The sequence below is a fragment of the Alligator mississippiensis genome, chromosome 5 (genome assembly GCF_030867095.1).
Source record: "Alligator mississippiensis isolate rAllMis1 chromosome 5, rAllMis1, whole genome shotgun sequence".
NCBI lineage: Eukaryota > Metazoa > Chordata > Crocodylia > Alligatoridae > Alligator > Alligator mississippiensis.
The window spans coordinates 44,192,789-44,264,877 of NC_081828.1; the positions used below are offsets into that span (position 1 = coordinate 44,192,789).

The 72,089-nt window shown below is 44.6% G+C and overlaps 1 long non-coding RNA gene across 3 annotated transcripts; it reads left to right on the forward strand.

Moving 5' to 3' along the window:
• Positions 1-2,859: 2,859 nt before the first annotated feature.
• On the forward strand, positions 2,860-39,680 carry LOC132250801 (uncharacterized). Of its 3 annotated transcripts, XR_009462418.1 has the most exons (4): positions 2,860-2,989; positions 29,811-30,395; positions 38,287-38,492; positions 38,671-39,680. It is a non-coding gene; the product is annotated as an uncharacterized LOC132250801 (long non-coding RNA). The 3 variants fall into 3 exon arrangements; XR_009462416.1 differs by having other exon boundaries at positions 38,287-39,680; XR_009462417.1 differs by lacking the exon at positions 2,860-2,989 and adding an exon at positions 29,254-29,575 and having other exon boundaries at positions 38,287-39,680.
• The last annotated feature ends 32,409 nt before the right edge of the window (positions 39,681-72,089 follow it).

Below are 72,089 nucleotides of genomic sequence, written 5' to 3' on the forward strand. Positions count from 1 at the left end.
CATGCAGTCCCCAGCTGCTTAGAAGTTGGGCATGGGCAACTCTGTTCTATACCACTCCACCACTACACTTCTATAGCTTGTCCTCCTTGCTTCCTCATCCTTTATTGCTCTGATCCGATCCAATGCCACAACTTGCCACTCCTGTTCTTCTCCACTCTCCTACTTCAGCTCTATCTCTCTGCCTATTCAGCATACCACACCCTCCCTCCTAGTCTCTCCCTATACACAGACATTAAGCTCCTATTTCTCTCTCCCTTTAACTATTCAGTCCCATTTGTCCTGTTCCCCGCCCCCATCTCTACCCATGATTCCCCACTTCTCTGCATGGTTCCTCCTTCTGTCTCATGCTGTTCAGCCGCAAGTGCTTGAACACCATGGGTAATGTCTACATTGCTAGTTAAGGCTGACCTTCTGGCTTTCCTCAAGAACATATGTGCTGACAATTATAATGACAACCTGGGCAGCTGTCCAGTCTGACACCATGGCTTGAGAATATAAGCATGCCCCTTCAGTGGTCTTCCCAGTGTATTTCTGGTTCTGGCACACACAAGTGGGAGTAGGCCTGTCTGGAAGCTTTCTTCCTTAGATTACCTGGAGACATGTTGTCAGCATGCCTTTACGGCAGCGGTTCTCAACCCGCTTTTTAGAGCCTGTGTTGGACTCGAGGCCCCTCCCCCTTGGAAAACGCCAGCTCTTAGCTTTCATTTGTTTTTTTTACTACAGAGAAATAACAGATCAATTCTTTTGTTGCAAAGAATTCAGAGAGATCACAACAAGTCTGGATGTTTCTGACACTATGAATTCCTATTTGAAATCTGTGGGTTTATCTTGTGAATCATGTGTAAGAGTATGCATATCTAACAGTGTGAATATTGAGCATCAGCTCTTGGCACCATTAAAAGTATCCTGCAACACCCTGATTGAGAATCACTGGTCTGAAAACCCAAGAAATCTCTCTTGATTCTTAGTTTGATTCCTTGCATCACAGTTACTCTTGGCAATAAGTGCAACAAGGGTATGGAAAGCCCTGTACAGTTGTTCCATCTTTAAGCTGAAGCATACTTAGTTCAGATGAAGTCTTAGAAATTTGCTGCAAATACCAGACACTCTAATGACCATATACAAATAGATTTTTTCACAGGTTCATAATGCAGCCAAATTTAACTGAGTGTCATAGGGATTGTATGAGACAGTTCCGTGCTAAATTCAACACTTACTCCAAAGCACTGAGGAACTAAAGCTTCTCCACAAAGTATTTGTAAGAGTTGTTTTTCTTCTTAAACAGTGGGCAAAACAAACTTTCTTTCCCCAAGTTTTAACTGCAAATTAGCCTGAACTAGAGGCCTGACATGGAAAATTTCAGTAGAAACATAAATGTGGTAAATTTAAGAGCAATTTAAAACAAGGTCTTAATGAACAATAAACTACTATGCAGTTGTTAGTTGTGGTCATCACGTGCAGAAGAATACAACTTCTTTTAATAAGGAGATCTCTGTTATGTCTTAGACAAAAGAATAAACAAACAAACAAACCTTTCAACCACCTGTAAATGGGAAACTTCAAAGTGCTATTTGAATATGGTGTAGATCCACTGTAATCTACACTAGAAGATTAGTATACAATTTCTGTGTATATTGTTCACAAAGATTTTCAAAAATAGTAAGACAGTAGGAACCCAAGCTCCTTCGAAAATTATTTTAAAATACATTACTCTTATACAAATACCAAGAACACAGAAAATTGAAAAAGGCTCTTTTTCTGAGTAGTATATTTCAGTTTTTCCTTACAACAAAGCATTTAGTAAATATTCCTATTCCACTGTTAGAGACATTTCTTTGATGCATCATTAACTATGGCTTCATTATTGATCTACTGTAACAATTTGGAATTTATCCATCCATTAGAAGCATTTGTTTCACGTAAAACATCCTAACCAGGGTTGTTCTCGTTATGCAGACAAATGACTATTCCTGCAGACTGTTACTTCAGTTCAAAAATGCATTTAGAGAATTTTAAAGATTTTCTCTGACGTAAAAATTAACTATTGCAGTTCAAAGGCACAACTGTCTGAGCCCCCAAGGCCTAGAACAGACTCCCCCCAGAGGTGGTGCAAGCACCTACTCTGGACATTTTTCAGAAATGTTGGATGCTTATCTTGCTGGGATCCTTTGACCCTAGCTAACTTCCTGCCCCGTGGGCAAGGGGCTGGACCCGATGATCTTGCAAGGTCCCTTCCAGCCCTAATGTCTATGAAATCTATGAAATTATCATAGCTGAAAAAGGATCAATTCATCTACAGGGGCTCAGCTGTCTGTAATGCAGAGCTAGCATTAGGGCTGAAGAAGAGGGGAAAAAAAGTGAAGAATAAGACGAGTGTTAGCAGACTATAAGGCTTCATAAGAACTCTACTGCCTAGGAAATATGCATTTATGAATGAGTTTGTCTATATATTGCCACTCTGCTCTGCCTTCTAACTTCAAACTAACACGGCTACCTACCTCTCTCTACCCATGCTCATCAGAATGAAGTGGACTACAATCAATCTACAGGTATGCTGAGATATCTTCTCTCTGACTGTATGTAAGCTTTGTGGAGAAATCACCCCCCCCCTCCCCACCCCCGTTTGTCTCTGCTGTAATACAACTACCCAAACCCTTCCCCTCTGGTTACAAACTCTGGCTGCTGGAGTCACCTGGTCTCCTAGGTAACAGGGTTGTAAATTCCATGGGAGGGCAGAGCTCTCTCTTTCTTTGTTTAAGAGTTACCACCGCTGCAGGTCATGTGACTAGTCCTCTCACCTGGAAAGGAGATGTCATTTGGAAGCACCAGTCAGCAGCCAATGGGTTTGCTTCTGGTGGGAACTTAGTGATGAGGTCACAACAGTGGTATAAAACAGCCCCTCCATGAGGAAGTAGGGGGAGACATATAGGGACATTTATAGAGAAACTTGGACCTCTACAGCGCTCTCGCTCTCTCTCAGGATGTGGAAGTGAGTAAATTACTAGAAACTTAACTAAAAATGTAGTTTACAGTAATCTAGAAGTGGATCAAATGGCAATCAGGTCTGTTCTGTTTGTGGATTATTCTGTTGCTACTTCTCTGACTTGTACCCCTCCCCATGCCTACCCTCTCTACCCAATAAAGCTATCCACTATAGCAAGCTTTGTGGTACATGCTTGAGAGGGATTGGGCATGCCTTTATGCTCCCTTTGCTTAGCTGCCTAAGGAAGGCTACTTTCTGTGCTTCAGGTTAAAGGAAGCACCCCAAGATTTCACAGTGGGTCAAGCAGCCTCAAGGTCTACAAGGCCTGTGTACCCCAGGGGGCACAGAGCCTGGACAAAGACCAGACCCTGGGTGGTGATAGCAGTTATTCCAGGCTTGCAGGTGTGCTCCAGGAAAGGGTGTGGCCAGAAGTTGGTGCCCCTGGGGAGACATTCAAAGCTTGTTTTTTCATGGGGTGCAGTGAGGCAGGTGGCTCAACGCAGAAGCACCCCCTACTGGCCTGCCAGAAGCTTCAATCCACCTTCGCCTCTCTCAGCAGTGTCCCCTCCTCCAGTCCCGTCCTTCCCTTTCCCTATCCTTTGTATTTAAATTACTTTATTCTTTTTTTACTTATTAGCCTTGCTCTCTGCAAGTTCATTCATAGCATCTGACAAAGAAGGCTGTGGTCTGTGAAAACTTATGCATTTTTTAATGAGTTTGCCACCCTGCCCTGGCCTTGTGTAAAATAACTCAGCTTGCCAAATTTAGAGACATCCTGATAGTAATGTCAGTGAAGGTGGAAGGTTATGTATGCTTCAGTATCTGGCTGACCTAAAAGCCTCTTCTTTGATCCTATGGGTTGGATCACACACTGACAAGGAGCTTGCTCTAGGACGGCTTTTTTATAGTGGACTCCTATCTCTTTAATTAGAAAGATATATAGAACAGAACTTCAGAACAGAAAACTACATCCATTACCAATTCTGGACTTGAAATGCAGCAGCTGTATACTTTTCCGAACCTAAGCGTATTCATAGCTATCATGAGCCAAACCAAACCCCAGATCTCAATACCACAGAAAGCTTTGGGGATATAGTTCAAAATCTGGACTGTAGCTTCACAAGTTGGGCTTATTTCCTGCTCTGTGACATTTGTGATTTGTTTATGCAGAAATTCTGAGATCTACCTGAAATCACAGTAAGTAATTAGGCTATGGCACCAAAATGAAATGATACCAGCAAAAGGCAATACATTCAACAGCAACGGAGATAATGGTCAAAGCAGGACCCTCATTTGGGAAAGCACCAAAACTCAAAGTCAAATGCTAAGTAAAATACTTTTCTTGAATTGGAGCATATGTCATTAAGAAGTGCCAGTACCTACTGGAATGGGCCTATTTGTTTCTATCAAATAAGATGGCAAACCTAACTAGCTGGCATGTGGCTGCATTTCTGGAATTAAAAGTGAATGTCTGTTCACTTGCTTATTGGTTCAGTCTACACAGCTTAGATTAACTTGTGAAGACTGAACAGATTCAGCCTCAGGTTTTTTGACTGTCTGTACTTAGCCTTAATAAAAGATGCTAGCTTATCTTTATTACTATTATTTATTTCTATTATATTATTCTATTTTGCTTCAAGGCCTCAAGTAGAGATAAATATTGCCATTTTTCTAAGTACTAGATTAACTATATTGTCTTCAAGCTTCCCTGCTTCTGGGTTCCAACTAGGAACCTAGAGTAAAAGCACCAAAATAATCCAAGACAATACGTTTCCACAGTGGTCCTAGTCCAGTCTTTAGTACACAACACCAGGAACATTGTAAGACAATATTTGTCATGTCACACATGCAACATTAGGTTTTCCAAGCACTTAAAGGCATTCATAAAGGAATTCATACTCACTTCACCTGGGCCAAGTATTATCCCCATGTCATAGGTAAGGAAATGGGCCACAGGAAGGTTTAAAGAGAGCATCCCAAGGATACACTGGATGTCTGCAGCAGATTCACAAAGGGAACACACTTCCCTAACTTAGATTCCTATGCTCCAGTCTCTGGAGAACATACATGTCCTAATACCTGTCATGTTTCTGATGGACCAAGATTCCACAGTAGAGAAAGGGAAACATGAAACTTGTCCAGGTAACACAGTGTAGGGAGTTTCATAGTTTCATAGATGTTGGGGGCTGGAAGGGACCTTGCAGATCATCAGGTCCAGCCCCCATGCTCAGAAGAATTTCTGGAGGTATGGGCTGGAGCTGTAAGACATTAGGAGGTGTTTAGGGGAAAAGAACTAGCTCGTGGTTTTCTCTCTCTGCTCCCTTACTCATGGAAATGATTGTAGATGTTTGAAATCCTTACTAGATCTTTTGATCATAGGAGTTTTACCATATCCATAGTTAACCACAAACAAAATTAGCATATCCGTGGTTAAAAATTCTGGTTTGCTTCCCCTGCCAAGTCAACTTATGATTAAGCATTATTTATAATCAGGTGAACTGTTCTCACTTTAGACTGTGTTGCCTGGAACTGAAGAAAAAGGAAGGACTTAGAAAGATCAGCTATGTATACAATCTCACTCATATTGTCACCCTACAAGAACAGTGATGGCTGTCAAAAATTTCCCACTTGCAGAGTTCTCCCATACAGTGATTGATTTATTCACATTTACCCTCTACAATGAGAACATTTTGGCAATAGATAGATTAAGAAGGGGAAATGAAAAAGACCTGTTATGGCCTAAAATGGTTGCATACTCTATTTGGATTGTGCCTGGCATTTCCTCTAAGCTGCGAACGTGTGCGACTGTGCACAATAAAAAATCATGCCATGCAATAACTTTTTAATGCCACGCACACAGTGGCATACTGATGGGGAGGTGGGGGGGAGGTAGGGGGCCATGGCTCCTAGGCACCGGCCTGAGGGGGGCACCCAGTGCCATACCAAGGGGGAGCTAATGCTCCCCCCAACTGCTGGCTTCATGTTCAGCCATTCGTCACCTGCTCCAACCCAGCCACAGGCTGCTGCAGGAGGGGAGAGGGGCAGGCACACTGAGATACCCGCACACTCCCAGCCAGGATTGCTCACAGATTGCTAAACCTTAGACGGAACATTGATTGTGCCCTGGCATTACTAGTTCCATGCAAATCAAATAATAAATAATTTACAACCAAATGATAATTTCATGCCTGCAAAATAATTAGCAACTTTCCAATTAGACAACTTCCTATGCCTGTCCAGACCAGAATAAAAATAATTTGTATTTTAGGCCTGAACTTGCATAAAAGTCTCAAATTTCTTTAAAGAACTGAGAATATATAGCAACATTTCCCAGGTAACTCCACCTCCACAGGTTCTGCCACTAAAATGTGGAAGAAATAATTCTATAATTAAATAGAAAAAGTTAAAATAATGTATTTCTATCACTGTTGCATTGTTTGTCAACAGCCACAAAGAGACCACCAGTAAAATCTTGGTCCTATTGAAGCTAATGGGAGTTTTGACAATGACTTTAGTAGGACCCAGATCTTGAAAAGTAAGAGATGTGCTTGGAGAGAAATCAGTTTCAAGGCATGTAAGGAATTTTTTTCATTGGTTGCAACTAATTTAAAATCCAATGCTTTTGCTCAGGAGATGCTTTCTGCTTGTTGTAAGAGCTAGTCAGAATTTTACAGATCAGGTTCGCCCAAAACTGTATATTTCATTTTGTTGAACTGACCCAGGATGCTTTATTTCAACTCAGAACCTCAAAATATTAAATTGCATTTCTCTAGCAATGTATCACCTTCTAGGAGCTGTAGCCTGGGGGCTCCATTCTAGCATATATGTCAGACTCCTCAGGGACCATAGTTCCCATAATGCAAAGTACATTTTTCTCTGATTAAGATGTGTGGTATGTTATAGCAATCACATGACTGGGTGCCTCTTGGGACATGTTGTGCAGTCAGGAGACCTGGCTCATAAAAGAAAATGATCTTATCAGTCTGCTGAACTACAGCTCTCATTATGTCTATTATGGAAAAATGCAATGTAATATTGAATTGATGTTCAATAACCAGACCACATCAGTTTGAGGGGATGCCAAGATGTTCTGACATTTTCAAACTGATTTTTTTTTCAACTTCTGTTCTGTAAAATAAATTTCAAAGGACTCTTCCTATGTAGGAAGAAAACTGTTTTATAGGACAGAAATTCTGTTTTTCACTCAGTACATTTTATAATTTTGCAAGACTGTTCCAGGAAATCAAAATGTCATGGGCAGAAGCACATGACTCTCTGAGACATTCTGAACTTGTCTAATTCTTCTGTCTGAGACAAAGGAAGAGAAGTCTATCATGGGAGAATGACTATTCATTATGATAATGAAGTCAAGTTTATTAACAGAAAAAATATATATTTGAACACAGAGAAGATTCCAGGATGCACTTGTAAAAAAATTCAAACAAACAACTTCATTAGATTATCTCGTAGGACAGGGGTTGTCAACTGAGGGTAGGTGTACCCCCGGGGGTACTTGGACTGGTCCTAGGGGGTATGCATGGGTGAGCAGGGATGGAGCGCTGCTGCCTCCCAGGAGCAGGGCCGAGGCAGGGCAAGGTCAGCGGTGCCCTTCTGCAGGGTGGGGAAGCTTGCATGCATTAGCCGCCACCGCCACACACTAACCCAGTGAGCTTCCCCACCCCACAGAGGGGCGCTGCTGCCCTCACCCCAGACCAGTGAGCTTCCCTGTCCCACCCCTGCCCCTGGGAGGCAGTGGCGCTCCATCCCTGCCCACCCATCCGTGTGCCATCGTCCATACTGGACGAGAGAAGAGAGGAGATTCCAACAAACTGAATCACTGCTCAGAAAATGTCTTTGTTCATTTGTTCCTATCCCTTTGCAGTTACAAGAATTAGTTGCAATAGCCCACCAGAGACCTCTGAAGGTCAAGAAAACTAAAATCAGCTCAGGAAATTTCAGACCTCTATTCAACCTCAGCCTGACTGAGATTAACTCACAGTTGTAATGGGAAGAGGCTAAAAGGAAATGGATATCCTATTCATATGTGAACTAAAATAGGTCACCAAACCAACAGTTAAGCGTCCTAACTGAGGCTGGAACAGTTGCTGCATATATCCTTACACAAGCTGCACTTGTATTTATCCTGGAATGAAAATATCCTGGGTTTGACATGTATACACATAACCCTTCTAAATCAGGGTTTAGTGAGTGGCTGAATGCACTGCTGCTTTTCTGCCATCGATTCAATGATACAGTCAAAATGGCTGAACATTAGGACTGTGCAAAGCGGCTAGTATTTGCTTTGGATTCGGATTGGGCCAATTCGTGGGACAGTGATTTGATTTGGTGATTCGAATCACTGTGCTGATTCGATTTGGCCGAATCTGATTCTGAGATTCGGCTACTGCTGTATCAGCCGAATCACTGAATCACACAGGCCCTGCCCACCCCAGCTCCTGGCTCTTCGAAACAAAAAAAAAGGCCCCATTCACCAGCTGCTCCCAGTCGGAGCGGAGGAGGGGGTGATCCCTGCTGCCCCCCACTGCCCCACGCTCCGGAGGCTGGGGCTGTGCTATGAGCCCCGAGGCCACTGCTGTTTTTTTTTTTTAAAGGGCCGGGATCTGGGGTGGGCAGGGCAGCCATGGAGGGGGGTGGGGCTGGGAGAGCAGGCCCTGCTGAACATTTCCCACAGGCACAGAGCTTGACTAGCCAATATGCAGAAGCTTGAGTTGCTTCCAACCAGGGGTCAGTAAGACTAAAGTTAACATGCAACTGTGGGGATACTCCAAAGATGCAACCACCACATGTGAACGTGAAGGAAACTTTCAGAACACAGAATACCTATTGGCCTGCCCATGTATACAGGAACCATGCACCAACAAGGACCTCACTAAGGCTACACGCAGACCAATAGTATGTGCCCATTTCTGGACCCAAATCTGAACATGGTCAGAGGATGCGAGGAGAAGAAGAATGATGTAATCCCAAGATAACCATTCAGATGCACTTTGCAATGTCCCAGGATAAAAAGTTAATAGTTCATATCCCATGAACCTTTCCAGGATTTATCCCAGGACAATGAACACGGACACCTAGATGACTGCATTTTGTCCTGAGATGAAATGATTTATCCAGGGCCAAATGAAACTCTTATAAACCAAGAGTTTATGGCTACTCCAAGTTTATTAAAATATATATGAAACTTGAGGACAAACCCTCTCTCTGTGTCATCCCCTATGCCATTTTCCATGACAATTAGATTCAAGAAGGAACTGAGCTAGGGAAACTGATCTCTTGACCAGGTATGGTAAGATGGGCCCGCACATTGCTATGCTGCAAGGTTTCAGAAGACCCTAGCCTACAAGTTCCAAGGGTACCAGGGAGCAGGGGCGACATGTAGGGGGTGCATGCAGGTGCACGTGCACCTCCTGAGCATGGCGGTGCACCCCCTACAAAAAGGCGCAGCTGACACTGTCGGCAGAGCCTGTGGGTGGTCACCGCTCACCACCCTGCTGCTGGTCTGCAATTCTTGCTGGCCACTGCCGATGCTGCTGGAGGTGGCTGTAGGTGGCTGCTGACCTGTGGTCGGTGCTTGCCACCCCCTCCCCACCCCTGACAGCGCTGGCTGCGGGAGCTCCCATGCTTACCGCAGCCACACTCTCGCTGCCACCATGCCCCGCCAGCTGCCAGGGGCACGAGTTGTTCATGCCAGGGAGCACCCAGGACAGCAACTGTTGCCCACTCTGATTTGACACAGGAGTTGAGGAAGGGGAAGAGAAAAATCAAGGCCATCTCTTCAGCCCATGGAAGGCATCCCTCCAAGGTATTAGAAGGCCAACAACAAAATCCACAGCAGAAAGGCCTGTGGCATGGAAGTAGGAAGGCACACTGCTTGATTGAGGGAATTCCTAATGAGGACAGAGGAAAAGGATACTACCTGGAACAGGGATATTAAATTCATTCAGCCCTGGAGGCTCGATGAGTGGTTCAGGGCTGGTCCGTGGTCCCAATCTGACCCACATATCAGCTCCAAGCACGACAGCTAGCACACAGGGCTGGTCCAGCATGGGCACCTCATCCAGAGGACACCCTGGACCAGGCTGAGGGCAGGGTGTACCAGGCCCAGTCCAGGTCTCACTGCATGGAGTGCCCAGATCAGAGACCCTATGCACTGACTGGGGTGCATAGGGCTTATCTCTGGTGGGATCAGTTCATATCTGGCCATCACACAGGGCTGCATGCAGCACACACCCCATGCTGGCCCCCTGTGCCGTGCCTGCAGTGCCAGACCCTGTGGTCAAAGCCATGTGCCATGCACACCAGGCCAGCATGCAACAGCAAGGTTACATGCAGGGCTGCATGCTGCAGGCAACATGCAGGGTTGGGGTCACTGTGTGCCTCAGGCACTGTATGTGAGGTAAGTCTGAGACCCATGGGCTGGATCATGGAGCTCCATGGGCTGGATCTGGGCTGCAGGCTGTATCTTTATCACCCCTGGCCTACAGTAAGTCACGGGATACAAGACAGAAAATAAAAAAGATAGAAAAGAAGGAAAAATGGGCAGAGGTATGAGGTTACCTTGAGAAGCATCTGGGATGATAAGACATGTCCCCTTAGAGCCATTAAACCCGAGCAATATCATTCTTTGATTCTCTACACAGACCAGTGTTAGAATGATACAGGTTTCTTTCCTAGTTTCACAACACGTGTTCTGAAAAACCTCAGTGAGTCATAATGACCCTTTGCAAGGACAGATACTTGTCATGGCAATATGGGGTAGCTCAGTATTTGCTGTTTATGGGGTAATGCTTCCACTTCAAGCTTTTTGAACAAGCTAGCATATATGAAAAATACCTAGATATGCCTAAATATAATTTAAAAAAACTGGAGAAGCTGAAGCTGATTTAATAAGAAAATAGGTATAAAAACACTAAATCTAATGCATTTATTTTTAGCTATAATGAAGTTCAAAGAGAGTATGGTTTAAGGAAAAAAACTAGATAAATGATTACAGCATCACTGTATTCATTGCAAAACCAGTCAAGTTCCTCCAGATTCAGACATGTACCATTGAATGTACTTGGAGCAGAATCTTTTAACTTTTTTTTTTTTTAAATCACTATGCACTGCAACTATAGCTCAACAAATTAAGAAAAAACAAAAATGAACTAACCCAAGGGTGGGCAAAATGTGGCTCGGGGGTCGGATGCGGCCCACCAGGCCATTCTATCCAGCCCGTGGGGCCCCTAAAAAATTTAGAAAATTAATATTTATCTGCCCTGGGTTACCTATCATGCAGCCCTTGATGGCTTGCCAAAACTCAGTAAGCGGCCCTCTGCCCAAAATAATTGCCTGCCCCTGAAATAACCAATCAGCTAACAAAATTAACACAGACAAAGGAGGATTGATGGTCATGAATAATAAAGAGCATGTCAGAGGGCTTTTTATACATTTGAAATAAATTAAGTCTGCAGGGCCCAATAAAATTCATCCCAGGGTGCTGAAGTAACTCACTGAAGAAATCTTGGAGCTGTTAGCTGTGACATTTACAAACTTATTGAAAACAGGCAAAGTCCCAGAAGTAGAAGGAGAAGAGCTAACATAGCACCCATCTTTAAAGAGGGAGAAAAGGAGGACCCCAAGGTCATTCAGTCCAGCTCCTGGAGCAAATTATAAAACAATCAAACACAGAATGTTAGAGAACTGGCTATGCCTTAGTGTTGCTAAGAAGGATCTGGGGGTTTTGGAGGATCACAGGCTCAGTATGAGTCAGCAACTTGATGAACTCATAAAGAAAGGAAATAGAATTTTGCAGAGTATTAAAAGGAATACTGTATGCAAGATACAGCAAATGATAGTACTTTGTACTGGTTAGGCTTCAGCTGGAGCACTGTGTGCACCTATGCTCCACATTTTAGGAAGGATATAGAGAAACTTGAGAGGATGCAAAGGCAAGCAACAAAGACGTAGTTAGAATGGCAGTTGGATGAAAAAAGGTTGAAAGAACTGGGGCAATTCAGTTTGGCAAAAAGGGAGACTAAAGGGGGACATGTATTGCATTATAGTAATACACCATTTGTCATGGATTTGCTCCAAGACAAAATTACTTTTGGGGGTTCACCATGTGGCATGCATAGATATTTTCTCAAATTAAGTTTGCTGTTTCAGTGTCTAGTCTCTAACTGTAGTTAGTGCAAAAGTGTGTTCAGGTTTATTGTTCTTATATTTGTATATGTTATAGCTTTTAATATAAACATGATTTTGATTTATCTTTATTTCAGCTAAGATTCTGTTAGTAAGGTAGTGATTAACTTGAAGAGCCCACACCTGTTCACACTTAGAAGAGTCAGTGGCTGAGAATTAGCATTTGACTTGGCTTGTGCATTGGTCCTCCATGCAGACCTGCATAGGAAAACTGGGTTTGAGTCTAGAATAAAACCGAAGAAGGTCCCAGAAAGGAAAAAAGAGACACCTAAGAGTCTAGCTCCTTGCTCCCAGGAAAGAAAGGTAAACAGGCAAGAGTGGGCAGGAGATGGGTGAAGTTTGCTTTACATTCTCTGCTTTCCTTTAGGTTTTGCCTTCACATTTCCTGGTATAAGGCACTGTAAATGCTTGCAACCTAGAATTTTCTGAAAGATGAGAAAAGAACCAAGATCTCGTGCTGTACTAGCTCCCAGTGAAGCATGTTATGGCTTTGGGCTCTCAGCAATGGAAAGCCTACACAGACTGGTAATGGTTCAGCAAAAGCCCCATCCTCACTCCACGTGGGACCAGCCAGCCACCTATGTCCCAGTGATTTAGATCATCTCCTCCACTAGCAAGGTTACTGCAAAGATCTGGTAACCTAAAAGACTCAGGGACTATGGCAGCTATACTCTTCTCAAGAAATTCCATTAAGAAAACAGATATTCCACTTGCTCAGGGGGTGGGCTCTCAAATAAAGCAAATAGATAAAATATGATAAAATAAAGAGCAAACCCACACAAGGTGAATTGGACCTTTTCATTTCAACACTGATGTATCTTGCTCATGATCATAGTAGCAGAAACACTGACAACTTCTGTTTTCAGAAGGTTGCCCAAAGAGTAATCAGCCATTGAGGTGTTTTTGACTGGGTGGATAAGGGAGGCCCAAATCCCTAGGGTTTTGAGATTATTCATCCTTTCTCCCCTGGAAAATGGCTAATTTCTTTGCATATTGTAGCTCCCAAATAATTTCCCAGCATCATCTTTTTTAAGGCTTTCTTTGCTGACATACTTCTAGCCTTTAGTCTTTCTGGTCTATTTGGACTAAGGCCTAGACTGAGACCTCTTTAGGCAGGCTACATAGCCCAGGCACAGCACTACTAACACTGAAATGCTGCTTATGAATTAGAGAGAGTCAGAGCTAGCCTGGATGCCTCTTCAGCATGTTTGACAAGAAGACCATATGAAAGGCAGTTGGCCATAGGCTGGCAGGTAAGTTTAAAGGGTAGGGGAGTGTGGGACTGTATAGAAGGACTCTTAAAAAGATGAGTTGCAAGATCACAAAGCTTGAGAACAATTGTGCTAGGCCATTTTCAGAACATATGAATTAAATCACTGTCACTATCTGGTAATATGACAGAACACAAGTGCTCTGCAAATTGGACAGGATGTTTATAGCGTCTGGGAACTGTTCCAATGTGGTATTTTGTGTTTGAACTATCCTTATTGCCTACCTTTTGAAATAAAGCGTGGGCAGGAATGAACAGGAAGAGTGGTAGTTCTCAGCCTATGGGAGATCTCACCCACAATCTTGTTCTGTCTAAATAAGGTGAATACTTCATTCAAGTTTAGACTTTTTTTAGATTAGACTGATTTTCAACATCGAAGAGCAGCAAGTGGGATGCTTCAAAGACAACATCAGAAATTAGAACAAAGTTGGCTATATATAGCTGTGAAAATGATCCAAAGAGGAAGTGGTAGAGAAAAAGTAAAAGAAAGGACACTGCAGCCAAAGATCTACTTGGCCTTGATTATAAAAAGTCTTGCACTGAACTTCCAGTCTAACATGGATGAACAGTGGCAGGTGGAATGTCATGTTCAGCATCACAATAGCCAAGTACACCATAGTCCTGACTGTACATTGATAACCTATCATAATCAGAAAATCAGAACAAATAGGGGCAGATAGGACCTCAAGAAATCACTTAATCCATCCCCCTCCCCATTCAAGGCAGGACCATCTGTCTAAACAGAGCATGTTGACAAACCCTTCATCAATCTCATTCTCCCTGCAACCTAGATCAGTGATTCTCAACCATAGTGCTGGCAAGAAAACCAGATGAGATAACCAATTAAGATAGGCTCAGGTTTGTCCCTGCCTGGACAATCCCCCACCCCTACTGCCTAGCCACTGTGTAAGGAGATAAGCGGCTGCAATAATATAAATGCATTTTTTAAATTGGGTGCCACTCAATTCACAAAAGTTATGGAGGGCTGCTTTGAGTCCAGTGGAAGGTGCCTCGAGTCCAGTTAGGGGTGAGTCCAAAAAAGTTGAGAACCACTGTTCTAGATAATCAAGTGGCTTATGAACCAAGACTTTGCATCATGTTTGGATGAAGTAAGACGGGCAATCTCAAAGAGCCAGTGTCACAGCTGGAATGCCTGACCTAAGAATGCAGGCAAGGCTCTTTGGGTAGATGTAATATCTTTTATTAGACCAACTGAGTAGTTGGAACAAAGTTCTTTGCAAACTTTCGGGCACAAGCAACCTTCTTCAGGCCTAGGGAAACTCCATAGTTGTTCTGAGATCTCCAAGAAATGAGAAAAGCTGCATAACATAATCACATGACATGCATGAGATGCATAACATTTCTGGAGGTGCAGGTATAAGATCCAGGAATGGTGATGGTTCTGTTGTGGGGTGTGGTTATTGCAGGAGTGGTGAAGATTAGGACTGTGTGAAATTTCACTGGCTCTTTCCTTTCTACGCTGTTTCAAGCTTGAAACAGCGAAATCAAAATGAAACAAAGGGCTTCGAAACAGCCTCAAAACAAAACGAGGGCAGTTGAAATGTTTCAAAATGTTTTAAGTTTCCAAGCTGAAGCTGGGCTTGCCTGCAGGGAAACAGAAAGTAAGGAGAGGAAGGGGGAAGAGGGGGGAAGGACTGCTGTCATATTGACTATGACAGTTTGGCTGCCTGAGATGCTGCTGGTGCTACTGTGCTGCTTATTAAGTTATAACCTGTTGTTGTTTAAGGTGGTGGACTGGGTTGAGGCTGTAAGGGAGGAGGACACCTCATTGGGGCACACTACCATGTTATGTAGAGGGCCCAGCACCAGTGAGGGCGCACCTTAACACACACACACACACACACGGCCACACATATCACGAGTTTTACTTGTCAGCAGCTTGAGGTGCAGTTTCCCAGAAACCCCTGCACCTATCTCCTTGAAACCTGGCAGGCTTCATGGCCTCACCAGGGGCTACCATGCCCGCTGTTTTCACCCTTCTGTGCCTTCACACACGACATGAGTTTTGCTTTCAAGATTTGAGGTGCAGTTTCCCAAAAGCCCCTGCATCTATCTCCTTGAAACTTGGCAGGCTTCACGCCCTCAGAAGGGGCTACCATCTCTGCTATTTTCATCCAAATATGCCAAAAAATGACACAGCTATAGGCAGTTTTGTGCTTCCCCATTATAGCCTACGGGTGAAACATCGAAACAGTGTCGAAACAGCAAAACAGTTTTGACGAAATGAAATGGAACAGTGCTTTCAAAACTAAACAAAACTCGAAAGAAAACACTATCCCATCAAAACTGTGAAACTGAAGTCAAAACAAAATGGTACTGTTTTGCATAGACCTAGTGGAGACGTGTTGGCAGGTTTTGCATTGCTTGTCCTGGCATGTTCTGGATCCATTTGGTATGGTTTGGGTCATAAGGAGTTTGCTTCTGGTGATGAGGTTAGTGAGGTTTGGTGCTTGTTTAAAGGCTAGGATGGGTGGTTCTGAGAAGATCTCTTTAAGAATTAAGTCTTCTAGTGTGGATTGCAATTGTTTGAGGATTTGTATTTTGGTGCCCTTTGGGACAATGCACCCCTTACATACTTTTCTTAGGTACTTGTGACATTTTGTTTTCTTCCAAGTTTCATGGCCGGTGAAAATTAAAATAAATGTTCTGGCATACCCTTGCACACACCTGCACTCGCCTCTCTTTTGCACATCCTGGCACACACTTGCAAGGGTCATGACCAGAGAAAATTAAACGAGTGTCCCGGCTCTGGCCCTGCTCTTGCTGCCATGGACCCCAGGCAGCCTCCCCACTCCCCTGGGTGGTGCAGCTCTGGTATGTATTACTATTCAGGCACCTAAGGGAGTTAATGGCCCATTAACCTGTTGTTCTTTACTTCAAGGGTGTTAACAATCATTTCCTTTAGCTGCCTGAATAGTAATACCAGAGCTGTACCAGCTGCCCCACCCCCCCTTCTGCCTTCAGAACTGCACCACAGCATCAGTGCCCCCCTAACCAGGGTGCCCTGGGCAATTGCTCACACTGCTAACCCCTGAGGCCGGCTCTGTGCACAGGCACTGAGATAATCAATAGACACTCATAAGCATGAGTGGGTCCCAGTTCTCTCTGAAGCTCAAGTTGTTGAAGTGCTGCAAGGGAAACAAGTTGGTCCCTTCAAAGACCTTAGGTGCCACTCTATCTGGCCTCTGGATACCCATGAGGTTTAGGCAGGAGCTAGACACCTAGCTGACTAAACATGACTAGTTATAGGCACACACAAAAGCCTGGCACCTAGAGAAGCCTTAGATAAGGAAAGGAAGTATCTAGTGAATTTTGGAAGCTGTTGAGTAATGAACTTTTGATTCCTGTTTTGGACCTATGCACCTACCATACACTTAAGTCTTTTAGTAGGCACCTAAGTCCTTTTTAGGATCTTCCCCCTCATCTGTTAAACACGAATACTCCATTTTTCTGTTTTATCAGTTTAGATTATAATGCTTTGAAAGCAGACTTTATGCCTTTCATTGTTTATTTGAACAGTACCTATCACTTCTGGTTGATTCCTTTGATGAGATGTATATACCACAGCCTGTGAAGGGCTGTGATTTAAGGGATAAAGCAACTAACACTCCAGTTGTGGCTATTTGGCTGACCAGCAACAATGGAGATAAGACACTCACACGAAAAGAGGCAAAGTCGAAGACCAGGACCATATAAGTAGTGGACTGACAGACAGCCACTGAAAGGACAAGACCACATGCCTCCCAAAACCTAAAGAGAGGGAGTGAGGTTTCTGGGAAGGAGGCTTGAAGAAGGAGGCACTGGAAGTTGTCATTTGGGAGAGGAGGGAGTGGGATGTCTACCTTGAGCCTCTTCCAGGAGGCTGTTCTTGAGGGTGCCAGTCTCAGCAGGGACAGGACTCAGGACCTTATAGCCAGGGTTGTAAGACAGCTTTGAAAGCTGGGAGGTAGTTTGGTGATTCTCTGAGTTAGATGAGAAGGTAATAACTGATGATTTGTGGCTAGCATAGACCAGGAAAAGTCGCTATCAGCAGCACATCAGCTGAATAGTTCAGGATTGGTCCCAACATGACTAGAGTTACCATATTTCCAGGATCAAAAAGGAGGACATCTGTAGGGGGGGGGGAGGGCAGTGATATGCCTGTGCCCTGCCTCTGCCCCTCACTCCTAAGCCCCCTGCCCCCAAGCCCTGCCGGTGACCCTCACTGCCAGCCTGCAGCCCCCTGCCCCCCCCAGCCCTGCCAGTACCCCTCACTCTCAACCCACAGCCCTCCTCCCCCAGTGCTGCCAGTGACCCTTACTCCCAACCTGCAACCCCCTGTCCTCCAGCCCTGCTAGTGCCTGTCACACCCAACCTGCAGCCCCCTGCCCCCCAGCCCTGCTAGTGCCCCTCACTCCCAACCTGCAGCACCCTGCCACACAGCCCTGCTGCCCACGCAGCTCCAGCACTCATATGCGCACACGCACACACACACACACACACACACACACACACTTTTACTTGCCAGGGCCCTCACAGAGCAGAGCACATGACCCCTGACAGCCAATCACCTTGCCAGCTGCTCCTAACCACAAGCATCCAAGCTGGTCATGTCCAGGAAAAGCAGAGGCAAAGCAAAAACCCAGACATTTGCTCACATTTTAAAAACCCTCCCAGACACGAGGACCATGGGCCAAAAAAGAGGACATGTCTGGGAAAATCTGGAAATACAGTAACCCTAAACATGACCATTATTTATAATGTAATTAAGCCTCTGGCAGCCATTCTGTCTATGCCCTAGATTATCAAAAGCTTCACAAAACAAGGCTTTGACTCGCATAGATCTGTAAAGTGTGGACATCTATAAATTCATTACAACTCTCTTAAAAAAGATAAACTTCCAACATTATTGATGCTATAGTAAGATAGGATTCTTCCTTAGCAATGCTTCACTCTTTCCAATACAAAACTTCATCTTTGTTTTAGCTTTTTGGAAGGTTATTTCCACCCCAAAAAGATTCCTTTTGAGCCAGACTCTGATTTCACTTAGGCTAATGCAAATCTGGTTTGCCCCTTTGACTTCCACAGAATTTTGGCCCCGGCTGGGCAATGTTTACCTTAGCCCCAGTCCCTCTCTCACAGCAGGGGCCTTGATCTGCCCCCCACCTTCCCACCCCTTCCCTTCCACCACAACAGCCTTGCCAGCTGGATGCAGCTGTATTGACTGTCATAAAGTCGAAACCCATGTCGAAACAGGGTGTCAATTTATAAACATCATAAGTGAAGTTCATTGCAACTCAGTCGTAAGTCAAGAACTGTCTGTGAAGCAAACTCAGATTTTCAAAGAGAAATCTTGTAGAAGAAAGCTTCTGCTTTCTGATGTGAGTTCTGTTACTCAGATTAGGCACAGCAGCATCTGCTGACATCATACAAGCAAGTACAGATGGAAGTGCAGCTGCATCAGTTACGTATCCTATCGGTCTGATGTAAGGAGCTTAAAATGTACTTAGTCTGGTAAAATTCTGTGGAAGTCAAAGGGGCAAACCAGATTTGCATTAGCCTAAGTGAAATCAGAGTCTGGCTCAAAAGGAATCTTTTTGGGGTGGAAATAACCTTCCAAAAAGCTAAAACAAAGATGAAGTTTTGTATTGGAAAGAGTGAAGCATTGCTAAGGAAGAATCCTATCTTACTATAGCATCAATAATGTTGGAAGTTTATCTTTTTTAAGAGAGTTGTAATGAATATATAGATGTCCACACTTTACAGACCTATGCGAGTCAAAGCCTTGTTTTATGAAGACCTTAATAATCTAGGGCATAGACAGAATGGCTGCCTAGAGGCTTATCTACATTATAAATAGTGGTGATGTTTAGGATTACTGTATTTTCCAGGTTTTCCCAGACATGTCCTCTTTTTTGGCCCACAGCCTTCGTGTCTGAGAGGGTTTTTAAAACGTAAGCAAATGTCTGGGTTTTTGCTTTGCCTCTGCTTTTCCTGGACATGACCAGCTTGGATGCTTGTGGCTAGGAGCAGCTGGCTAGGTGATTGGCTGTCAGGGGTCATGTGCTCTGCTCTGTGAGGGCCCTGGCAAGTAAGTGTGTGAGTGCCAGCTGGACGCACCTGTATTGAGCATTATAAAGGAACCAATCCCCCATTTATAACACTGTTCCTATAGGAAAATTGGTTCCAATTTACGGTGTTTCAATTTAAGATGCGGTTTTCAGTAACTAATTGCGCCATAAGAATGAAGACTGCCTGTATCTCTCTTGTTACTTCAGCTGAAACCCAGTGAAAGTTATGGACAAATGAAAAATTATCTCACTTAAGAAGGGGAGGCAGGAATTACCACTTGCAAAAGCATCCCAGGTAACCGAATGAAACAGAAAAGAAAATATTGAGATTTAGCTTCTACTTACCATGAGGTAAGGTAGTAAACAAAAGTTTTTTCACCCATCTAAAGTATAAATGTCATCTGTCCAGATCCTAAAATAGCTCTGGAATGCTTGCTCCATATTTTTCAGGTGCAAGGTAACACATTTCCATTTAAGGTTTCCTTCTTCATACTTACGGCTGGGAATTATTCAAACAGTTTGTTTATTTGCTTGTTTGTTTAAATGTCAAACAAATGGCTTCTGTCCTCCCTATGCCTGAAAGGATCCCCAGCTCCTGGAAATTCTTGGCTTGTGTTTGATTTTCTGAGTCTGAATCAGGTTTGAAATGAGCCCATCTAAAGAGAACTATAAGATAAAGCTGCCCTCTAGTGGAAACGTGAGAACACTAAGCTACCTGCATTCAAGCCAAGAACAGATTGAGAGCTATCCTCAGGTGGCATGCAGGCAGCAGAGCTGATGGGATGGTTTATAGGGGCATTTACATCCTCTCTATCTAAGCCAGGGCCAGCTGTTGGGTGGTTTGGGCCATGACTCAAGTTAAAGCAGTTCTTAGAGGACGAACAGATAAGAGCTCCCAAAAGACCTTTATACCAACCAGTGACCGCTAGAAACACTGTCTACACCTGTCCCTAGTCAGGCCCTCAGGAATCCCCTGTTTCCCAGGGGGTTCAGAGGAAATCCCCAGCTAGCTAAGTCCATCAACTTTGTGCAGTTAATACAGCCAGCCAGGCTGTGGCAGGGGCTTGGCCTAAATGAGTGGGCAGCTCCATTGATTTTGGTGGAGTCACAGCTGGCAGCAGAGGCAGGTAGAGAACAGAATCATGCCCTAAGGCAGGAAGTTAATTTTTCAGTGGTACAAAGAAGCACTATAGTGCTAGCATGGTACTGTCCAATGGGCCTGTTCCCTCTGTCATGTCTATGATTCTGTGAATGGAGCACAGCAAAGATTCAGTGAAACAAATGTAAGGGGGAAATGAGCCTTAGTGTCACAAATATTAGCCTGTGGTGTTTCCAGGGAAGTGCTGAGAAACACACTATTTAGAACTAGACTGTAAAGAGGGCTTGGAAAGACATATTCTAGAGAGCAATCCTGTGCTGAAGCAGGGAACTAATATGATGACCAAATGCATCTCCTCTGTCTAATCTCTGTGGCAGGGCTTGCCTTGTTTAGCTAGGGGCTCTATCTCTGCCTCATTTCCATCCTGGCTCCTTATTAAAGAAACTTCCAGATCCAGGTGTTCTCATCTAATCTCCCTATTTGGGAGTTTGCTTTGTCGTATGACTCAAAAGCTGCCTTTGCTGATACATAGCTTCCTTTCTAATTTGCAGGTTCTTTAGTGTTTCTCTCAGCCAATTTCAAAGAGCAAATGATCTGTCCATCTCTCATGAAGCATGCCCTGCATTTCCTGGATCTGCCAATGAAGCCCCCTCTTTCTCCAGCAACTTTAGCATGAGCTCAAATGCTTGCTTTTCACCAGTTAGATCAGGAGTGGCCAACCTGTGACACCGGTGCCACAAGTGGCATAGGCAGCCTCTGTGTGTGGCATGTGGCAGATTAGGGAAGGAGCACAGTGGCAGATAGCGCAGGGAGTGAAAAGCAAAGTAGCAGATCAGGCAGGAAGCACAAGGATGGGAGCAGAAAGCGGAGCAGCAGACTAGGCAGGGGAAGGAGATCAGAGTGGCACTCAGGAAAGGTGAATGACTCATTTGTGGCACACCTGCCAAAAAGGATGGCTCCCACTGAGCTAGATCATCCCTTTTTTTTCCAGAGCTTACTGGATGGCTACTTTCAAAACAGTACATTTGTTCTATTACTTATTGTCTAATGAAACCAGGCCTTCTACTCTTGTCCACCTCAATAGAACTTTATTAGAATAAGGAGAACGCTACCATATTATGCTAAAGCTACTAGATATCATGGCAACACCTGCAATCTAAACATTGGCACCTGATTGACTATGTCACTGTTTGGGCCCAGGATCACAAAGAAGCCCACATCATGTGAACTATGCTAGGAGCTGATGATTGGTGGACTGATCACCACCAACTCATCTGCTCAGTTCTGTCACTCAAACTGACTCTCAAACGACAGATGCAACAGAAGCAATGCTGATATAAGATCAACATTGAAGGACTCAGGGACCCAACCAAGTGAGACCTCTTCTACAAGTGCCTCAATGAAATACTAGCAAATTCCAATCAACAACAATGAGAGAATATCAGCAGAGCTTGTGGTGTCTTCAATCCACCATTATAAGCACCTGCGAAAAGACACTTGGATTCTCTACCAGGAAACATCAAGACTGGTTTGATGAGAATGACCGTGAGGTCCAAGAGTTGATTGGCTGCAAGTGCAAGGCCTACTGTGCTTGGCAGAACAACATCAACTCCAAGCAAAAGAAACTGAATCTCCAACAAGCCAAGGCAGAGATTGAAAAGAGGATCTGCAATATGAAGGATAGATGGTGGGAAGACAAAGCAAAGGAGATTCAACATCTCACTGATATTCATGATATGCTCAGTTTTTTCAATGCTACAATGCCATCTACGGTCTGAGCACTCAGGGACAAACTCTAAGGATGGAGGAAACTTGATCAAGGAAAGGAGAGCCATCAATGCCTGTTGGAAGGAACATTTTGAAGACTTTCTCAGATTGAGACTCTGTTGTTGATGAGGGTGCTTTTAACTCTATCCTGCAACACCCAGACACACTAACATTAGCATCCTCTCTCAAGCAAACACCACAAGCATTGAGGTAATAATCGTCCAAAGTCAACTTCATTGGGTCAGCCAAATCATCTGGATGTCCATCTCCAGACTCCTGAAACAAGTTTCAATTTTCCCAACTCAGTCAAGGCACATGCTCAATTGGAGGGCAGAGAAAGTGCTTCAAGGGTGTCCTCAAGGCCAACTTGAAAAAAATGCAACATCAGCATCAATTCATGGGAGACTATCACCCAGGACCATCCCAAATGGAGGAAGAATCTGCTGCAAGAATCTCAGTACTTTGAAACCTTACAATGACAACGGGAGACAGAAAAGCAGGACCGGCAGAAACAGCACATCATGGACCAAATCAAGGATCCAGAGCCACCCACTCCACACGGAAACATGTGCCCGAGTTGCAGCTAGAGATGTAAAAGGTTAAACATTTAAACAATAAGTATATTTATACCAGTAATGCATTACTAGTTAACATTTAGTATGGTGCGCAGTCTGGCAGGGAAGGGAAGTAGCATGGTGTCTCAGGAACAGGAAGGTGGTAGGGCAGGCAGGTGGGAGGAGTGAGGAGGAGAGAGGAAGTGGGGGGGAACTAGTGCCCAAGGCTAGTCTGCTCCCTCCCTCCAAGAGTGTCAGTGGCTGCAGCAGGCTCAGAAAGCCCTTCCCCTGCTGCTGCTGGCCACGGCTTCAAGTGAGCTGTGTTGTCTGGCAGGGCTTGTCACTGCCTCCTCCCTGTCATAGGGCCCAGGGAACAGCTCCCAGCAGCAGCTGTGTCTGAGCGGGTATGTGCAGGGCCCCCAGTTTCCTGCCCTGTTCCAGGCATGCGGCTGCTGCTCCTCCCCTGCTGTGGGGCAGGGCAGGTGCTGGCTTGGGCCTGGACTAGGTATGTGTTATTGGTTAACCATTTAACTGACATAATTAAAGGAAGTTAAATGGATAATTTTTAAAAATATTTACAGTCCTAGTTGCAGCACAGTCTGTCAATCCCAGATCGGTCTCATCAGTCCACAGATCTGACAATCATGGAAGACAATTTTTCTAGACCGTGAGGGACTGCAGAAGAAGATGCTAAAGCCTCTCTCTTCTGCTGCTGCACTATGGAACTCGAGCCTCCTGGGTTGCTTTGTGCCACAGATTTAAGTATGTATTACATGCTCTCATGGAAGCCCTCCAGTGCTTCATAAAAGAAAGGCATGAACACTCTGGTGCCCATCGACAACAAAGTAATGCACTATACTGTCCTGTATTTGCTCAATTTCACATTCCTATTCCATTACTGACTAGCAAGTAATATTCTAGGATGTCGTTAGATAAATTGCATATATTCAAATTATGTAGCTGTTCTCCAGATGGAAGAGTGAATAGTGAAGTGGTCAAATTTGCAGATGTCACAAAATCATTCAAAGGGGTAAAGACAAAGGTGGTTTGTGAGGAACTACAGAAGGATCTGGCATGACTGAACCAATGGGCAACTACATGGCAGATGAAATTCAGTGTAGATAAGTGTAAAGCAGCGATCACCAACCAGTGGATCTCAATCCGCTGGTAGATCTCGGAGCCTCTTGCAGCAGATCTCAGAGCCTCTTGGAGTTGATCTGAGGCTGGAGTGGGGGGCTGAGTGCCCATGTGCATGCACATGTGTGCCCCACCCCTGAAGTCAGTCTGTGCGGGAGGGAAGGGGCAGGGGCTAGATCGAGGCCACTGCAGTGAGGGATAGTGCCGCAGAGGCAGGACCAGAGGTAAGTTGAGTGGGGCCCCGGCCAGGCGGGACTTGCCTGCTGGGGAAGGTGCGCCCCCAAATCATTTTTTCTCCCTCTGCCTCAATCTGCCTCCCCCTTCCCGCCCCACAGACTTTACTGCTTGGGGAGGGGGTGGGCGGAGGGGCAGGAGGCAGTGGTGCATGGTAGATCTGGGGTTGCTTTTAAATGCCAAAGGTGAGCTCCTGCTTAAAAAGGTTGGAGACCACTGCTGTAAAGCAATATAGGTAAGTATAAATAGATGCACATGGTCAAAAGTAAACCAAGCTATACCTACAGTATGATGGGCTCTTCATTAGCTGTTACCACACAGGAAAGAAATCTTGGAGTTACTGTGGACAAGTTCACTAAAAACATCAGCTCAGTACTCAGCAGCTATCAGAAAGGCAAACAAAATGTTAGGGATTAAGAAGGGAACTGTAAACAAAATGAAAAGTATCATTATGCCCCTTCATAAATCCATGATGCATCCACATCTCAAATATTGTGCCCAGTTCTGGTCTCCACACCTCAGAAAGGATATAGAAGAACTAGAGAAGGTACCGTAAGAGGCAACAAAGATGATTCGTGATATGAAGGGGCTTACATATGAGGAGAGACTAAGGAGGCTAGGCCTATTCAGTTTAGAAAATAGATGCTTGAAGGGGTAACATGATAAAGGTTTACAAAATATGAAATGGTGAAGAGAAGTAAATAGGGATTATTATGTACTCTCTTTCACAATACAAGAACCAGGGGTCAGAAAATAAAAATAGTAGGTAATAAGTTTGAAATTAACTAAAGGAAGTTCTTTTTCATGCAATGTGTAATTAAAGCATTGCACTCACTGCCACAGGATATTATGAAGCTAACAGTTTAGTCGCATTCAACAAGAGACTGGACAAATCCTTGGAGGAAAGGTCCATATGACAGGGGGCAAGCTCGGGGCTGAGTCTCAAGTTGGCCCGCCCACCTGTCTACATAGGACAGTCTGCCCAGCCTTGCCTGCCACAACTTTGCTATTACAATAAACTGGTGGTAAATGCGGGAGGCTGCCCGTTCTATGCCCCCCTCACAGTGGCCTCTCACACTCCACCCCCTCTCACAGGGTCTCTTGCTCACTGCTCCACAATGTGCCCCCTCCACTCTGCCCTGCTCCATCTTGAAGCGACCCTTGTGGCCATCAGGCTTATCTGAATCATGCCATGCCTCTCCCATGACCCTCACCTGGGTAGTGCCAGCCAATTCACCGAATGGAGGACCAACTTCATCTTAGCCCCTCACCGGGCTTCTTATACACAACACCATGATCTTGTGGGGGTTGGCCCGTGCGCTGCCCTTCTGGCCGTCCTTCAGCCCTACTCAGCCCTGAATTATGCTCAGTCCTTCAGGTCGTGAAGATGCACCCTACTCTAGGTGAGTCCACCAACACCCCTGCTCTCTCAGGGTCTCTCAACTGCCCCCTTCTCTAGGGATCTGCAATTGCCCCCTCTTAGAGCCACACAACTGCCCCCTTCCTGGGTTCTCTGGGGTCTTGCACCCCTGCAGGCTCAGTTGGCCACAGCTGTGCCTGGCCCCACTCCTCCCTCTTAGTAATGCACCCTAAGTCGGGGGCTGGGGTTTAGGCACCCCAACCCACCTTACACTAGGGAGGTTCATGGCCCTGGTATTTAAGTGGGGCTGGCACGCCACTAGCAGTCCCATCAGGCCTCCCTATCCTGTCAGGGTACAGTTTCAGGTCCTGTTCAAGACCACTGAGGCCTCCTCCATCCCCATAACCTCACCCTTACCTCCAAGGTGTTCCAGGAGCAGTTCAGCCCAATGTTGCCTTCTTGGCTACTCAACACAGACTGCTGCTTTTTTAGCCTATGTTTGAAAATGGCCACCCTCATCAGGCACCAGGTGGCTGCCTGCTTCTGCCATTAAAGTAGCAGGCACCAAAGGTGCACTGGCACAGTGCATCAGTAGCTACTGAGCATGGGAGTAACAGGCACAGTCTCTGAATCAGAAATACGTAGACCTTAAATGCTAAAGACTACAAGTGAGAAAGGAACAGTGGAAAACTGTAGTCATACCCACTTCACTCTCCCTTTCAGCATCCACTCTCTGACACTGTCTGACACAGGAGTGTGGGCAAGATGGATTCATAGATTCATAGATTCCTAGATGTTAGGATCAGAAGGGACCTCAATAGATCATCGAGTCTGACCCCCTGCATAGGCAGGAAAGAGTGCTGGGTCTAGATGACCCCAGCTAGATGCCTATCTAACCTCCTCTTGAAGACCCCGAGGGTAAGGGAGAGCACCACCTCCCTTGGGAGCCCATTCCAGACCTTGGCTACTCTAACTGTGAAGAAGCTCTTCCTAATGTCCAGTCTAAGGATCTATGGTCTGATCCAGCAAATGGCAGTTCTTATGTTCTTACTAGCAAATTGCCTGTCAAAAAGGATGGGGGGAGGGGTGACAGGGACAGAGCCCAGTGTTTGGCTCTGCGCCCCCGTTGATTTCCCCCCCATGCTAGTCCGGCCCCAGCCCCTCCAGGCCCGAACCTGTCCTCCCAGCAGTTTGGGTTCAGGTTCAGGGCCGGAGCCAGAGCTACTCCCCCACCTTCCCACCCTCTGCCACGGGCCCAACCCCGTTGCCTCCCCCCGCCGTGGCAGCCCTGCCCCCACTTTGGGTCCGGGTCCACTCCCCCCACCCTTGCCCCCGCCACTTTGGCCGTTCCCCATGCTCCAGGGCCAGGCCCGCATCTGCCTCCCCTTCCCGCCACTTCGGGCCCGGGCCTGTTCCACCCCCCGCAGCTTTGGATCTGGTCCCGCTCCCTTCCACGGCCACTGCTGAACCCATGCCACTGCCGCCCTGCGCCTGTGGGCCTGGCTGTGTCCACGGGCCCGGGCCCAGCGGTGGCTGTGGGTCCAACAGCAGTGGTGGGTGCAGGCCTGGTGGCAGTGGCACAGGGAAGACACGGGGTGGTGGCCGCAGCTAATGGTAACCACCCCCTCCCCTCCCTGCTGGCTCTTGTTGTGGGAAGCGAGGTGGGTGGTGCTCTGACCCCTAGCTCCAAGGAGCAAATCAATGGGGAAAGGCCAGCACTGCTGGCCTCGCCCCCCAGCTCCGTCCCCTCTGTTATGGTGGAGCTCCAGTCCCCGCCATCCCCCTCTGATTCCAAGAAGCTGGGGGGGCCTGCCCCTCCCTCCAGCCTCTCAATCCCCACTGTCATGGTGGCGCTCTGCCATCTGTCCTGTCTGTCTAGAGCACTCTGATTGGCTACTGAGACAGCCAGTCAGAGCACAAATAAAGCATTATGGACAGACAGACTAAGGCTTTTATAATATTAGAATTCATTCAGATGATGGGGCCCCACATTCTTATATGGCTTTTTAAACTCTGACTTCAGATTTCAATTTAACCACAAACATGAGGTCACTGTACTCCTTTTGCACCTCCTCCCTTCTCAGTCCTTCCTAGATGAACAGAGAAATGAGAGTCAAATAGCAGAGTTCAGGCCCAGGGCACCATACTTCCCACTTCTAAAAGGTCAAAAACATGTTTGGTGGTCAGTTAATTTGCCAAATAGTCCTACAACTGACCTAGGCCACACCAAGCGGACTGTGCCTTTCAGTCCTGCTTGGGCCCAGGGTTTGGAACTCCCTCCCTTCCCCCAGTGTTACAATCAACACTTGTAACCTATTTATTCCAGCACCACCTGGATCCCTTATTGTATTAAGATAGAGTCTAAGCAGAGAACACACTGAGGGTGAAAGCAGATAGAAGTATCATGCTCTCTGTTTTACATGGGAGGCACTAAGGAACAGAGATTAATTAACCTTTCCATTAATGGGAAGGCTGTGGAAGGGTTAGGAACAGAATCCAGTTCTCTTGCTTCCCAGTCAGTGCTTTAAGCCAATCTTTCTCTGTTCTTTTCAGAGGCTCCCAGAATCCTATACATTGTGTCCTATGGTGTAAGCCGGAGGATGCTGTTCCTGTGGTTTCCTAGGTGACAACATGGGAATCAATGTAATGGCATATAGGACCCTTATAGTAACTAAGAAAACAAATTGCTGTGTTTGAGATAGAGGTCTCTTCATCAGAGCAGATGGAAAATGTCTTGCATTCAAAAGCTTGTCTAAGTTTATCCCAACTACACAGCTTTTCCAATAAAAGATATCACCCTAATATATCACCCTTGTATCTCCCAGTCCTTGACTGGGAATTTTCAAAACAGGTTAAGAGCCTGGAACATATTTCTCATTCAGTTCAGAGAATTCACGTCTAAATCGTCATGACTTTTAAAAATGTCTACCTCAGACTTTTGGCTGCTTTTCAGATATGTGTATGGAAAAAAAAATCAACAGTTGTAAGAATCTCATGAAAATCAACATGCATCCTGTCTGCTTATATCAGTATTAAAATTGGATCAACGTTTATTCTGAGTGACTCCTCCTTCTGTGATTTTTTTTTCCCACTGGATATCATACTCATACTGAAGCATGAATGCAGGCTTACTCATGGTTGAATGGAATGATTTCTGGGATTTGGTCCGAAATGAAATGGACAGAGGAGCCAGGGGGTTTCTGTTGGGACATAACAGAGTAAATTGGCTTTATAATCACAAAGAAATTAACAACATGTTAAAATACTCAAGGGTTATTTTCTTTAAAGACTCTATCAACTTCAAGGTTCTCCCTGCCCATCACCTTCCGGATCTGATCCTACGCAACTAAATCCAGTAAGAGTTTACTTTAAAGTCAACAGCAGTAAGATGCAATCTTACAGAAAGAGAGAAATTATCATACTTGGTATGTTTTAGTCTATATCGTGCCTCAGAAATGGCCAAAGCTGAATGCTCCAAAGGAAAACAACACCAGAAATGTAGTTACACAGAATTTCCCCCTTGCATGCAACTAGCAGTTAGGAATTCCAATTTGGTTCTACTAAATCTATGCATGGATCATTATCATTTTGATACTGTATTTCACTGTACATTGTAATTGTCCTGTTAAAACATTCTTGTTGTGTTAGGAGGCTGGATAGCTGTCCTTCAAGGAAAGGAGAATCAAGAGACTTCCTGCCAGGCCCCAAGGATTTGCTAGTAATTATTTTGGCCTCAACAGCCCTTTTGAACTAAGAGACATTGCCTGATCAAATGAACTGCAGCTTGGCTGGATAATTGGTCACACACTAAGGCTCAAAACCAAGTTTGGGCATATAAGCATGAAAGCTGCTTTGTGCAGGGAAATTCTTGCCAGGACTTAAAGAGCAGCAAAAAGGTACAGAAGGGTCTTTCGGTCTTAAACTTAAAATGCAGTCAAGCTGAATGAAAGCTTAAGTATTGGAGAGAAGTGTTTGCATTAAGATATGTATTGATTTATTTGTTTCCGTAATCTTGTGCTTATTGTTGCATTATTGCATTTATTTTCTGACCATAAAAAGTTAATCACAAAGGTGTTGAAAGACTTCAAAAAGCAAAGGCCCATTTTAAAGAATTTTTTTTTTGGCTTTCAGATTGCATTGGAGGATGGTGATGGCTCTGGAAAGATCTAAACATCTTAAGAGTTGTATACCTATCATATTCTCTTGCTTGTTTCTCCAACTCAACTGAAGTGTTTAGCAGTCTTTCTGGTTTGGGCCTACTGGGACATTTTCAGCCTCATCACCGCAATTAATAAGTAAAAGATGGCTACTTTCAAAACCATTTCTGCTACTCCTTCCCATACTCCTGTAGTTAGGCTCATGTTTCTTCACAGGTTAATCAAACCTCTCAACTTTGTTCTCTTGCAATTTTTTCACATATATTATATAATACACACACACAGAGCTCAAGAGGATGCCCATTAGAAAAGCTTAAAAAGGAAACAGACTAAAACAGTTTAGTTGGTGAGAATGTGAAACTCAAATAACAACAAAATGAATGATCAAATTTGTGGCAGAGCACAGGGTGTCTCTGCCACTTTAAGGGCCTGGAGCTGGCAGCCTCCAGGTGCCTGATTAGGGCAGCCATTTTGAGGCCTATATAAACAAGGCAGTTTGGCTGCAGAAGGGCAGGCAGCAACATCACCTGGCTGAAAGGCTGCTGTGAATGATCTGGAGGTAAGGGGGAGCTGCAAGGGGTTGGTAGGAGGCTCCTGGTCCTGGATATGACCTGAAACTGCACCCTGCTGGGAGTGGGTGGTCTGGTGGGGCTCTTAGTGGCATGGGAGCCCCCCAGGAAATGCCAGGCCAGTTACCACCCTGGTGAAAGGCAGGTTGGGGTGCCTTAACCCCTAGCTCCCACTACCACTGGGTGGGTTACCCATGCGTTTGTTAGAGGGCCTAGATGGGCCAGTATTGTGAGGGGCCCAGAGAGGGCGGACCCCAAGAGTGGGAGTGATGTGGGTGTGGTGCTGCGGTTGCCCCCAGGAGGATGGGGAGTAGTGGCATGGTGAGGCCTGGTGACAGAGTGAGCGGCTAGAGAGACCCAGCCCGAAGGGGAGAGTACCCTCGACTGGCCCAAGCTGGGGCCAGGACTATGGTAGTCAAAAGGGCCGGGGGCCCACCGTGAGGGACGCCCAAGAGCCGGGGGCCTGGGGTCCCGACTGGCCTGGAGGTGGGCCAGGGTCAGGTAGCCAAAGGTTCCGGGGGAACCACACCTGAGAGGGGAAAGTAGCTTCGGGGGGGCTAAGTAGCCCGGATGATGGCAGAGTGGCTGCCTGATCAGAAGGATCATAGAGGGGTCCTGTTAGGATGATTCTGGGGCCCAGTGTGGGGCCGGTGATAGTGTTAACACTGTGATGCCATCTGCGTGGCTTGGGCTGCAGTATTAGGGGAGGTTGGAGCCGCAGAGTGCCCCTGGGCATCGGGGCACTACAATGGGCAGCCTCCCGCTTAATTGACATCGATATCTGAATCAACTATCATCAAAGGCGTGGCGGGCGAGATAAGCGGGCTGTTGCCCAGAGACAGGTGGGCGGGCCACGAAGAGCTTGGCCCTGAGTAAGCCTGCTGTCACGGTGACAGGCGGGCGGGCTGCAGAGCTTGGCCCCAGGAGGCCTCCTGTCACAAAGTTATTCAAATAAATCCTGTCATACTAGAACTTCTCACTCAAGTTAAACAAAATAGCCCATTTCTAGACTTTATTGATCAAGCTCCACCAGTTCATTCTGGGAGAAACAGGTCTCATTATAAAGCTAATGGTGCTCTTCACCAGGATAAACTTTCAAGAGAGGCTCTACAGAAGAAGGTGGAATGATGAAACCTGTTCTAGACTTTATAAAACAACAACAATAATAATAATATTTTCCTCATGGAACATTGCTGACTTCAACAGCAAATCTCAGGATATGGATGTAAGACTTACTTATCCCAACCAGATTCAGGTTTTTTTCCTAGAAGAATCCTTTAACTCACTTATAGAAAAGTACCCATTAGCTCCCTGTTTTCTTGGGGGGGAAATTTCAAGGCTCTCCTTTGAGTTGACAGAAGGCCTTTCCTTCAATTTTCCTTCAGGAAATCTACAGATAAAGGTAAGAAACAGTCTGCATTACAAGCTTTCTATAACTTTTTATTGTTCTAGTCTGGAGACATTGAATAGAAGAGAACAATAGGGTATTTCAGAATTCACCATAGACTGAAATTGTTTCTTAAACCTGAAACGTTCAGTATCAGATTATTTTCTCTTTTATAGAATGAAAACTTCTCTTCATAGTAGCTTGCCTATATATATTGTCTTAAATCTCTTGACATACGGCATACACCTCTAATGAATCTTTTGGTCTTCAGAAGTAGTAGTCATTAAAGGTAAAGATCTCTTTATAGTAGTTTCACTCAGAGGTTACATTTAAGCTACCCTTAAAAGGAGAGAGACCTGGGTTCTGCTCCTTGCTTGCAAAGCTGTATATACATTTTATATTAGGTAGTCAATGGACAAAAAACAGAAATAACCCAAGAAGCGGGAATAGTAAATGAGGCTTCCCCCACCCCCAACCTTTGCACAAAGTGCCTTAGCGCCAGGCCACAGAACTGGGCTCCCTCCTACTTGTTCTCTTTCCTATGACTGGCATTTCTGATTTCACAGTGGTTCTGCTTCATCATCAAGATGGGTGTAGGCTTCCTTCATCCACCTACATTCTGGTGATCAAGGCACTCTTCTTATGGTTACATGTAAGCTACCCCTAAAAGGAGAGAGACCTGGGTTCTGCTCCTTGCTTGCAGAGCTGCATAGACATTTTATATTAGATAGTCAATGGACAAAAAATCAGAAATAACCCTAGAAGCGGGAATTGTAAATGAGGCTTCTCCCACCCCCAACCTCTGGACAAGGAAACATAAGCTTGGAAGTGCGAGGTGTAGCTTTGAACCCTCACAGGCTGAGAAATGAAAATTCAAATTTCCCATTTCCTGGACAAGTGCTCTATTTGCAACAGAGGAATGACAACAGTTGCTGTATTTTATATACAAATCAATGCTGTCAGTGGGTGTTTTGGAGGTCCTTTCCCCTACACATGCTTGAGAGTTTCCTCCTAATTTATAATGAAAATTTAATAAGTAATCGCCTGGTATAATCTTGTCCAACAGACTTTGCCCATCTACTTCTTCCAGAATGGTCACTTGTTGTAGGGATCCTACAACCATACTAAAACAATAGTTCCATAGGAAAGCTGCTGGCAAAGACTTTAAAAATAACATTGCTTTTCCAGGACAGGAACTGGCTTTCAGAATGGCTGTTAAAGCACTGTGGGGCAGATGAGTTTCTCAACCCTGCTTTATGGGTTAACTATTACAATTTCATTTTTTATTGTGCTGTGGTTGTCAGATATATCATTTGGATTTATGAGAAGGGTTGAATCTTTTATGTCTTTTGTACTGTGGCAATTTCAATATTTATATTTATTTTGTTGAGCATTATGGGCAATTACTGAAATGCTACACTAATGTATAATTTGCTTTACAACTACGGGCGGGGGGAGGGGGGTGTTTGTTTGTTTGTTTGTTTTAATAAGCCTAGCAGTACATCACACCTTAATGTATTATTATGGCCAAATATTTTAAAATTTGGTCTCTAGAGTGTAACACAATACATATTTATTGTCAGTTGGCTAGTCATCTGGGCTAAATGCACGTAGTGTATGGCTTGATACAGACTGGGTATGTCAGACAAACATCTCTCTAACTCTACTCTTTGTGAGAGGTATATGAGATGAAACAGCTCTCGTGAGCCCTCAGGTAACAGGGTTTCCAAGACTCCAGTGAGGTATCAGTCAACTGGGGTAAGGGGAACATCACAGTAAAATAATTACCAGCCTGGAATTCAGCCCAAGCTAAAATTGCTATCTTTAGGTAACCACTAAGGAGCAGAAAATGATGCCCACCAGCACTGTTAGCCTGGGTATGACTCATTCATGCTTTCTCAGTTGTAAAGGATGTGCAGCGACCTTCTTCAATACACTCGGACGACCACTTAATAAGATCGGCCTTTTTTTCACAAACTGCTGTGGGTAGCATTAGTTGCAACACTGGTGATCAAAGATCATCCTGGAGGTGTGACTGAAAAACTGATGGGGCTCGGAGGAAAAAGAAAACACAGACAATTGTGATTTCTGGGACCAAGTCAGCTTTAAGTAATTTTGAAACAACGCAATACTGCAATGGAAACTCCTCAGAGCAGGCAGACTAGACTATCCTGTTTCATGTCAGATAAATAATTATCTTTCCCATTACTGTTCATTGGCTTTGTGATAAAAGTTGCATGTCAACATGTGCTTTAATCTTCCAGTATCCCACTATCCTTCTATCATACAAGTATAGAACAGGTTGTGAATGCCAAGCAGGTGGGAATGAATGGAAAGAAACAGGTAGACTGGATATGAGGAAATATTGCCTAGCAGGAAGATGTGGAAGACTGCAAAGGAACTATTACAGGAACAGTGACAAACAAGGGTCAGAAGATGACAGCCCCTGCCCCAGAGGGACAGATAGAATATATCAGTAGACTAATGGAGCAGGATGAATGGGGAAATGTAGTAAACAGTTTAGCAGAAAAGCAGAAGTCAGAGCTTGCTGCTTGACTCACCAATGACAGACAGGAGTGACTTGTAGGCACCATGGCTGAGGAGGGCCTTAGAGAGGACCAGAAAACAAATTTTATGCATTAGTAAGGTGAATAGAAATTGGCCATACATATTCCTATTCCCCTATGAGGTGTCAAACTCACCCCAGGGCCCAGGTCAGACCTGGACCATAGAGGCTCCTCCCAGGTAAAATCCATAGGCCTGCAGAAACTGTGGTGGGGTTGCCTTTGGATGGCAATGCAGGTCTGGGACCAGGTGGCAGCCTGGAACCATGTTCAGGCAGTAGTGTGGAGGTAAAACAATGTCTGGGGTTGTGAAGCAGCTCAGAGTTGTGTACGGGTGGCAGCATCAGTCCAGGAATGAGCAGCAGAGAGCAGGTAACATGAGTCTGAGGGTGTGTGGCAACATAGAGCTGTGTCTGGGCAGCAGTGCAGAGGCAACACAGGGCTGAGAATGGGTGGCAACATGGGTCGGGGGATAGGAGAGAGTAGGGGGCCATATTAGTGCCTCAGTGCAGAGGCAGCATAGGTCCAGGGCAAGAGGGCAGTGTGGACTGCACATAGACAGCATCACAGAGATGCATTTGGGTGGTAGCTGCTGATGGCAATGTCCATCAGTGTCTAGGGACCCTGTATTCTGCAGCAGGCCATATTCCCAATCTTACAATAGTCCACTGGACCACAGTGGGCCAGATGAAATGGTTCTAAAGGCTGCATCCAGCCTGTGGACTATATGTTTGATACCCCTGCTCTACATGAAAGAAAACTCCCCTTCTGACCAGGCAACATTTCAAGGGTGCATATTTTTCCATAGTTTTGGGACTCATTTCAAAACAAAGGGGTATATTCATCAAGAGTGGTCCTGAAAACCACAGGTAGTTTTGCAAATTTACTAAAGTATGTGCAACTCTTAGGTGGGTAGTTTTGTTAGTTGGCAGAACTGGGTCAGGTCCTGAAGGAGGTTTAGTAAAGGGAATTTCCAGATCTAAGGGGATTTTATTTCTGAGGATACATTTGACTATCAAGAGGGAAAGATGTGGTGAGGTGGCCAGGACTCCCTCTCCTAAACCATTTCAACCACATGACAAAACATAGTTAAGATCAAAACTATGGGACCATCCCTTATTTAACCTGGATTTTGGTTTAAAGTGTTCCCTTGCTTTCAAAGAAGGGGAAGAAGGGCCAACCACTTTGTATATGACTACGGAAAGAGAAAATAATGGATGTAGTCCTTCCTTGCTCCTTGAAACAGTTTAAAAAAAAAAAAAAAAAAAGTCTGATCTTGCAGACATGACTCAAAGTACACAAGGCCACATGGATAGCTGGGTTGCATTAGGACTCACTAACACTTCACCTGAAATCTTGAAGACATGCACAAAAGACCAATCAATTTTAAAGCCGTGTGTGTATGTGACACTTAGGTAAACCTGCTAAGAATGAGGGCATCTAGATCATAATCTTTGTGGTAGAGACAGTGTAAAAGATGTAAGCTTTGACTGAGCAGGATTAAATCTTCCCAGCCACTACACTGTGCCATTAATGAAATAGCCAGTTTACTGTGAGAATTGGTAAGTTGCACATTTTTTCACACAGTTTAAGCACCAACAAAGTCCACTCATTCCCTCCACACACAACTCACCTTTTACTCAGGGATTCCCTTTGGAATTTCTCTTTGCCTCCAACTCATCCCATGACTTCAATGCTACAGGTTTCAAAAGTGACAAGTGTTTATGGGAGCTTCAGCTTTCTTTTATTCTTGAGACTCCTTCATGGAACCTGATTAGAGAGTTAAGCACCAAAATCTAGTCCTAGTTCTCGTGTCCTAGTATGAGCATCCAAGAACTGAGACCCTCCCCATACATACACATACATTTTTATTTATTTATTTATTTTTTTTTAAACTCAATTTTGAACTGATTCTACCCAGGATAATATCCCAAATCTGTACAGCTTGTTGTGCAAAGAAAACTCAGTCATTACAATTGTGTTTGGTCATGCTGGCTTTCTTCCATGCTGGCTTTCTTTCATGTTGAGCTGCTCATAGCAGAACATAATTCCCAATTCTAAGAAAAGGAAAGTCTTGGGAGTGGGGAAGACAAGGAAAGGAAATGTCTTGTGATTTCTTACTTGGATAGAAAGTGGAAGAGCAATAGGGAAAATCTGGGGACAATGACTATTTGTGAATCAGAAGGAACCTGGGACCAGACCTTTAGTGGATCTCAGCTGTCAGCATTCCAGTGAAGTGAATGGAGGTGTAAGAATTTGTACTAGTTCCAAGGTAACTGAGATTCCCATGATTTTAAAACAATAGAAATCAGGGAAAGGAAAGGAAAGGCTTAGCCTGCTTTCTGGTCTCTGCTTCAACCAGAAGGAGGAAGCACACTCAAACTTTGGAGTATTTAAAATCTAAACCCATATTTGGCAGCTTGTTTCCTCTCCACTCTCTACTATTGCCTGTAACTCATGCTACCTAGTATAAGCAGGACTTGTACCCCTGCCAAACTGAGCAGAATCAATATTTTTAGGGAGAGAAAGCCAGGCATGCTTGCAAGCTCTTCAGGCAGAGATAATGCCTTGGTGCACAGAATCCATCAATCTATCAATGTGAGTAATAAGACCTGGATTCCTATTTGGATTTGGAGCAGTACTGCAAAGAGTTAAAAGAAGTATGATTTAAATATGTTCCAGTGACAATATTCCTTCCAAAGACGAAGATAAGTTTGGTTGTGACTAAAGAGCCACTGAAGACAAAACTGAAGAGTCCCCAAATGGAAAACACATAACATGCAGTTTTGAGATACTACTGATAAAATAATAGTACGGGGGGGCTGGAGCTGCCACTACTGCTTTAATGTGCCATTGGGCCTGATAGTAATCTCTGCCTGTCTGAGGCATGTTACCACCCAAACAGTTCTTTGTTTCTGAGAAAGGACTGAATAACTTGGTAGCAGGAACCCCCATTGAAAGGTTCAGTGGGTAGCAAACATACCAAACTGCCTTTCTAAACTTTTTACCACTCCCTATCTCAATCTCTAGTATCCTCAGTGAAGAGCCACCAAAGTAAACCAAAAGCTTGTTTCCATTGCCCTGCACTTCTTTGTTGTCTTCCCTCTTTTCAAGTCAGGGTAAGATTCTAACATGTGGACAGCATCAATTTGACAGGTCTCAGAGCCAGCTGAAATAAGAAGCTTGCAAAACAAGGCTGACTGCTTGAAGAGTAGAAATGTGCCCTCCCATCCTATCCTCCAAGCCTAGCATACTGCATTGCACATTATGGGCTGCAGTGCTGTAGCAAGTGGGGAGGGGTGAGCAGAGCAACTGCCCCAGGTGCCAAAGCAAAGGGGTGCCAACAGGCAGTGCCCCACCCCGGCTGGGCATGGAACAAAGACGTGAGCGGTTCATTTGGAGGGCATGGGGAAGGGTGGTTTACACCAATTCGTGCACTTCCAGGCAAGGGGGGGGAGGGGGGTGCATGCACCCCTTCCAGCCTCGCAATCTATAAATCTATGAATCTGTGTGCAGGACAAGGGTGGGATGCCACTGTGGGCTTTGCCCCAGGCACCAAACTTTGTTGCTATAACATTGATGGACCAGATCCTCAAATGGTGTAAGTCAATGAAGCTCCATGGAACTACACTGATTAAGATAGGAGATATATTATGGTATGTTGGTAATTGCAAAATTGAAAGGCACCACAGTGTATCTCCAACAAACTTTTTGTATAGACAGCAGTATGCATAGAAGACAGGCAGAAATAAATACCATAACAAACCTAGGTGTGGGAGGCCTGAAAAAGAAGGTCCTGGTTTCCTGACTCATGCTTTGCAAACAGCCTACAATAGGTCGCCACCTAGTTTGAGTAAAGCTGGTGCTGCTGCTGCTGCTGCTGCTATTTCTCACTTTCTGTTTGTGTGTTTCTTTTACTCACTTTGCAAGGCTTGAAGGAGAATTACTGAAAAGCTGAAGCTGTCTCATCAATCTACAATGCAAACTTTGCTGGGAAAGTTTCCTGTTACACACAATATACTGGGGTCTGCAGCAAAGTGGACCATACCACATAGTCTGTGGCAAACACCAGGGAACTTCCCAGTGACCTTAACTGCTTAAAAGGTTTCAGAATGCACACGAGAGAAACTTGCATGGTAAATAATTAAGCAACCTATGTAATGAACACTATTATTACATATCCCACCATAAACTACGACTAACAACTTTGCCCTTCTCTTGCACATTTAAAAATTATAAAATGCCTTACAGAAATCAAATAGAAGCCAGGAAGTCTCGAGGCAGTAACATCTTACAATTTTATCTGCTTTACAGATTGGAACAATGAAAATTAAGTGAATCAATCACTGGCACAGCTAGGAAAAAAGCCCAGGAGTCATGACTTAGTCCCCTGCAAATGCCATTTCCAGTGTAATTTAGGGCATGTCAGGACATAGAATTGTTCTTTATTAACGTTGTATGTGGACAAGGCATGAGATGAACTATTCTGAACTTTCCACAATGGTCTTGAATTTCAGGGCTGTGACCCACTGTCTCCACAGATTCCTGACATTTGTCTCACACCCACATCAGGCAATGTCTTGATGGGCCTCGTATTTGCAAATTGTGCAGGTACACATTCCCTAAAACTGCCTAGTCACCGTCAGTTTAAGGGTGGCCTTTAGCAGCAGTGAAACTTTGCAATACATGGATATTAATAATCACATGAGAATTGTTCAGGATGGTGTTCAAGAAGTTGCTCCTTGAAACCTGGTTGCTTTACAGCTGACTCGCACTCTGGAATGAGAGTGTCCATGCAGGAAGTCACTTTGGGATCACTACTGTACTTAAAAATTCATCTAATCTTAGTCCATGTCAACAATCAAATGCAGACACACCCTTTAGCTCCTACTTAACTTCTATGATTTGCATTTTTACTTTGGAGGCTTAATAACTCCCTGGGACACTGAGTAGTCAATCACACATTCTGAGTGAGCATAAGGGAGGTATATAGTGTTATGCTGAGACTGGGTTATTCTGATTTGGTATTTGCTTACATCCATTTTACACAGGTGTAAATGGTGTCTCAATGGCTGAGACAGCAAAGGATTTTTTTCTAGGGACCTGTAAAAGGAATGGTTGGAAATTAGGGCTGTGCGAAGCTTCGGGTGGCCAAATCTCCAAATCTGAATCGAACCAGGAGACCAATTAAAAGGTCCGAATCAATTCAAAGCTCGCCAAAGCAATTCGGAAAAGATTCAGAGTGCTTCAGAGATTTGGTTAGTCCCTACTGGCTGCAGCAGGGAGCTGGACCCAGACTCCATGCTGATAAGTAGGGGGCAGGAGAGGGGGGCTGGAGGAGTGGGGGGGACCATAGGGGGAACTCTGCCAGGCCCCATCCCCTGCCAGCTCCCCCAGGCCCTCTGAGTACCCCATGACCCCTGCCCACTCTCTGAGCCCCCCCCCCATGGCTGCCCCACCCAGCCCCAGCTCCCAGTTCTTTAAATAAAAGCCCCCAGTCACAGGCTGCTGCCAGGCGGGGGTGGGGGGCAATCCCTGCTGCCCCATGCCACATGGAGGACTCTGCCATGAGCCTCCTGATCCCTGCACGCTCTCCCAGCCGCCTCCCCTCCCCCCCACGGCTGCCCTGCCTGCCCCAGCTCCCAGCCCTTTAACAAAAAAAAAAAAAAAAGCCACAACTCACCAGCTGCTGCAGCGGCCTCGGGGCTTCTCGGGGCTTGTGGCAGAGCCCCTCCACAGCACAGGGCAGTGGGGATCATTCCCCACCTGGCAGGAGCTGGTGAGTGAGGCCGAAACAGCTTGCTAGAGACGATATATTTAGGCAACTGTCAATCCTCTGGATCATGGTGTGTATGTAAGAGGTTTAGTCAAGTGCCTCATGAATCTGCCTGTACAGTGTCCTATGACGATCACACCAAGACCTTTGACGCAGACAGCTAGGCAAAAGGATGGAGGAGTGGAGGCTGCCCAAGACCTACTATCCCCTCTTTAGACCACTGAGACAGAATCCAAAGGCTAGACCAAGTCCAGATGTTCAGTGCCTCAACAGCTGTAGATTCTGCCAGAGGGAAGCAGATAAGAACTGCTGCTGACTGCCTACCGCCTTACTGAGGGTGCATTTCTGTCAGGGTGATGTCCCTTAGCCTGTCTCCAAGCAAGAAGTACCCACAAAGCAATGGGGGCTAGTGCTTTGAGGCTTCCTATACTCACTTTACTCTGGAGGTTGCAACATTGTGGCATTTTATAGGAGCTACTCTGCCACAAGTAGCCCCACCATGTTGCCACCAGGCCCTCTAGTTAGATGCAGTTTATGGTCATACCCAGGACCATATGCAGAAAATATACCAGACAAATAAAGCACATGTTTGATCTGTTTTATCAATTCCTATGTTCACTGATATTTGTACCTTCACTACTGTGCCTGAACCACTGCAAGGATAGAAAAGGGTAGATGGGGTTCCTCTGTACCCCTCCATACCTGTCCAGAGACTGGGCACAGAGAGATATGTCTGAATGCATCTGAGCACAGATCTGGCATCCAAGGATCTGAAAAAACTTTACAGACTTTCCTAGACTAAGCCAAACAACACCCTGAGAAGTAAATAGGTATCATTACCCCCATATTACAGATGATGAAACTGAGGCATAGAGAAATTAAATGAATGCAAGATCAAGTCAATAGAAAAAATAAAGAGTAGAATTTAGGTCCTTTTGTCCAGTGACTTATCTCAAGACCATCAAAGTAGTCTATGTGACCATTTATTCACATAGTTAATTTGATTTTACATGAATTACCATGGAACATACAGAATTACAGATCTTTGAGGAATACATGACAGAGCCTATATCCATATTACCACAGCACAAGACTTCTCTCCTCATGTAAGGGAGTACCACTTACTATGATGGATCACTAATACAATATTGCTATAAGATAGCTCACCCTGCTACCTTGGACATGTAATCCTATAGAACAATTAGGAGAGAGGCCTGATTTTAAACTGAGAGTGTCTTGGTTTCAGTCCCTGTTGATAAGCAGCCATGGAAAGCTGTATCATAAGAATGTAGCTGATACTCTAGGCCAAATTTGCCATGGGCAGAATGGCTGCTGCACTTGGGATTTATATAGCTTATACCAGAGCTGAATATGACCCCGCGATCTTAGGTGATAAGGTGACCATAGCAAACCACCTTCCTGGATCAAAGCACATATACAAGCCCTGTCAAGAGAGGCAACTGGATGCCTGGTTTCATCACATCTGCCAAAGGCAGGGGATGCCATAAAAGGTGGATGGCTTTCCCAAGAAACTTCTGGAACCAGTACATGCCTTTAGTTGGCAAGGCCTGGGCTGCAGTGTGACTTTCACTGTACTCTTTTCAATGGTGTATCGCCACATTGCAGCCCAGAGGAATCCTAATTTAAGCAGCCTGTGTGCAGCTCTCAATGTTTCGGATGCTTCTGGGGCATGCAAGCTCTATCACTGGGGACAGAGAATGAGGAATTTACTCAGCCACAAATAAGACAGACAATACGGTAAATGAGCTGCTCATTTAAAAGGAAAACTACCATGACGCAGGTCAAACATCACTCTGCCATGCAGCTCCTTCCCCACTCCTTCCTCTCCTCAATGTAACAATCTGGCCCATAGCAAGATGACAGAAGATCACAAAAAGTAATATATAATCTATTGTTTTTCACTTGGCTAGAGCATAGCAATAAATTCAGTGCAGAATTTTACCAATGTCACAGCCAAGAGAGGCACTAACTCATGAGCTCTTTACAAATACGGACAGGATGTCCTATTAATACACAAAGAAAACAATGGTTTAAAAATAATCAGATCATTAAGTCTTGTAGTGAAAAGGAAATAGAAGCCCCAAAATGACATCAAGCTTACTGCTCTAAGTTTTCCCATGTGGCTCCTGAAAACAAAGAAACAAAGATAGAAAGGCTTTGATGGAAGAATCACCCATCTCACCATCATATATGCAATCATAAGCAACTGATCATCATATAGGATATGTCCAAGCGGTCCTGTTTTTAAGCTAGACTGAAGCCACTAGGTTCATACCTGAGACTAAGTTTTCCCCTTATAGACAGAGGTCAAAGCTACATATTTAGATACACACACAGGATGATGGAAAGTCTCTGGGATTTGTACTATTAAGTAACATTATAACCACATTCCTCACAATCACCAACTGATAACTCATTCACAGGCTCCAGAAAATCCATGCAATATCCTTAAACATTGCTATTGCTATTTCATGGGTCTGGCTTTTACACAGTTGGCAACCACTGAAGATTTCTTTAATACTGATTCTGTACACAGTACCTACCTTTTAAGAGAGCTGTGCAAACAAGGTTCTTTGGGTGAATCTAGTATCTTTTATTAGACCAACTTTTAAGAGAGCTGACATTGTAAGACAGAACTGCAGAGATGAGGTTACATTGGAAGACATTTGTATATAAAGATGATTTGATGGGCTTTTATTAAAAGACCTCACTTCCTGTGGGCCTTATTAAAAATGCATGTTGTGGTTGCTGCTGAAAAATATATAAATGCAAATAATAGATGTTGCAATCGTATTTGCAGTAATTCTTGGGTTGTGCCTACACAAATAAAGAGAGCACCATAACTACTGTGGTTATTTTATGTACCTGTAAAGGGAAGTCATCGTAAAAAAGATAATGCTGACAACTGTGTCATGGAAGACATATGTCAGAGTTCAGCCATGTGATAGTTGAGCTGCCACCAAGTTTAATCATTCCCACTGGGATTTGGCAGGGCCTCATATCATTCAGTATTTGTGCTAAAGAATTTTAAGAGTCACAGCAGATGTTGATGTCATGCCTCATTCAAAATATGCACAAAAAGGAATGCCTTGTCTTCTAAAAAGACACTGAAGCATTGGTTTAATTCTGATTCAGAGGGAAGCTTGCTAGCTACTGAACTTCCTGCTTTCTGTGGCCTTTCCTTGGAATTCATGCATGATATGACACCAGAATATATTTCTGGTTTTGGACTGCTACTGAAAAATGACAGAAAACTATTTTATCACAATCCCCTACTGAGACATGAAGAATCATCTCAGTGCTACTTCAGAAAGGAGAAAGTACATGATTCTCAGAATGACTAACTCACATTTAACAATATGGCATGAAGTCATGGTCCTCAATAAATGTTTTAAACCACAGTTTCTGAAGCGTTAAATGTAACTAAAGGTGGGCCAGCATAGTACCAGCCCTGGTGCTGATATAGAGAGAGCTCCAGCAGCACCTCATACCTCCCCACTCTCTGGCAGCACCCTAGCATATATCTCTGTGTCATATCATGTGTATGAATTCCAAGGCGAACCACAGAAAGCAGGAAGTTCAGTAACTAGAAGGCTTCCCTCTGAACCAGAATTAAACCAATACTTCAACGTCTCCTTCTCCTCCTCCCCACTGCTTTCCCCTTACTCTCCAGCACTCAACAGCATTTCTGCACAGGTACTGACATTTGTAGGTATGCTTCTAATCTGAAGACGGAATAAAAACTCAAAGAAATAACTGTCCTAAGTATACTAAAATGAGCAGTATTTCAAACACATAAATGGATCAGGGGCCAAAAAGCATTAAGACAGTGGGAGTTTAAAAGCTGCTGTATATAATGCTAAGAAGCCATTATGACTGTGAAATATTAGTTGTACATAATGCAACACAACATTAACATGAGAATAACAACCTGGATATTATCATACCACAGGCTGATAAGAGGCTGCCACTGCTCCCACAGACAAAGCAGCAACAGTCTGCTGTGGGCAGCCAAAAGACAACTTTCCAACAGTTTCCAAGTTTTACAAACTCCTGACCAAGCACATCATAGAACAATACCAGGAGGAACTAGATCAACTCTTAAAAGAGCTACCTCTGGAAACACAGGAGAGGATTACTGTTTCCACCTCCTGGAAACCTAGGCCAGGTGACTTTTATTTATTATCCAAGATTCACAACCCTGACAACCCAGGATGCCCCATTATCTCTGGCATTGGTACCATCATGGAGGGAGTTCCTGGCTGTGTTTACTCCATCCTATTTCTGTAAGCCACTAGAGTTGCCAGCTATTTGAAAGACACAATACATGTCTTAAAGAAACTGGGTTCCATCAACAAGCTTCCAGCAAACTCCATGTTAGCTACCATGGAGGTCATGTCTCTGTACACAACATGAGGATGGTTTACAAGCCATAACAAAGGGTGCCTACAGAAGTTCAGGCCTCCGCTTTAACTCATGGCACTTTACATAAGGCACCAAGAGTTAGAGCCCCCTTCCCACCCTCGACAACCTAACAAACATTCACCTATTGGGTTGTGGAGGGAATCAGCCCTCCTGGCCAGCAGGCTATTGAGCAGCCACCTCCCCAGGAGGCTATTGGGCTGCCACCTCCCCAGCAACAAGCTACTCACTCCTCCCCCTCCTCCCCGAGCTCTGGGGCTGTCAGTAGGGAAGGAGGGGAAGGGGAAAGTGAACAGCATGGAGCTGCTGGCTGGGCTTTGCCTGGCCTGGCCTGACATGGAGGGCACTAGGGAGGAGGGGATGTGGAACAGAACCCCCTCACCTTGCAGACCCAGTCTGGCTCCTTCCAATACCCCAGCCGGGGTAACTAGGGGGGCCTGTGGGGCAAGGGGACTGTTCCATGCCCCCCCCTTCCAGCTTAGGTCAGGCAAGCCAACAGCTCCGTGTTGCTCCCCTGTCTGATAGCCCCAACCCTGCATGAAAAATTAGCCCTCAAGGGAACACAAGCTCCTAAGGCATCCTAAAGCAGAGCACCTTGATCTAATACCTGATTTGATGACAGTTAATTTTTCATACAATTGGCCATTTTCAATGCACTCTATAGTCATGCATGTGTGTTACATCACAGATCTAGAGTGCTTTCAGAGGCCAGATAGCACAAAAAATGTCCCTTCTGTCTGCACTCACTAATATAATCCCCAGTGAGAAAACTGCTTCTGTTTCCATTACACTCTCACATTTTATCCTCAACACACAGCTGTTTCAGATTTGGGGACTCCCTATACCTACAAATGACAGGTGCCATAGACACACATGTGCCCTCCCTCCCCCCAATATGCCAAAATATGCATGACAGACCTTGAAGTCCATTTCTTCTGCAGCCACCCTCTCATCCCCCTAGCAATATCTTCATCATATGGACACATGGGAAGGAATCCCTACAGAAATATCAACAGGATTTTAACAAGTTCTACCCCTCCATCCAAACCAACTCTGGAATACTACATGCAATGGATTCATTTACTAGATGCTATCATGAAGGTTCACAACAGCCACATCACCACAACATTGTATCAGAAACCAACCAACTTCCACAGCTACCTTCATGCTACCAGCTTTCCCCCTAAGCATGCCCCTAGATCTATCACCTACAGCCAAGCCCTGTTACAACCATATCTACTCTGATCCCACTGACCAGAATGAACACCTTAAAGATATGGAGCAGGAATTCCTATAGTTACAATACAATTCCAAAACTTTAGCTTCTCAAATCAAAAAAGCCAGACTCGGACTTCATTCCAACTTGCTACAATACCAACCATGGGACAAGGTCAACAGAGGCAATCAGGGATCAAGTGAACAGGGACAGCAAACAGGGCAGTTTGCAGGCCGTTAGCTGGGAGCAAGAGGAAGAGAAGCCAGGCACCAGGTCCTGCTACAGGAAGGTAAGTGAGCCAGGGCTGTCTGTGTGTTTGGCTTGCCAAGTGTTTGTTTGGTGGGCTGTGTTTGAGCATGTGCTCTGAGCAGCTGGGAGTGCCTCTATCTGGGTGATTGCTGCCTGTGTCTGACAGAATCCCTAACAAGGGAGCAAAGCCAGTCCAGGCCTAGGAGGGTATAAAAGGAGACCCCCCCGAGTGACCAGGAGCAGCAAGCTGAGCAGTCTGCAAGTCAGTCTACCACCCCGCTCTTTGAGAAGGAGCCTTTAAGGTAAGCTCTTTCCTTAAATAAGAGTAACTAGCCTGCATATATTTAGTGCAAATAGCTAAAACTCAGTAGTTAGACCAATACTTAAACCCCTGGTTTCACTAGAGTCCAGAGTGACACAGGAATTCTCTAGAGATTTTCTGGAAACACTCGCTGTCACCTTCCTGAACTGTAAACTTAGTGAGAGGAAGCAGATTAGCAGGGAAAAGGGAACCTTTTCAGACCAAGGAGCAGCGAACAGGCCATCTTACAGTGGAGTTTGCTACGAAGGTCTGCTTGGAGAGACGGGCAGGAAGAGGTAGGTGGTGGATTTAAGATACCCAGAGAGATGGCTGGAGGATGTCACAATGCCAGAGCCCCTGCCACTGCCATTTCCTTTTATTGTACCTGTGAGGTGTCTGTCCAGGCAAGACCACCCACTGTTAAGGCTTCCACTCAGGTCCTGGCTTAGTGCTGTGGAGACTTGCAAGTTCCTTCCAGTGACAGCCAAGTAGGGGAGTGCCTGCCATGGTGCCTCCTAGCGTTGTCACTCAGGGAGCTGGCAAAAAAGCTGCAGAAGGAAGTGGCAAAACTCTGAAGCATCCTCCACCATGAGGAGTTCATCAAATCAATACTGGAGGAGACCTCTAGGACTGCAGAGGAAGGACTGCCAGAGGCAAAGCTAGAGAAGGAAGAGGACATGGACTCCCAGGAAGATGAAAACTGGAAGTGTGTAACCTCTGGCTGCAGGCAGGAGTCTTCATTCCCACCTGCAGCAGTTTGCCTGGAGAACAGATATGGAGTCCTAGCAGAGGAGGAGGAGGAGCACATTCTGTGGGTGGAAGAGGCCAGGCCAGGCATCCCCAAGGGTGGGAGGATCGAGACCACTGCCACCAAGAGGAAATGAAGGGTGGTGGTGGTTGGACACTCCCTGCTGTGGGGGGAGGAGGCATCCATCTGCTGCCCTGACCTGGTGTCGAGAGGTTGTAGCAAAACCCCCAGTTCTTTTTTTATTTATTTTAAAATGCATTCCCTCCCCTTCCCCAACCATTTCTGACTTTTTCTCTCCCTCTCTATTCCCTATAGATAAGTATAAGTAAGCTAAGATGAAGGATATGCTTTAACATTTTATTTTAGGTAGTAAGTTTTATTTTTCTCTCCCCTCTTTGCAAATAAGTTCCCTGTTAGTTTGATATCGATACCCACTGTTTTATAAGTGATAATTATTATGTTTGTACTTCTTTTATTACTGTTTTAGGCCTGTATATGTAAGTTAGCATAAGTCGTGTCAAGTTTCCATTTTGTATGTCAAGCCTCCATCTTGTGTCCTCTGCCCAGGCATCCCCTGTGTTGCAACTATATGATTCATGTACCCCTCCTATGTAAATTGGTTCCCGGATGATTGAAATACAATGGTAGCAGGCCTCTACTGAATGGCCTGTAATAACCAGGCCATCACTTCGCGTTGATTCATCCAGGAACCACAGACCTCACTCAGGAACAGAGACAAGCACCCAGCATTTGAAAGACAAAGCACCCTGCAGAACCAGCAACTTTACCATTGTACCCCACCGCCATTACAGACACCCGAAACTGCACATCCCTGCATGGAGCACATGTGCTCAGTATGCCAGGGGCTGACCCTTGCCTGGGCATGCCTCCTGTCACTAGGGTCACACAAGGTCTGCCCCTATAAAAAGAGGCAGTAAAGACAGACCCAGTGGGACGCCCTCTCCATCTGAACCAGCACCATGCCACACCACCTATCCACCCAGAGGCCCTGCCAGCGACTCCCCCACGGGACAACACCTACTAGACAAGGACCCTTTTTCAGCCTGGATAGGTAGCTATCATCCCCCACCCCCTCTTCAACTAAGGACTTGGACTTTGCTTCTCTTCCCTACCTGGACTTCAGCCCTTCCACTGAGTCTCTTTCTCCTGCTGCCTCTGTGTGTGTGTGTGTGTGTGTGTGTACCAATAACTTCATGGGGCTGTGTAGTGTGTTGTCTGTTTAATAAAACTGTTATTTGGACCCCTAAGTTGGGTTTTGCTTTACTATGGTTTGGCCCTGCTCCAATCTCTGCTCCTTGCCCTTCTAACTTCTGTCTCATTTCTCCCTCTCCTGCTTCTGGCTCACTGCCACCTCCAACACCTGTCCTGAGCTCCTCTCTGCCTCCAAACTCCCTGTTTTTTTGCCACTGTCTTATCCCCACTGCCTTTTCCTTTCCCTTTTCCCCTGAGGAACCAGGTTTCTGCCTCAGTTTCTTTCCTGGCTGTCTCCTCCTTGCCACCACTTATCTGCCCCCCCCCCCCCCAAATATCTCAGCTGTCTGCCTCAGTTTCCAGCCCCAGTCTACCTTAAGTAACCCCAAGCCTCAGTTCCTCAGCTGGCTTCTCTGTAGTGTACCAGTTCTAATCCCGGTTCTGGCAACTTTCACTCCCTACAATTTAACTCTCTCTCTCTCACCTGAATCTTCTTCCAAGTATCCCAGGTACCCTAAGCACACACATACACACTGTACCATCCAAGTTAGTAACTTACCTGTGTGTAGGTGGGTTGTATGTGTGTGAACTGGTGAGTGTGTGTGTGTGTATACGTCATTGCGTGCATGATATACAAATTAGTGATCTGTGTCTAACTTTTGGGGTGTATAGTATATGTGCTTGAATTGGTGATAGGTATGCATGTGCCTAGGCTAGTTTGGATGTGAGTGTGTGCAATTGTGTCTCACCCTCCTGTCTAACAGTGCAATATTGAGATCCTGAGAGTTGGCCTGACCCCACAGGGCAACATTTTATGGTGGAGAACGCAGGCATATTGTGGGTGTTAGCAGGAGTGAGAAGTGTGGGTTGGGTGAGCTAGTGTGCTTGTGTATTCTATGCGTGTTTGTGTTGTATTTGAAGCATTGCTGTTACTGTACTACACCGCTACTGTTGTTGTGATTAGAGAACTCACCCCGGAGCAGGGTGGGCATACCCAGTGTAGGGTCGGCATTTTTAAGGGGAGCTCCTGCAGGACAGGGGCTCGAGCACCCACAAAGCTTTCTTTGTTGTTATCATTGTGTCTGTTGTTGCTGTCGTTGTGGTTGTTGTAGGGCACAGAAGTCCAAGAACCAGTATGTTCAGGCAGAAGACTGCCACACCAGGCATAAGTGATGATAGGGTTAAGGGGGTGAAAAAGGAGGAGGCAGGTCCTCTCCAGCAGAAATGCTTGTAAGATTGTTTTGTCTTGAGGCTTTTGAGATTTTGTGTCTTGAGCTTTGAGGTGTCTGAAATTTTGAGTTTTGAGTTTATTGCTGGCTGTAAGATACTGTTTGGTGCATGACACTTGGTTTTGTTTACTGTGAAGAGGTGGTGTAGTCTAGTATTTAGACCTGAGTAGAAAGGATAGCAACCTGGTTCTCTGACTTCCCTCTTTTGTGCCAGATTTGGGACATAAGGGAGATCCAGTTCTTGAAAAGTGCTAGGTCTGGGCAGGTTGAAAACCATTATGATTGACACTGCCCCCCCACAACTTGTGCCTGTATTGTTACAGCCCTACGTGAGGGAGTTAAAGAAAATTTCTCTAGGAAAGATGATGGTTCACTCATTCAGGGTTTGTTTCCTTACAAAGAGAGATTCAGAAAGCAAGGAGCTGTGATAGAGAGGGGGAAAGGAAAAAGATAGAGGGAAGTGGGAAAACAGGCTATGAGGCAGCTGTGATAGAGAGAGATATGGAAAGGGTTTAGAAAGAGAGGAGAGAATAAGAGATTAACAGAGTTTGAATGCTAGAGCAGGTAGGAAGAAAGAGTAAGAATGCAATTTTAGGAATGACTGCTCTAGAGCAGGGAAAAGATGCAGTTGCTTTAAGGAAAAGAGTGCCTGAGATCATGCTGTGGCCTGTTTGGGTTAAGTACAACACCCTATCTCGCTGGTCCAATAAGAAGTTAGACGCAGAGAAGACTAAGTTTTGTGCTAGAGACTGTGAATGTTTGTAACATAAGTAAAGCCAAGAGATTGCAGGGATTGTTGAGGTGTTTGTGCAAAACAGTGTTGTGTGTTTGCTTTGTGCCTGTGTTGTAAGGCAGAGACTCCTAGAAGTGTACAAGTATACCCTTATTGGTAATGGGGTTGAGATGTGAGAACACGGAAAAGGCTTTCTAAGCAGAAATTCTGAGGGAGAAAGTGTCCATCTGAGGGATGCCAATGCCCTTGTTGCAGTTGGGCCAGGTTGTCACTTTAAAGATGAGTTTTTCAGGAGGGCTCCACTGAGCAGTTAATTTTGGGAGCCCCTTGTTAAATAAATCACCTGACCCTCAAGGAATAGGGTGAACAATCTTTTCTATCCTGCTGGCCACCCTTCTTGGCTAGCAGGAAGGAACAGCTCTGAGCTGCTGGAAAATATGCATTGGGCAGGCTGATCAGCACTCACCCCAATGTTGAGGCAGGAAAAGGCCAGAAACGTCCTCAACTTAGGATGGCCACCCTCCTGTAGGTAACTGCTCCACCTTTTCAATATAAAAGAAAAATAGGGGGTTTGCTACAAGGTCTGCTGTTTGCCCAGAGTCCGGATCCAAGATATCACAGAAAAATTACTGAGACTCATCTGGCCCTCTGCCTACTACCCCCCAATGCTGCTCATCCATGTGGGCATCAATGATACTGCTAGGGGTGACCCTGAGCAGATCAGAAGAGACTACAGGGCTCTGGATGCAAGGGTAAACAGGATGTGGAGTCAGGTGGTGTTCTCCTCAATCCTTCTGATCAAGGGGAAGGGCCCAGGCAGGAGTGGACAGATCAATGCATGGCTGTGAAGATGGTGTCGCCAGCAGGACTTTGGCTTCTTTGACCATGGGATGTTGTTCCAAGAAGAAGATTGATAGAAAGAGATGGGATCCATCTGACAAAAAGAGTGAAGCGCATCTTTGCAGACAGGTTTGTTGATCTAGTGGGGAGGCCCTTAAACTAGGTTTGTCAGGATGGAGACCAAAGCCCTTAATAAGTGGGGAAGTGGGTGACCTGCAAGAAACACAAATAGGAGGGGGCAGCAGGGGAGGCCTTCTCATTCCTCCTGCGAACAATCAACCAGTTACCTCAGGTGCCTGTACACAAATGCATTGGAGCCTGGGAAACAAACAAGAAGAACTGGAACACAGGCTTATTGAAAGTCTCTGGGTTAGAGTCAGAGGGGAGAGCAATAAAGGTGATGTCATGGTGGGGTCTGCTATAGGATGAGGATGAAGTGGATGAGTCATTCTTCATACAGCTAATGGAAACTTCCAAATCATAGGCCCTGGTTCTCATGGAGAACTTCAATCACCCTGGCATCTGCTGGGAGGACAACACAGCAGCACACAGGCAATCCAGGAAGTTTTTGGAGAGTATTGGGGACAACTTCCTGGTGCCAATGTTGGAGAGACCATCTAGGGGCCATGCTTTTCTTGCTCTGCTGCTCACAGACAGGAAAGAATTGGTGGGGAACATAGAAGTGGGTGGCAACCTGGGCAGCAGTGACCACGAGATGATTGAGTTCAGAAGGAGAGCAAGGATCCTGGACTTCAATTCGTTCAGGGAACTGATAGGCATGATCCCCTGGAAGGCCAGCCTAAGGGGGAAAGGAGTCCAGGAGAGCTGATTGTATTTTAAAGAAATCTCACTGAGGGCACGGAATGAACCATCTAGATGCACAGGAAGACTAGCAAGGATGGCAGAAGACCAGCTTGGCTTAGCAAGGGCCTCTTCAGTGAGCTAAAACACAAAAAGGAAGCTTGCAGGAAGTGGAAACTTGAGCAAATGACTAGGAAGGGGTATTAAGAGTATTGTTCGAGCATGCAGAGATGAAATCAGGAAGGCCAAAGCACAATTGGAGATGCAGCTAGCAAAGGACGTGAAGGGCAACAAGAAGGGTTTCTACAAGTAAATCAGCAAGAAGAGGAAGATAAGGGAAGTGTAGGTCTCTTACTGAATGGGGGAGGCAACCTAGTGACAGATGATGCAGAAAAGGCAAAAGTACTCAGTCCCTTTTTTACCTCAGTTTTCACAGGCAAAGTCAGCTCCCAGACTACTTGAGAGCTGACCTTGCCTGTGCACAGTCTGGGGAGGAGGTAAGTCAACATGGTGGAAGGTGACCAGTGGCATCCCTCAGGGTTCAGTACTCGGACCAGTGCTTTTCAACATGTTCATCTCTTATTTGGATTTGGGTATTAGAAGTGAACTGGCAAAGTTCACAGACGACACCAAATTATGGAAGAGTGTGGTCATGCTTGAGGACAGGCTGGCAATACGGGCTGACGTGGACAGGCTTGTGAAGTGGGTGGATCTTAACCTGATGATATTTAACACAGAGAAATGTAAAGTGCAGTTCTGGGTGCTGCACTTTAGGAAGGACATGGAGAAGCTCCAGAGAGTCCAAAGGAGGACCATGCACATGATTAGAGGCCTGGAGAGCAGGTCATATGAGGAGAGGCTGAAAGACTTGGGACTGTTCATCATGAAGAAGAGAAGATTCAGAGGGGACATGGTGGCAGCCTATATGTATATTAGGGGTGTGCATCAGGACTCAAGGGAGCATCTGTTCACCAAGGCACCCCAGGGGAAGACAAGAAACAATGGGCACAAACTGATTGAATATCACTTCAGATTGGACATAAGGAAAAACTGCTTTACAAGTTGAGTACCGAGGGTCTGGAACAGGCTCCCCCCAGAGGTGGTACAGTCACCCACCCTGGCGATCTTCAGAAAGTGCCTTGACACCCACTTTGCTGGAGTGACCCCAGCAGTCTTTCCTGCCCAAGTGCACAGGAGCTGGACCCGATGATCTTGTAAAGTCCCTTCCAGCCCCAAACATCTATGAATCCTTCTGGTTGCCCCCACCTTGAATTCGTTAGACACATCATTAATCCCTCCTGGAAATGGATGGCCAGCTCAAGGTAACCATGGGAGACAAACCTCTCCTGGCTTACAGACACCTGCAACCTCAAACAGCATTTCTCAAGCAACTAACTCCCATCTTCAGTGAGATATTAGGGCTTACAATGGACCTATATGCCTGCTGTGTCCCTGCCTCAATACAGACCACATCATCATTGGACTGAATAACAAGGAGTATAACATCTGAGGTTCATTCAGCTGCAACTCTACCAGCATCATATATGCCATCACCTTCTTACAGTACCTCCCTACTAACTGCGTTGGACAGACAATGTGATTTCTATGAATGAATGAATACCAGCCTGACATCGGCTGCATAAAGAAACAAAGGCCCATGGCAGAACATTTTAACCTTCCTGGACATTCCATCACTGACTTTAAGACTGAAGTTCTTGGGCAACAACATTTAAAAAAATAGGTTGAAAGGGAAATTACAGAACAAGAAATCATCCTCAGACTGAATTGTGTTAAGTATGGTTTAAACAGTGACTACAGTTTCTTATTTCATTACCTGAATAAAGCTTTTGTGACCCCTTTTTCCTATGGGTTCTTTTCTTGTTTGCTGTCCCCTCTTCCACCTCTGCCCTTGCTCTCCCTCCCCCATTCCCACCTTTTGTATTAAAAAAAAAAAAAATCACTCCACTACTGTTAAATGCTTGTCCTTTCATGGTATCTGATTAAATGAACTCAAGTTTCGTAAGCTTATTCTTTCTGTATATGGGTATCTTTAGTTTTTAAGGTGCATATTTACCCTACTTTCTGCCCAGCTTTAGACTAACATGGCTAACTACCTTGCTCAATTGTTAAGTACCACTACAGTTAAAAATGTGCTCCTTAGTTCCAGCCTGAATTTATTTAACTTCATCTTTTCAAGATGAAGCTAGATAATCTGCTCCTGTGTGACCACAAGTGTGTCTGTAAGTATCCAGATCACTTCTTAACCTCCTCTTCGATAAACAAAATATAGGAAATATTTAGGAAGCTTTAATCTAAGGTAGGTTTTACGGACCTCAAATCAATATATTAATTACTCTTTTTTTTCTACATTTTGTTTTGAAAATGTAGTTTTTAAAAAAAGAAAATGCATATATTCTTCCTTATCTGAGACTTTGGCAAGATTAAAAAACAAAACAAGCCAAAAAAATCCCACACAACAAAACAGGCTAAGGATTAAGAGCAACTCTAAAACCCAAAGAAGTTACCAATAATAAGAATCTTTCTGTTGACTTCAATAGGCTTTGGGTGGGGCCCTGAAGGACCCACAGAAAGTGAGCATTACAGTGTACTAGGATGGCCACACTCACAGTGTATATCAACATGCCAAGAGATGTAGAAGTCTGAATGCCCTGCCTGATTTGCAAATGAAATACTTTCTTTCACTGGACTGTCACTTATGCAACTTCACCAGTGGTAAATTCAAATGGAAAGATAGCTGTTATTGCAATATAAGCAATAATAGAGTACAGAATTAAGACTGCATGTTCTTTGGGGCAGAGGCAGGCCAGGTTCTTTGGAGAAAATGGTATCTTTTATGAGACCAACTAAATAGTTGGGAAAAGTTCTTTGTACGCTTTTGGTTACAAACACCCTTCCTCAGGCATTGGGAGACTGCTGGTGTTATGAGTTCTCCAAGGTAGAAAAGAAGCTAAAGCAAACAAAACATCTGTGAAGATGCAAATGAGTGCAAGTTTGGAAGACAAAGGGTAGAGATAGGAGGGGAGGGGACAGAAGGGAGGGAAATGTGTGAAGGAATGCCAGTAATCAGCTAAAGGCAGGTTACCTGGTGTGTTAGATGTCATGCAGGTTGTAATGTGTCATAAATCCAATGTCTATATTCAGTCCATGATTTTTTTGTATCCAGCAGATTTATGAAGTGAAATTCATCTACAAAAGGTGTTTGTAAGTTCCCTTTGAGGATTAGAACAGAGATCAGAGAGGAAGCAATTGTCTTGTGAGAGGTGTGCACCCACAGGTAATTGGGTATTTTTGTATTTGATAGATTTTCAGTGTGCATTCATTCTGGTACACAGTTGTTATTTGGTTTCTCTTACATGTTCTCCAGCTGGTAATTTAGTGCACTGGGTGAGATATATTACATTTCTGGAGGTAGAGATGTGTTGACAGGTTTTACACTTTTTGTCCTGGCTTGGTCTGGATCCATTTGGTGTGGTTTGGGTCATAGGAAGCTTGCTTCTAGCAATGAGGTTAGCAAGGTTTGGTGCTTGTTTAATGGTTAGGATGTGTGGTTCTTGAAAGATCTCTTTAATAATTGTGTTTTCTTCTAGCATGGGCTGCAATTGTTTGAGGATTTTCCATACAGGTTCCAGGGAAGGACGGTTTGTCATAACTAATGGTGTGCGATTTGTGGGGAATTTCTTTTTGTACTGCAGCAATTCTTCATTTGGTATCTAGATGACTCTTTCAAAAGTGAGATCTATCTTTCTGGAGAAATGTCTTTGTTGGGTGAAAGCCCTTCTGAGATTCATGAGGTGACAGTTGCGAGTATTCTCCTTAGTGCAAATTCGGTGGTATCAGAGACCTTGGCTGTAAATTACAGCCTTTTTTGTGTGTTTAGGGTGATTGCTGGTTCTTTGTAGATATGTATGTTGGTCCATGGGTTTTTTGTATACTCTGGTTTGTATTTTACCATTTTGGATATTGATCATGGTGTCTAAAAAGGAAATGTTGGTGTTGTTGGAGTATTCAAGAGAGAGGGGTGATGATTGTTGAAATTGTGATAGAAATCGATCAGACACTGTAGGTTTTCAGTCCAAATGATGAAGATGTCATCTATATATCTCAGGTATAGCATAGGTTTGATGGTACAGTTCTTGAGAAATTCTTCTTCCAGACGGGCCATAAAAAGGTTGGCATATTGTGAGGCCATTTTGGTGCCCATAGCTGTGCCCATGGTCTGGAGGAAGTGTTGGTTGTTGAAACTGAAGTTGTTGTGTGTGAGGATGAAGTCTATAAGTTCAGTAATATCTTGAGGTCTGTACTCCAGGCTGTAATCTTGCCCTTGTAGATATGAGGCAGGCTTTGATGCCATCCTGGTGTAGGATGTTGGTATATAAGTTGATGGCATCCATGGTAGCTAGGAGGGTATTGTTGGGAAGGCAGTCAGTGTTTCTGAGTTTTCGCAGAAAGTCTGTGTCTTGGATAAAACTCAGTCTTTGGGTGACAAGAGGTTTTAGGATGGATTCAATGAAACCTGATATTTCTTCAGTTAGGGTTCCATGGTTGGAAATTATAAGTCTGCCAGGGTTCCCTTGTTTGTGGATTTTAGCAAGCATGTAAAATGTTCCTGGATTGGGTAGTGGAGGGATCAGGGTCTGAAGTTTGTTTTGGGGGGGGGGGTTGTAGTTCAGATGGAAATGATGTGATGGTGGTTTGAGTTTTGAGGTGAAAAGTGGAGTTGGATCTTCCTCTAGTTTTTCATAATTGGTAGTGTTGGAGAGTCATCTGTTGGCTTCTTTGATGTAGTCTTCACAGTTAAGGAGAACTATAGCTCATCCTTTATCTGCTGGTTTTATTACTATTTAGTGGTTGGATCTTAGACATTCTACGGCCCTTCGTTCTGAGAGGGAGAGGTTGATATAGTGGTGTTTGTTGTTGGGTATTTCATTGTTCATTTGTTCTCTGAAGCCATCAATATAGCAATCGAGGTTTGGATTTCATCCACTGTAAGGTATCCAATCTGAGGGGTTTTTTGGATTTTTTGGTGTTAATATTTTCATCAATGTTGTCACTGGATGATGTCATGTTGAAAATGGATTCATTTTGATTGTGGAAATATTCCTTCAGACAGAGGCGTCAGAAAAATTCTTCTAGTTCTCCACATCGTAGTATCTTGTTCAGTTATTTTTCTGGACAGCAATAAAGGCCTTTAGAGAGAACAGATCTTTCAGCTTTGGTAAGTAAGTGTGTGGAGATTGATAATAGTTGAGGGTTGATTGTGTTGGCACTGGATTTAGGACACAGCCCTTATACCTTTGTCCAAGAAAGTGCAACCCTCAGACCGACCGCAACCTTTCCATTCGATAATAGGCAAATTTATTGATACAGAGTGATAACAGAAAAGCAACAATACAAATAATCAAGCAATTCTATATCTACCAATCCTAGGGCTTACATCAGAGTCAAAATACATCTGGTCAGGATGCAGGCTCCACGCTGAGGCTCTTTCTCTTAGGTGTCAGATGTTAGCAGTCTGGAGGTGGGATGCCAAGGCCCACAGCCCCACTCCAGTGGGGTATATGAGATAGGATGCTGGTATGCCCTTGGTCCATGGTGGCCTCAGGGACCCTTCCCAGAGGATGGGGACCCCTCTCAGGGAGGAGAAGGAGGAATGGGGAGGGACAGAAGGAAGAGAAGGAAGGACCCTTTGTTAGTCTCAAGTCTCTGCTTTTGTATTCCCTTTCCCCCTCGATGACTCCTGATGACTCTTTATCTGTGGCTATCTCTGGTTGGCTTTCTCTCTGGGGTCACACATCCACATAGCCTTCTAGGCCTTCTTCTAATTTGGTCTCTTCCCCCAAAACCAGGACTCTGCTTCCCCCCCTGCTGCTTTGGGGCCTTGTAGCTGGTGTCACTTATCTCATGTTATGGGCAGTATGATACATACTGCCTTGGTTCCCAGGCTGTGTAACCTTGTTGTGTTAGACAACCTATCTGCCTTGAAGGCTGTGATCTTGTATTATGGCATGCCCCCCTCAATTCTCAGGCTGTGTCCATCCATTGGCCTTGTCATGCTAGACAGCCTGTCTGCTTCCAGGGCTATGAGAAGCTTTGTGTGTTAGACCCAAGCTTCCTAGAAATCCAGTTAACCCCTGCTACCCATCTTGACCCCTTATAATACCTATAAATTAATTCCCCAAAAACCAAACCTTTAAATACCGTTTTCAAGCCAACAGATTGGTTGCTTCCATTTCATCAAGTATGAGGTTGGAATGTTGTACAATATTGGTGTTGTTTCCCTGATGGTTGTTTTGTAGTTGGGAAAGTTGTTCCTGTAATAATTAATTCCATTTCTTTTTGTGTGTGTTGGATGGATGTTGTAAAAAAATCTTTGGTAGTCTTTTTGTATACATTGTGTAATATTTGGGAAGATATCCAGATTTATCTCTCTTAGCTTGTTGTAGCATATGTTGATTTCCTGCTTCAGTTTATTTCTTTTGGAGTAGGTTAGGTGAAGGAGATGATTTCTGAGTTTTTCTGAAGTTCTCCTGTGAAACATGTTTGACGTTGTGTGTAGTAGTCAGAGGACTGCAGATGTTCAGTCCTCTGGGAATGATGTGTTTCTTACATAGACTTAGAAAGTAGATGTCGCTGTTGAGGTTAGCTTCCTTTTTCTTCATGTTGTGAAGTTTCCATTTCAAATGGCAAAATGCAATATCCTCCACATTGCAGGCTTGTTGGTTGTAGCCATGTTGGTCTAAGGACATAAGCAGGCAAGGTTCTTTGGGTAGATGTAATATCTTTTATTAGACAAACTAAATACTTGGAAAAAGGTCTTTGCAAGCTTTTGAGCACAAACACCCTTCCTCAGACTTTGGGAGATTCTGCTGCTGTCCTGAGGTCTCCAGGTAGAAAAGAAGCTAGGGTAAAGAGATGTCTGTGAAGAAGCAAATGTGTGGAAGTTTGGAAGGCAAAGTATAGAGATGGGCGTGGGGAAGGGAAAGGGAGGGAAAAGTGTGATGGAATGTATTTTGTGTTTGTACACAGTCCAACCCCATGGGGTCCCAGTCCATGAGTGGACATCCTCCCACCACACAATTAAAGAAATACTGTTACTACTGTTAGTGAGCAAATGAAAATCTTCATTTTCATTCAGACTAAGCAACTAGATTCATTTAAAAAAAAACAACACCACATCTATTTTAGAAAAATGAGAATGGTAACAGGCTGTTCATTTTCATTTGTAGGATAGAAACCAAGGTAGGTTTAAAGTATGCCTCCTAGGATTTCTTAAGACTTGGAAGAGTAGCACTGAGCAATAACTCAACTGTCACTTAGTTTTCCCAGAAACCAGAAGTTTAAGTAAACAACAGAAAAACTTGCAAGCACTAGCACAAAAGCTTTTAGCGAAATCTTGTGATTGATGTTGTATATCTATAAAAAGAGGAAACGTTTGAGGATAGTTCTCAGAATTATGAATAATAAGTGTGAGGTCTTATCTAAAAAAATCAGTTTGCCTTCAGCATTGGCGTTCGTGATCATTGTTATATTATCTGCCGTAACTGAGTCTCCTCCATTCAAAAGTTTCATGTTGTAGTCATGAAATAGCAGCACGTGTTTGTAATCCTGCCAATGCTGATGTTCATATAAAACCACATGTGAACTGGCATTGTATCATAATCAAATTGTATAATAAAGCAATGACATTATAGTTTTAAGTTCTGAGAATACAGCCCCATTTTTAACCAGCTGCCCAGCTTTACACAACTATAACTATTAATACTGAGCTATATCTGCTCTGCAATTCAAAGCCAAGCAAAGAAGGTCCTTTTCAGGGGCTGGGATTCATCAAGATGCAAGGCCAAGCAAGCCACTTCCCTTCCCTTCCCCAACACCTGCCTCAGTGTTAAAGGCCTGAAGAGGAGTGGGGAATAGAGGAGCCAGGACCAGTCTTATACCTGCAGGAATTTCCTATAGTTAAGAAACCCACAGGAAGACAGACTTTCTAGCTTAAGTGTAATGGACTGTCTTCTTCATTACTCTCCACTTTAAACATGAGTTTACATGTTAATGATATTGTAACCTGAAATAAATATTGTGTGGTCAGATCCTTGGTAACTATGAATAAGTGTGGTTCTACTGGCTTGGCATGGGAAAACTGACTTGATGGCTTTGGACCAAAAAACTCTGCAAAGACTGGAAGAAAAGGGGAAGGGCATCACAATATTCACTGGGAAAAGGGAACTTGGAACAATATTCACTGGGAAAAGAGAACTTGGAACTTCCTTCTGCCAATGATGCCAGATCCTCTGCTGGTATATATCAATATATATATATCAATACAGCAAAGCTATATTGATATATACCAGCAGAGGATCTGGCATCATTGGCAGAAGGAAGTTCCAAGTTCTCTTTTCCCAGTGAATATTGTTCCAAGTTCCCTTTTCCCAGTGAATATTGTGATGCCCTTCCCCTTTTCTTCCAGTCTTTGCAGAGTTTTTTGGTCCAAAGCCATCAAGTCAGTTTTCCCATGCCAAGCAAGTCACATTTCTAAAGAGGAATTCTTGAAGATTTTTTGCAGGATGAATTAGACAATTAGGTTTAGAAGAGAAGAAAGATTTAACTCATGATCCTTTCAGTAGCTAGGGACAGTGATTACCAAGCACAGCTAATAACCCAAAGATTCCTGGTATTCAGACCATCTAGCTTTCAAAACTCTGACAAACTATGTTGTATCTGGGTTTTCCAATGTGGTATGGCTTCTCTTTTTTCAGTCTTTTGACTGTGAACCCTTTGAGGTAGAGATTTGTCTTTATATTACATCTCATAAAAAGCTGAGCCATTTGCTGTGGTACAATAAGATGAACAACAACCTACTGTTACACTATATGTCATCTCAGAAAGAATGACAAAAAACCTTGGCTTATATCAGGCAAGGCCTGCTGTCATCCTCAATAGCACCCTATGGTCAGTGGTACCCAAGGCAGCTGATTATTAGCCCAAAAGATTCTGCATAGGATTGTTTTTCATCCAGCAGCAGGAAAAGCCTCAGCCAAAAAGGCCAACACGCTGTGTACCATTCCCAGATAACTAACTCAGATCAGCAGTACAAACTGTATTGCTGTGAAAAGAAACACTAATCAGGAGACCAGCAGTGTTATCTCCATCTCTTTTGTAGTGGGACAATTCCTACACTTTTCTATGGATCCTAAGTGCAACCACTAGAAAGTTGCAACCAGAAAAACAGAAAAAATGTGCCTGTTACCTTTATTGAACACTATATGCTGCCTAAAAACATACAGCAATTTTTCCATCAGGCAGAAAATCATAGAATCGAAGGACCAGAAGGGAGCTGCAAGGTCATCAAGTCTGGTCCCCTGCCATGGACAGGAAGTTATTAGGCTCAGACAAGCTCAACAAGATGCTTGTCCAGCCTCATCTTGAACACCTCCAAGGATGGTGAATGTACCACATCTGCTGGGAGTGTGTGTTCCAGATTCTGGTGACCCTTACAAAGAAAGTTTTTTCTTATATCCAGCCTGAATTTTCTCTCTATTAGCTTGTGCCCATTGATCCTCATCCTCCCTTGAAGTGCCTTCCTGAAGAGTTGCTCCCCTAGATCTTGATGCTCGCCCCTGATGTAGGGGGCTATCAAGTCACCTCTCAGCCTTCACTTACTCAGACTGAACAGGCCCAGTTCCTGGAGTCTCTCCTCATAGAGCCTATCCTCCATGCTTCTAATGCAAAATAAGTTTCTGGGGGTGGGAGGTAGATGAGGACAGCCTTTTTGCTATGTATGGTAACCTTGCACACTGGGGTCCTGATCCTTGATCAGACCCCTACTAGGCCCTACTGCAATAAAAAAGATAACAGTAAGTTGAAAACAGGAATGTGACAGTGGCACTTGGTCACCAGCAAGCAAGAGACTAACTCCAACTCTGATTTCCCTTCCTTTTCCACTAGTGCCCAGACAAAGATCTGTAAGAGTGACTGCTGGGGGATAGGATGCTTTTGGGAAGACTCCGTTTACAGGGCAACAGGACAGAGCCTACCCTTATGCTAAGTGTACTTTCCTGCAGCAAACACTAACCTGGAAGGACAAGGAAATCTCTCTTGTTACAAATTCATGTTTTTCTTTTGAAACATTCCATCAGCTTGAAGATTTTTATCTTGTCAGCAAATATAGTGGGAGTGTGGTGAAACCGGTTAAAATTTAGTCAGCCACTGACCACTTTGTATGTTTATATTTAGAGCCCCTCTCCTCCTGGATTGTTTTGAGATGGATTAAGTTTTCAGTAAAGTTGCAAATGTTCAGTCAAATCTTCATGTGGGCTTTAATTTTTTTCTTTTGCCTTCTTGCAGTCATGCTTCCTTCCACAGACCATCTTCACCCATGACATCTTCATGATAATGCAGAAAGTAGATTCAATACCAAAAAGAGAGTAACTTGACCCCTACAAGCATGTCTTCTAGCTATTTGAACAAATAAAGCAAGGGGAAATTCCAATCCCCGACTGTATCAGTGGCTTCAGATGAGTGTGTGAAGTGTGGTCCATAGCAGGGTCCCTGAATGATAGTTTTAGAAACCCAAAGGGTACTTTGTATATTACTCAGCAGACATGGCTTTCTCAGCTGAAGACTTATCTCATGCAAAAGACAAACAGAGGTGGGTCACACATCAAGGAGAGGGAATTCCCCTACATCCCTGTTTCTCTCATATCAGCCTGAGAAGAGGAAGTGTCAGGAACATGATGATTGGGTTAGTGTCTCTGACATGGCCAGTGAATCTCTGTACTACTCAGAAAACAAATCACTGTCCCTTTTCAAAAGCACCTTTTTCTTCATACTATTTCTCAGCTAGCTGGGTACTGAAGTGACGCCTGGTCCTGGAGGAAATTCTTCAGGAACACGAATGTAAAATGCTGTCTTCACAGATACACGTTCTCATGCATTCAAAATACAGTCAGTGCAATATATAGACCCTCCTTTACAATCTAACAGAAGTTTAAGTCACACAGCATTCATCATAGCTAACATAGCCCAAGGCAGTTTGCATACAGGGAACACCAGCTGTATCCCTACTTTCTATTAACAGTTAACTAAACTAAACCTGTTGCAGGGTTGCATGTTCCCAGGTGCTTTTGGAGTCTGGAAATCAAGGGCAGTGAGTGCTTCCCTGAAGCTGCTCAGCACTAGGCCTGTTTGACGCAGCTAGTATTCGCTTCAGATTCGGCCAATTCAGGGGACAGTGATTCGATTCGGTGATTTGAATCAGTGTCCCGAATTGATTCAGCTGAATCTCTGAATCACACAGGCCCCATCCCCTGCCCGCTCTCCCAGCCCGGCAATGACTGACCTGCCCACCCCAGTTCCTGGCACTTGGGGAAAAAAAGTCCCGACTCACCAGGTACTGCCAGGCGGGAGGGCAGTCCCTGCTGCTGAGTAGGGGCTTTTTTTTAAAGCACTGGGAGCTGGGGCAGGCGAGACAGCCATGGGGGAGCTAGGAGAGTGGGCGGTGGTCGGGGATGTGGGGGAGCACGCAGGGGATGGGGCCTGGCAGGGGTCCCCCCCATGATCCCCCCACCCCCTACTTACCAGCTCCAAGTCTAGGTCCAGCTCCCTGCTGCAGTGGACAGGGACTGTCCAAATCATCGAAGCCCTCTGAATATTTTCCAAAGATTCAGAGAGCTTCAAATTGATTCGGACCTTTTTACTGGTTCTCTAATTCAATTTGGATTTGGAGATTCAGCCACCGAATCGGGCCGTATCTCCTCTGAATCGAATCACCACCCGAAGCTTCGCACAGCCCTACTCAGCACCCTGCACAGTTGTACATTAAATTGTCGCTATCCATGATGTGCAATGAAAAAGAGTAAATTCTGAGCCTATTTGCATAGAAAGTCCACTGATGCCAATGGCATAGCATCTATTTCCCTGGATGTATGATGTAGAGGGCAGGCTCTCAGGGCCTCACAACACATTACACGTAGCACATATTATGTTTAAATCATAGAAAGCATTAATATGACTTAAAACATGTTCTAAGTAGTCACATGTTCATGGTTACTATGATATAAACATAGATTATAGTACCGCACTGGAGTCTTGAACCTGCTGCAGTGGATCCCTGGGCTGAAACAGAAAATGAGCTGATTTTCTCAGTCCTGGGGTACACTGGAGCTGGGTCAAGGCTCCAGCATAGTTCAGGGGCTGGAAATGACACCAGCACCTAGTCCTCATACTGCATGGGAGTTGGTTCAAAACTCCAATGCAGTGCAAAGCTTACGAGTGATACTGGCACTGCACAGGTGCCCCTTCCAGCCCCTTGAACTGGCTCCTGTGAGGTGCAGGGACTGGGACCACCTCTTGTGTTGTGCCAGTGCTTCCAGTTTCTGCACTACACCCAAGCCTTTAACTGGCAAGACTCTGATGCTTGGGGGAGGAGGGAGCAGCACGGGTCGTTCCAGGCAGGGCCAGATGAATGCACAGGCAAACTAGGCACATACCTAGGACCCTAAGTGAAGAAGGAGCCCAGTTGTGCCTATTCTACATATTGCAATCAGGACTCATAGTAGAGATGATATCTTTTATTAGACATACACATGCTGTACTGCTTGAATGCTCAGGTGCTAGCTTTGTAAGTGCAGTTAGCACATGTTAAGTATCATGTGTAACGAGGCCCCAACTTCCCACTTATTCACTTCTTTGGAACATAAGTGCTGGAAATATAAAGCAATGACTGAGACATCTTTTGCCAGCCAATAAAGGCAGAAGCTAAACCATACTGTGACTCACAAGAACCTGCCGCAGTCCAGTTTTCTGAATCCTCAGGCAACTATTTGCCCAATGGGCCCACAGGAACATCCACTAGGGTACCTTTTGTATGCCACAGCCATAGCCACAGCTACACCCACAGCCACAAAGCATCTGATTTAAAAAACACTACAGCATACCAAAAAAACCAACAAAATAACAACAAAACCCCCCAAAATACTTGGCAATCTGATCTAGAGAGCAACTGGAAAATCCCTTCCTGAATCCAGTTCTGGTTTGTCCTCAGCATACAAGCAAGACCCACCAAATGGGCATCTGAAAGATTTCTCAGTAACATATGAAGCACCAGTTTACACTAAAACCACCCTCTAGCTGCAGCCAACATCCAGTGCATCCCAGGAAGGATAATAAAACACATCCCAATAATGCTTTGGGCAACAGAGCTAGCAGGAGGATATTTCTTCCTGACCCCAGCCGGCCAACCAGTTAGCAATCCTGAAGCAAGGAGTTACACCACACACTTCTTTTATGAACACAAGACAAAAGTAGATATGCATGGTTCACAGAGTTTAGGGTTATTCTGTTGGGAAAATGCTCACCATTGCTTAGTAGGAAATGCTCTTATACTAAGCTGAGCATCTAAATTTTTAATTCCTACAAAATGTAAAGTTCAGTTTTAAAATATCCTCAGTTGGTGTCAACTGGCATTTCTCCATTGAAATCATACCAACTGAAGATCTGTCCCTAAACTCCTACACTCATCATTACCAAGCTAGCTCACAAAATGAGAAAGAAATGCTGCAATGCTGTCTTATTCCCTGTGTATGCAGTCTCCTGGCAGCTCTCGTAGCTTTTCCAAGAAGCAGCCTCCATTTTCCCTTTCCAGGAGAAAGTGAAAGTTTTCACATTTTTACTAACACCAACTAGCCAGAATCTTATTGGATTGCTGAAGTAGGATCTAAAGGCAGTATCTGTTTGGGGTCTCTACACCTGTTTCACCTTATTTAGAAACTAGTCTACTCATGGGGGCATTGCCATGATGCTATTGGTCTCCTCTGTCCTTCTTACGTGCTGTCCTCTGGCACATATATTTGGTCCTTTAGCTAGTAAGCGTCTGGCATGAAAGCTGGTTGGGATTTTACCAACGGAATAATTTTTCCAACAGGAAAGGCAGTTTCTCCAAATCTAAATACTGTGGCAGGGGGTCAGGCTAGATGATCTGTTCAGGTCCCTCCTGACCCTAGATACTATGAAAAACTATGAAACTACGAAAATTTTCATTTTTTGCTGATTTTTTTTTAATTTCAAGCTAAAAAATTGAGACAAAATACTTCATTCTGGGTTCCAGTCAAAGTACTTTTTTTTTTTTTTTTTTTTTTTTAAGTCAGACTGGTTTGAAAAGCTTTTTAGTGTGACATTTTTCTGGGTCTTCCTGAGCTGCCCCATGAAACAGGGAGTTGTGGCTGTCCAGGGGCTTCATGCCCCTGTTCTTTCTGTGGGCTGGGTTTCACGATTAGGCTACATCATCACGATATACCAAGATTTCATTTCCGGTTGAAAAATTGTTTCACATCACAGGAGTCATGTGATCACTGAACTATAGCTCCTGTGCAGTACCACAATGCCCAGGGGAACTCAGAGCCACATCAAACCAAGCCAAAACAAAATATTTTAATAGGGCATGAAGAGACATCAGAATGCTTTGACATTAACAGAAATGACAAGCTAAGAATTTTTTAAGCAAAAATCATCAAAGCTTTCTGTGCCACAAACTATTTTGATATTTGCTCCTGATGTTGGACAAGAACAAATTGTGAAATATTAGCATTTTTCATGGTTTGGAAAAATCTCCCTCTCTACTAGCTTATACTTTTCATGCATGGTGTGCAATCCTATACACTATAGATGACTTCTATTTTAGATTAAATAACAAATAAAAAGTAAAGTGTGCATGAAAGCATATAACGTATGTCAGTTGCATTACATGCTACATCAGATGTGCTTCACAAAATGATGGTTGTTTATCCAGACAGAAGACTCCTAGAAATGCAAAAGTACAATACAAAAAACAAAATCATACCCTATTATAAAACTGCATTAACAATGCTATACATTATTCAAGCCTATACATTATTCAAGGGGTACAGATACTAGTGTAAAGTGGTTCAGTGAGCTTGATACAGGACTTTTACTGGAAACTTAGGCTTCTGTCAAAGGAATACATTGCAAGTGGAAATATCAGTTATCACAGTGAGGGAAGAATATTGCATTGGACAAGCAGAAAAATGTTTTTCCTTCAAACCTCTGCTAATAATAAAGACAGTTCAGCAGGAATAGGCAGGAACAGGAAGGAAGTGGTAAGCAAAACAGGCAATAGAGGCAGCAGAAGGCAGACTGTGTCACAGAACCGTAAAAGCAGAGTTGGATGACTCCACTTCTGCATTTTACAGACTGTTTGTAATTGCATAACGTGCTACATCTTGTAGCAATATATAATGCACTTCTGTCCTCCCTTTCTACAACGAATCGCATACCACAGTCTTCTATGTGGGTGTGATTCTATGCTGTAGACCTGGACTGCTGTTCCTCATAAAAACCAAAATATAAGACAAGGTAAATACAACTATGATAAAACAGAGGCTAGGTCAGATTACAGGAGGGACCTACAGGAAAAAGTAGCACTGATAAGTGAGAGAACTAGTGATATTTAATGGTCAGAATGCAAAACTGGAAGATAAGTCCAAACTCCATTCTGCCACTGACTAGCATAGAGGTCTCGAGCAAGTTATCTAGCCTCTCTTGAGCCAATTTTCCCCATGTATAAATAGAGATATTGACATTTACTGACCTAGGCTTAATTTATTAGCACTTCCTTTGCACCTGCAAGATGTTAGGAATATTACCCAAGAAAGAATGACCTACAAGAAACAGCTGTAACAATGCGGTAGCGAGGAGGAGAGGTAGGATGCCCAACAGGGATGTTAGAAAACGTAACAGATTTAGAACTTAAAAAGGAAAAAATATATAAATATTAAGTCTGTAAAGGTTAAATGTCTTTTGAAGGCAATACATGTCCCACCAGCATAAAAGAGCAGGAAATAAGAGAGAGATGAAAGATGCTCAATGAATGCAGATTCTACAGGAAATGAGATTATTGTTCACAATAGTTACGTTGTAAGCATTTAGAAACCTTTGGAAGTTTGATGAGGCTTTCTTCAGACAACTGGCGGAAATTTACAAATCACAGGCCCTAGTTCTCATGGGGGACTTCAATCACCCTGACTTCTCCTAGGAGGGCAATACAGCAGCACAAAGGCAATCCAGGAAGTTTTAGGAGATTGTTGGGGACAACTTCCTGGTGCAGGTGCTGGGGAGGCCAACGAAGGGCCATGCTCTTGACCTGCCACTCACAAACAGGGAAGAATTGGTGAGGGATGTAGAAGTGAATGGCAACTTGGGCAGCAGTGACCATGAGATGATTGAGTTCAGGATCTTGACAAAAGGAAGGAAGGAGAGCAGCAAAGTAAGGACCCTGGACTTCAGAAAAACAGACTTCAACTCCCTCAGGGATAGGCAGGATACTCTGAGAAGCCAGGCCCCGGGGGGAAAGGAGTCCAGAAGAGCTGGTTGTATTTTAAAGAAATGTTACCGAGGGCACAGGACCAAACCATCCCAATGTGTAGGAAGAATAGCAAATGTAGCAAGTGACCAGCTTGGTTTAGCAGAGAACTCTTCAGTGAGCTTAAACACAGACAGGAAGCTTACAAGAAATGGAAGCTTAGACAACTAGGTAGAGTGTAAGAATATTGCTTGGCACTGGTGATGCATAGGGGGTGCACACAGGTGCATGACCCCCTGAGATCGGCCGTGCACCCCCTAGAAGCGCCAACCGCAAGACCAGAAGTGCCAGCGGTTTCACCACTGGTGGTTCCGGGCCTGGCAATCAGCCACCGGGGGACACCCCCTCTCCACCCCACCCCCATCGGTGATCTGGTGATCCCCCAGACTCAGGAGGCACCAGTTGCCCATCTTGCTCAGGCATGCAGGGATGAAGTCAGGAAGGCCAGAGTGCAATTGGAGTCACAGCTAGCAAGTGACATGAAGGGCAACAAGAAGGGTTTCTACAAGTATGTGAGCAACAAGAGGAAGGTCAGGGAAAGTATGGGTCCCTTACTGAATGGGAGAGGAAACTTAGTGACAGATGCGGAGGAAAAGGCTGAAGTACACAATGACTTTTTTATCTTGGTCTTCACAGCTCTCAGACTATTGCACTGGGCAGTACAGTTTGCTGAGAAGGTGAGCTGCCCTCAGTGGTGAAAGAACAGGTTAGGGACTATTTAGAAAAGTTGGATGCATACAAGTCCATGGGACTGGATGCAATGCATCTGAAGGTGCTGAAGGAGTTGAATAATATGATTGCAGAGCTGCTGGCCATTATCTTTGAAAACTTGAGGTGATCAGGGGAGGTCCCAGACAATTGGAAAAGGGCAGATATAGTGCCCATCTTTAAGAAAGGGAAGACAAAGAATCCAGAAAATGACAGACCAGTCGGCCTATCCTCAGTCCCTGGAAAAATCATGGAGCAGGTCCTCAAAGAATCCACTTATAAGCACTTGGAGGAGAACGGGATTATGAACAGTCAGCATGGATTCACCAAGGGCAAGTCATGCCTGACCAAGCTGATTGCCTTCTATAAGATATGGATGTGAGGAAAGCTGTGGACATAATATACCTTGACCTTAGCAATGCTTTTGAGACCATCTCCCACAGTATTCTTGTAAGCAAGCTGCTGAAATATGGATTGGATGAATGGACTGTAAGGTGGATAGAAAGCTGGCTGGATTGTCAGGCTCGTCAGGTAATAATCAATGGCTCAATGTCTATTGGCAGCTGGTATCAGGTGGAGTGCCTCAGGAGTTCGACCTGGGGCTGGTTTTGTTCAATATCTTCATTAATGGTCTGGAAGATGGTATGGATTGCACCCTCAACAGGTTTGCATATGACACCAAGCTGGGGTATGTAGTAGATACATTGGAGGGTAGGACTAGGATTCAGTGTGACCTACACAAATTGGAGGATTGAGCCAAAAGAAATCTTACATGGTTCAATAAGGACAAGTGCAAAGTCCTGCACTTAGGATGGAACAATCCCATGCATTGCTACAGCCCAGGGATGGACTGGCTAGGCAGAAGCTCTGCAGAAAAGGACCTGGGGGTTACAGTGGACAATAAGATGGATATGAGCCAACAGCGTGCCCTGGTTGCCGAGAAGGCGAACGGCATATTGTGCTGCATTAGTAGAGTTTCCAGCAGATCAAGGGAAGTGGTTATTCCCCTCTATTCTGAACTGGTGCAGCCACATCTTGAGTCTTGTTTCCAGTTTTGGGCACCCCACTATAGAAAGGATATGGACAAGTTGGAAAGAATCCGGCAAAAGGCAATGAAAATAGAGGCTGGGGCATATGCCTTATGAGAGGAGGCTCAGGGAACTGTGTTCATTTAATAAGCAGAAGAGAAGACTGGGAGGGAATTTGATAGCAGCCTTTAGCCACCTGAAAGGTGATTACAAAGATGATGGACCTAGACTGTTCTCAGTGGTGACAGATGACAGAACAAGGAGAGATGGTCTCATGTTGCAGCAAGGGAGGTTTAGGTTGGATATTAGGAAAAACTCTCACTAGGAGGGTGGTGAAGTACTGGAATGGATTACCTAGAGAGGTGGTGGAATCTTCATCCCTGGAGGTTTTTAAGGCCCAGCTCAACAAATCCCTAGCTGGAGTGATCTAGTTGGGGATGGTCCTGCTTTGAGCAGGGGGTGGACTAGATGACCTCGTGAGGGCCCTTCCAACCCTAATTTTCTATGATTCTGTGAAATATGGTCTTATTGGCAATGCAGATGAAGAAGATGAGCCCAAGACAAAAAAAAAACCCAATCTGGCTTTCCTCTTACTCATGCTGATGAAAATAGACCAACCTCTGCGGAAGTCAATGGGATTCCAGTGGCAAGTGTCCTGATACAAAGGGAAAAAAACCAAAAAAGGGACTTTTTGATCAGTTTAATTACAATAACCATTACATATTTCAGACATACTAAAAAAGCTCAATCAACAGTTCCCAGATGCCAGCCTCCACGGATGGTTTATCTTTCCTAGAAAAACAGCGTTGTCTTCCATCAGGTCAGGGATGACACAGGCTGAATTTGGAGCTTAGCTTAACACCGAAGTATGCCACATGCTAGTAAACTGGTACCAGGAAATGGGGAGTGGCATAACTTACAAATGGGTCAGGCTCTAACAGGAAAGGTTAGTGAGTGGAAGCTGTAAAATAAAGTAGTTCTCACACTTCCCCTCATGCAATGGCTATTTCTCTTCTAAGAGTAGTATTAAAATAATATTGTTGCATTGATTTCAGCAGTTATTCCTAAATAACACTGGAATAATAATTTTCAATTTTCCATGCGTTAAGGCCCTCTATCTATCCCAAAGCAACTACAGAGCTGAGGTTGGCAACACAAATTAAAGACAACAAAAAGCCTTTTTTTTTTTTAGGTATGTAGGGAGTAAAAGGAAGACTCAGGGCAGCATAGGACCCCTACTGAACAAGCAGGAGCAATTAGTGACAGACTGAGGGGACAAGGCTGAGCTTTTTTGCCTCAGTGTTCTTGAACAAGGGTCAAGGTAAATCTCCGAATGGGTTTTTAGATGGGCATCAGAGGGACACCAACTGTTGACACTGACTTGGTGTCCCTCTGATGTCAGACACTGACACTGTTGGAGTGCTCATGGCACTTGGGTCAGGTCCCAGAGGACTGGAAAGGGGCCAATGTGGTCCCTATTTTCAAGAAGGGGAGGAAGGAGAATCCACGTAATTATAGGCCAGTCAGTCTCTCCTCCATCCTTGGAAAAGTCTTTGAAAAGATTATTAAGGATCATATTTGTGGGAGCCCAGAGGGAAAAATAATACAGCAGGGCAACCAGCATGGATTGGTAGCAGGTAGATCATGCCTGACTAATCTGGTTTCGTTTTATGACCAGGTCACAAAATGCGTAGACGTAAGTGTAGAGGTGGATGTCATTTTCCTGGATTTTAAGAAGGCCTTTGATACAGTCTCTCATCCCATTCTCATAAATAAATTAAGAAGCGGTGACTTAGATGTTTACACAGTCTAGTGGGTGGTAAATTGGCTTGGGGGTCACACGCAGAGTGGTAATAGATGGTTTGGTATCGACCTGGCAGTGGGGTCCCGCAGGGCTCGGTCCTTGGACCTGTACTCTTCAATGTCTTCATCAGTGACTTGGATGTGGGCATGAAGTGTACTCTGTCCAAGTTTGCGGATGATACTAAATTGTGGGGTGAAGTGAAACACTCTGGGGGATAGGGAACGATTGCAGGCAGATCTGGACAGGTTGGAA